General features: G+C 50.1%; 1 protein-coding gene across 1 annotated transcript; it reads left to right on the forward strand.

Annotated features, from left to right (window-relative positions):
• The first annotated feature begins 9,152 nt into the window (after window positions 1-9,152).
• On the forward strand, window positions 9,153-58,015 carry LOC144941081 (excitatory amino acid transporter 3-like). Its single transcript, XM_078867529.1, has 12 exons — window positions 9,153-9,671; window positions 17,463-17,603; window positions 25,123-25,215; window positions 26,605-26,719; window positions 29,189-29,231; window positions 30,282-30,398; window positions 33,210-33,400; window positions 35,569-35,676; window positions 36,632-36,754; window positions 42,209-42,403; window positions 43,868-44,002; window positions 45,902-58,015. The coding sequence occupies exons 1-12, from the start codon at window positions 9,593-9,595 to the stop codon at window positions 46,269-46,271; spliced, it is 1,710 nt and encodes a 569-aa protein (XP_078723655.1). The 5' UTR covers window positions 9,153-9,592; the 3' UTR covers window positions 46,272-58,015.
• Window positions 58,016-72,089: the final 14,074 nt, after the last annotated feature.

Consider the following 72,089-nt stretch of genomic DNA (forward strand, 5'->3'; position numbering starts at 1 on the left):
CCCTCCCTGTTACTTAGCGGTGCATAGTCCATATCAAATGTTCGATGAACGTACACACGCACACGGTTGTTCCAGCAACCAAGACCTTCTGGCAATGACTGTTGGCACATGATGGTGATGACCGCAATTTATCGAAATTTTCTTGCCAATCAAATTACCCCGGAATGGGCCACGTCAGGTCGTGGAAGCTGAGCAGATCTGTGCCGACACTGTGCTTGCATGCGCGGCCGCCACGCACAGCTATAGGCTGCTGACGGGCCATGTGGTGGACGGGAGAGGGCAGTGCAGGAAAAAGCCGTCGTTACTTTGTGTGCTCTCCACCTTGAAGCCGGCAACCGACCAGCATGATGGAGTATGGTCAAATAACCCCCAAGGACGATATAATGCGGGGAGGCCCTCATCTAGTAGTGGAGCGGCAAAGGCATGTACACGCAAATGCGTCGCTGCTATTGGATTTTGCGTGTCTCTCTTTCTCTCCCAGTGGTCCCGTGGACTTTTCTACGGGTCCTGCGGTTCTGCTCACCACGTTGAGAATCAACGTGCGTTCAAGAGTATTCGGCTGCTATACATTTTCGACGTGATGATAAGCCACTTTGTTGAGCTATCATTTATGGCCAGGCCGCTTCTGAAAAAAGATAGCTATTTAGCTCAGTGTGCCTTAGCTGGTAGAAAAAAAAGTAGTTTATAGTTTAGTTGATATGGGTGATGACTCAACATTGGCAACGATCTAAGTCCGTCCGGCACCGTCAATACCCCCACTACCACGATTCCGCAACTGCACACCTCTGCCTACCACCCACACACGCGGCGATCGTACAAGCGTTCGTCCTGCCTCCTGCACCTCTTTTTTTTCCACTCTCCAGACGACGTCCCCATCGGTCTCACAGCCGAAACCGCTCCGCAACCTCACCGCGTACGGTGCGAAAGAGTTTCAAGACACAAGCATACCGTCAGGCATTTGTCTAGAGCAGGGGTCGGCAACCTACGGCTCCGGAGCCGCATGCGGCTCTTTACGGGCCGCTTCTTGACGATATGTACGTATGTACAGTATACATAGATGCATTGCGGCTCTTGAAATACTGAATTTTGTACCGAATTGGAAAGAAATGGCTCTTCTTGTTATTTTGGTTGCCGACCCCTGCTCTAGAGATAGCATCTCTAGGCTATCTCACCCTCCTCAAAGTTCAGTCAGTCAACTCTATCGGACATCTCAAGCGCAAACTTCTCTTTGACGAAGGGCGCAATTGATACCCTCTGCCTCAATGAGAACTCCACTCCACTCGCTACCCCAGTGCTCCTCGCTCATTTTCAAAGGGGGATGGGGCACTTTCGACATCATCATTATGTGAGGGCCGCCACACGTTTGAAACCACTGGGGGTTTGACAGCAGCACGACGATGATGGTGGTGGGGCGGTGTTGTCACTCTTTGTGTATTGTCAGAGGGCCGCACGTCAGGGGCCGTGCTAAAGGTCACCAGGGCCGCGCTAAAGGTCACCAGGGGCCCTGCTAAAGGTCACCAGGGGCCGTGCTAAAGGTCACCAGGGGCCGTGCTAAATGTCACCAGGGCCGCACTTAAGGTCACCAGGGGCCGCGCTAAAGGTCACCAGGGGCCGCGCTAAAGGTCACCAGGGGCCTCGCAATGAGGACACCGCTATAGCCCGTCTACGAGCGTGTTCGCTACCCTGACGAGAGTCGTGCAATGATGAAATCCAAATTGTATTTTACTTTAGAATTTTGACCAGGGCCGGCTTAAGTTGGAAGGGAGCCCGTGTCTGATCTAGTATAACACGTAGGCTTTCGTGACCGATATCCAAAATACAGGGGGGGGGTTGGGTTAGATCGCGTAAATATATAAATGTGTTCTTAAATCCGCCCCCACCCGACACAGTCAATTAGTAAGGTTTGTCAATGTAAGCAGAACATTAATCCTACCCCACTTCGCTCAAGAAGGGCTCACAAGTGATGCCATGACATCTACCCCTCTATTTAAGGAACGAAACAGGAGGGTTTCACCACTCTGGCTGTCGCTTGATGAAGATAGTTGTAATTCCTGGCGAAACGTCGTACTAACATTGTAAATGTTGTGTTTTTCTCTCCAACACACCGGTGTGCTGTACTCGTAACGAATTGGCACGTTCTGTTTACATCACAAACCTTACTAATTGGCTGTGTCGGGTGGTGGCGGGCTTAATGACAGATTTATATATACGCGATCTAACCCCCCAAAAACAACCTTTATGACGGATTTGTTATAGTTTCATGGGCTCCCGGTTTGTATTCTCCATTCCTTCCCTTGACTGTTAAACCACCACCACCACCACAACCACCACCACCACCACCACAACCACCACCACCACCACCACAACCACCACTACCACCACCACCACCACAAACACCACCACAACCACCACCACCACCATAACCACCACCACAACCACCACCACCACCACCACAACCACCACCACAACCACCACCACCCATGCCCGATGATGCCAAATACACTCGTGTTCACCTTGGCTATTTCAGTTCTGTGTGTTCAATGTGATATTTGACTTTTAACGCTAAATCATGTTTAAAAAGAACAAAACCACTTTAATTTAGGCACATAACTGGGAGTAACACGCGTACCGACGCTGTGGTTTGAATGACCACATTACCCATATGGATGTACCGTAGTGCCACTGAATTGCGTGTCAAACGTTTTAAAGTCTCCTAGGTTCGAGGCCGCGGCCCCTAAAGCCCAGGCTGCATTAATCTGGCCCTGATGAGAACTCCTGTGTTTTTAGTAGTAGGTTTTTACCCTTTCAACTGGTACAAAACACTGACACCTTTATACAAGGCTTCATGTTTGCAATAACCACAACACAAGCAGTCAAAATGCAAACAAAAAGAAACAACTCTGATGATGATAATGATATGCACTGTCCTTGTTTCTTTCTGTTTGCATTTTGACTGCTTATGTTGTGGTTATTGCAAACATGATGCCTTGTATAAAGGTGTCAGTTTTTTGTACCAGTTGAAAGGGTAAAACCCTATTACTATATTTTGCCACTGGTAAAGGAGGTCTCATAGTGTAAACTCCTGTGTTTGGTTTAGTACCTTCACTCTATTAAAAAAGAAACTTTTTTGTAATTTACCAGGTAAAGCCCACTGAGCTACATCGCCGTTTTTCAGAAGCGACATTGCCAAGAATGAGAGCTCAACGAAGTGGCTTATCACGTGGGAATGGATCGCAGCCAAAGACTCTAAACGCGGTGATGTTGATTCTAAATGTGGAGGGAAACACCGGAGGACCCGGAGAAAAATCCACATGACCACGGAGAGAGAGAGAGACACGCAAACTCCACATATACAGCAGGTTTCAGGGGTTGGGATCGAACCCACAAACGCCTGCATACCAGGCGAGGGAGTTAACATCTCCCCACCGTGGTGCACAGTCGGGATATTTGTCTGTGCGTCAGATGTTTGACAGCCATGACATGCGTTGACCACTGCTGACGAAAGCATTGCTTCTAAACCGCACAAAGAACCCCTACCTTCGTACGCTTTTATATATATAGAACATTAAATCGTGACTGCGTATGCGTTTGTGGTGGGGTAGAGGAGAGGTGTTGAACTTGAAATGTGTTCGATACATGTTATAAAGCTGGTTATATTGTAGCTTGGCTTCGTATCAGTGTTATTATGGTGACATTGTTAAACGTTAATCCCAGGGTTAGTGTCTGATATAGTGTGAGGGGTCCGGTACGTTTATGAGCTTTAAAATCAATTCTAATTGTGGGCCTTAGAGGAACCACTCGCAGTCATTGTTACTCGCAAGACAAAGATCCCCTGTATAGCCTCAACAGACTGTTGGGGCAAGTGCTGTTAGCGAGTACCTATGAAGGCCGGCATGGCACACGAGGGGGTGGGTGGCCAGCACCACGCCCGACTGCCTTTGTCTCCCCAGTGACGATGTTTACACACATTTCACGGAGTACTCATTTGAGGCTGAGTCGACCTAGGGAAGGCCCAGGACCGGTTAAGATAATCGTCACCGCTGTTGTCCGTGAGAAGGAATTTGATCGCCGGGTTTGGAGCACAGTGCGCTAACCACTACACGACCACTCCCCATTATGTAATTTTGAAGACAAAGATATCCCTTATAGTCGTAATCGACTTGTGGGGCAAGTGCTGTTAGCGAGCACCTATGAAGGCCGGCACGGCACACGAGGGCGTGGGTGGCCAGCACCACGCCCGATCACCTTTGTCTCCCCAGTGGCGATGTTTACACACCGCACCAGGTACACAGTGCTCTAACGACTATACCACCACTCCCCATTATGTCACACCACGTAAACACACACGCGCGTAGTAGATAGTTCAACACATACCCTACACATTCAGTACTCCCACTAACAACACTTTAACAAAACATTCACTGCACGTTCAAACACATCGTGTCAGTACTATCTCCTAATGTTTATATATTGTATATGTCTGTTCAGAACGACACGTATTTGGGGGGGGGGGGTACAGCGGTTGACTAGGGCATGGCACCTTTAAACTCTGCCACCTGAGTTTGACTCCCAGCGAGGGTCTATCATCAGTGGAGGGTGATGTCAGGAACCGACCCCCCTCCGACTAATCACGACCAGAGTTCAGCAACCAAAATAACAAGAAGATCCTTTCTTTGACGTTCATTCGGTAAAAAAAACAACCCAATATTTCAAGAGCCGCAATGCAATGCGGTGAACACGAGACGGTGGCTCCTTAAACAATAACTGACCCGGAGCAGTCCTTGAAAGAGTGGCAGCGGCTGCCCAGCCGCGTGCTGCCGACCTCTGCTAATGCCCAGACTGAACGAACTCGCGTGCTGAAGTCTTCTCAATTAAACCCCCACAAACGATACGGCGTAGATTGACAAAGGGTTAATTTTTTTTTATAGATTTTTTTTTATTATTCTCGTTCTCGCTAATTTGCGAGTGGTAGGATTTGTTCTGGGGACAGTGTCACCTATCCTACTTTTAGAATTGATCATGCTCATTAAATAGCTGTTGAGTTTTCGTCCTAATCAGAGGGTTGACTTATCAACACGTGACTCCCATCAGGGTGACTCAAAAGTTCCGCGGAGTCCGAAGTCGGCAGAAGACTGGTTTCTGTCACGTAAATATGGAATTCCCATAACTACAGTGCTGTACCATTTCAATGTTTCTAAATGAGAATTGTTTGCTAGTTTGCGGAGGGAGTTCACTGACGAATGGCAGTAATATAAAGACACTTTCCTATGAGGGCCATGCATTTGGAATGTTTGGCCTATTCCATCAGTGATCGTTTGTCTTCATGTGGGAGGAAAGTGGTGTACCCGGAGACAATCCACCACGCATTTCAGCTTGGAACACTTAAACCTCAGCACACATAGATTAAAGAATGTGGTTACATTCCAGAATCAACTGTGCAGTATTGCCAGATCCTGACCATCCCTGACCGCACCTCCGATGAGCACGGTTGGCTATGTACCGTGCGAAATAAGTTCAACATTCATAAATACATCTCTGTTCGGCTGTACCAGGTGGGTGTTATAGGTTCAAGCCTGCAACACCTGGTATTCGCAAGCAATCTCCTATCCCAGTACTAACCAGACACGAACTTGCTGAGCTTACGAGGTCTGCCCAGATCGGGTGCATTCAGGCTGATTTGGTCATGCGTACATCTTGACTTGAGCGACAAGCCTTGGGGAGCATGTGCTGGGTTTGTGTGTGCCAATATGTGGACAGACGGGCCAGAGAGGCTCCAGGGAGTGTGACCAGGGGGCAGACCCTTCAAGGACGGCCAGGGCTTCCAAAGGGGTCTCGGCAGCCAAAGCTGTCTCTCTCAGCCCAGCAGCGAAACCCTGTAATGAGGCGGGGGACCAAGGTCAAATTGAAAGAGCCTCCCCGGCTCAAACGAGTGCTGGGGCGGTGCCCATTCGCTCTCTTAATGATCATGAGCCAGTGGTGGAAATTCCACAACGGTGCGAACTTCTTTCACGCCGTTCGTTCGTAGCCGACCGTGCAAATCGGAGGTGCGGTACAGATGGGGGGCATAGTCCACCCATAGAACAAGCACTGGTTAATGCAAGCAAAGGGGCACCCGTTGTATAGGCCCTGTGGTGTTGGTGATGTGTTGAATTGATCCTGAGCCGAAGTTTTGAACGTATGGCTTCTGATCGTGATTGCAGTGATAGTTGTCCACTTTGTCCATCCAATGCTCACTACTGGATGAACACATTCCCACGCCGTGCAGGTCATGGGAATAATTGACCATACTTCACCACGAAACGAATGATATGGTGATACAGCGTTTGTAGCTGTGCACAAGCAAACTAACAAAATAAATCACACGATCGTCAATAATACTGCCATAAAATTCTACTTTTATCGGTAATGGTCCTTATTCAAAGCACACAGAAGCCAGAGAGAGTTGATACGTTGAGGGGCGCCACGGTGGCGAGGTATAGGCTACCTCTCCAGGTATACAGGAGATCATGGTTTCGATCCAGACCCTGACGCCTGCTGTATATTTGGAGTCTGCGTATCTCTCCCCCCGTGGTTGTTTGTAAATTTTCTCAAGGTCCTACCGATTTTCCCCTCCACATTTACAATCAACATGCGTTTAGAGTATTTGGCTGCTATAAATTTCAACACGATGATAGGTAACTTTGTTGCGCGATCATTTGTGGCCAGTTCGCTTCTTAAAAATATCTACGTAGCTCAGTGAACATTACGTGGTAAAATAAATAGATACGAGATTGAGCCTGCACTTTACACCATGGGACCTGATGGAAACTACATAATAATATTAATAAAATGTTTCCCGATAAACAGTTTTGTAAAGTGGCGCATTTGAATAGTTGCCGAGTACTTGACCACGTGGGTCAGCACCGGTTGGTGAAGGTGGGAAACATAGTGGGTGGGGTAGAGTCCAGGGCAACTGACTTTGATGTCCAATGTGTAATCCCGCAGTACAATAATCGTCTACCTGTAAACTGGTTTATGTGAAAAGGAGGGCCCGTCGAGATGCATCTGGGAGTCCCTTACGGCCTTATGTATGTGTAGAGAAGTTCCCACGGACGTACTCGGAGACGGAGGTAAGTTAAGGGCTTTTGCCAGGGTTTATTAAAGCTTAACAATAATACACATGGTACACAGCTCCCAGGGGCTAGGGGTCCTACTCTGAGTCCGGGTCCCTGCCGGCTAAGTCCGGTCTCTCTCTCTCTCGTGTCGGATCGTGGATTCTGCCGACTCCACCGACCGGAGAAAGAAGCACCTCTACGGCTACCACCGGCTTCTCCCCAGACTCACTATTCGATCCCTCTCTCTACCCCTGGTTCCCTCTTCACCCTGCTTACTCTACCCGTTCCCACAGTGACCCCGCTTACGTCACGGGGTCTCCCTTAAGTACCCTAGGAGACGTGACGTCATCGCACTCAACGGCACACCTGACGTCACGTCCCCATTTTACTCCTCTACATTTGCACTGGGGCCACTCATCCAAACACTTAGCCAGGCTCAGCCCGTTGAGCTGACGGGATAGGGCACATTCCATATGATTTGGTCACGGACAAAACAAATTCCACCATCTCCCTTTAAAACCCATCCCGCTTCGAGCTACCACAACGATTTACTTGTAGTCTTTATTTTTTTAATTCTGTAAATGTGTACAGTACTCAGTGAATGAGAGCAATAATTAGCATGCCTGTGTGTTTTTTTTCCCCCTTAAAGAGTTCTTGGAAATCCCCGTGTAGGACCTTATCTCGTGTGCTCTGAAGAAGGGCCGTCGCTCGAAACGTCGCCTATTATATATTTTTCATTTTAAGGACTCGGCGTTCCTGACGAATGAGTTGAGTTATTTTTTGGTAATTGCCCTTATCTTAAGAGGTATGCGTTTTTAGTGGTTAAATATTTAACTGCCCAATCTCGTATTTTCTAAACCCATTTACCCATTTGTTTACCCAACTAAAGAGCACTTTAGTGATTCCCGGTTGGTAAACCCCGGCGACTACTGAAGTATGGCCCACGCACGGCGTAGGGAGACTTTCATCCAGCAGTGGATAGACAAAGGGGCTGTACACGAACATACATATAGACACCGAGTCGAGCACACGCATGTAAACGATAAAGGCGCAGCCCTGCAGTTTCTTGCTCACGCCAACTGCTGGCGGAAGGGCGTCAAAGGCAGTCCCGATTCCGCTTGTTAAACTTTTAGTTAATTTAGTAAATCGATTTTAAAAATGTATTTACAATGTACTTATTTTCATGCTGAGTGTCTGTCGCTGCTGCGTCCTCTCAGCCGTCCTCAGGCGAAGAACGGAGCTGTTGTGGTCGAAACGTGGTGATAATTTTATTATGTTTGATTTTTATTATTTTATTATTTCCCTTCTACGTGACTTTACCGAAAGATCCAAGAATATGAATCCCTGCCCTTCAACACTGGCCTGATGTATTAAGAGCGGTGGGAGTCGTACCCACGCTTTACCCCACCACAAAGCAACCTGCCAATCGACTGTCGTGTACAAGCCACGGCAGTACGATTGTGGCCACGCAACACAAACTATGGGCAATATCGTAAACCAATGTAGTATGCGCTCCTTTGAAGGGCGATAATTTTCATTTTATTTGACCAGGTAAGGTCAACTGAGCTACGTAGCTCTTCTTCGGAAGGGACCTGACCACAAATGACAGCTCAACGAAGTGGCTCGTCACGTGGAAATGTGTAGCAGCCAAACACTCTAAACGCGTGATGTTGATTCAAATGTGAAAGGAAAAACCGGAGGACCCGGAGAAGAAACCACGCGACCACGGGGAGAGAGAAAGAGAGAGAGACACGCAAACTCCAAATATACAGCAGCAGCAGGCGTCAGGGTCACGATCGAGCCCCACGACCTCCTGCACACCGGGCGAGGTAGTGAACATCTCGCCACGGCTGTTCCCTCCTGAACGCGGCTGCCTGGCATGACAGTGAAAATTGGAGTCGTCGCCGCTCGCCGCTGCCTGGAACGTCTTCCCCATACGAAAGGGAAGACAAGTCCAGCGGTGCCGTGACCACCAAAGGCCACCAGAGGCAGTGCGTGTAGCTTGGGACCTCTCTCCCCCCCCGCACCACCGCGCAGCATGATCAAGCGCCAGTGACGTCACCGGAGAGTGGTCGCTACTAGAGAGCCCCGTCGACTCTCTCCGGGCTGGGTTCACACAGAGCGGCGAAGACGAGACGGGAGAGATAGCCGGGGTCTGTGGAAGCAGCGGCTGCGGTGGTGGTGGTGCTGGTGGCGTTAAGATCTCTACACTACCCCCACCCCCTACTCACTCCTCTCCTGCGCCTCGCTCATCCAGCTTCCACTGCTGCGCGGATGATCTTGGCCCGTCCGTGGCGGTGGTGCTGAATTAACGAGGCACTCGTTCGGGTTGTCTCGCTTGTGAGGGCGGCAATCGACGGGCGTTGCATTGCGAGCTGTTAGGTTGGGTTTTTTTTTCTTCGGTCGGTAGACGAGAGAGCGTAGTAGCATAGCGATACCTTTAAATATCCGCGCACGCACGCCACGTGAAACATTGATTTTTTTTCTCAAAATAAACCATGGGCTCCGATAATTGCATGAAAGGCTTTTGGAAGCGCAATTGGCTTCTGTTCAGCACCGTGGCCGCCGTTGTGTTGGGTGAGTATCTCTTGCATGGACGTATTATTCTACGTTGTTTGTTTGTAATCTCATTAGATGTTGCCGCATTTCATTAAATTACCGTGTTGTTGATGTTGTTGTTGTGTGTTTTTTTAACGTACGCCTATGTGCGTGCGCTCGTGTGAAACAACGCATTTTAATGGGATCTCAAATGATCTCTGGCAACATCGCGACAGTATCAGCAGCACACTACAGGAATAATAAGCACAGTCTTTACCACTAAACCTTGTGCCACCACTAACACAACCAACAACATATGTTAACTAGCAATGCTCTCTATGACCGTACATTTGTAAACACTGCACCAATCACAACCACCACCCCAACACGAAACCTTCGCCACCACCACGAACACAGCATCACCAACCACACATCTCTTAACGAGAAATGTTTTAGCCATGCAGTTACATTGTACCAATCACAACCACCACCAAACATACAACCACCACCGCAACCACATCTCTTAACGAGAAATATTTCAGACATACAATAACATTGTACCAATTACAACCACCACCAAACCTACAACCACCACTACCACCACCACCGCAACCACATCTCTGAACGAGCAATGCTATCTATGGCCATACATATCCACTCCACCAATCACAACCACCACTAAACCTTCTTTAAAGCCACCAAATAACCCAAAACGGCCGCATCGCCACCATCAACATCTCTCTTAAAAGACGCACACAGCTTACCCGTGGCCTTGCTCTGATAAGAACGCAATTGTTCTCACTCGCAATGACACTGCGACGGCTTGGGGTTGGGAGTGAGAGTTGTTGTTCGTAAGCATGTTCGGACTGTCGCTTATCAACTTGACCGTCATTCACTGTTGCAAGCGAGTTTGCCAATGGAATTCCGTCTAATGCTGACAATTGCACGATTCGCACGCACGGCAGTGCACAGTGACACACACAAGTAGCGGAGACACACAGAACAGCTTACGCAGTGTGTACACATTGTGGTGTAGTGTGTGTGTGTTGTGGTATTGTGGGCCTTGCTAGGATACTATGGTACAGAGAGGGCTGTAGTGTGAACTGTTCTGCCGCAGTCCAGTCTGTTGTGTAGAGGCCTGTGTGTGTGTGTGTGACTGTCTGTGTGTGTGACTGTCTGTGTGTGTGTGTGACTATGTGTGTGACTGTGTGTGTGACTGTGTGTGTGTGTGACTGTGTGTGTGTGTGTGTGACTGTGTGTGTGACTATGTGTGTGTGAGACTGTGTGTGTGACTATGTGTGTGACTGTGTGTGTGACTGTGTGTGAGTGACTGTGTGTGTGACTGTGTTTGTGACTGTCTGTGTGTGACTGTGTGTGTGTGTGTGACTGTGTGTGTGTTGTGTGACAGGATGCGGTGTGCCTGTAATTGACTGTTATATTACTGCTGTGTGTGTGAGAGAGAGAGACTGTTGTGCGTGTGTCAGTGGTGTGTGTGTGATACTGCCGCGTGATGGTGATGCGTGTGTGTGTAATTACTAGCTGCTGTTGCCACTCCATGTGTGTGAGATAGTGGCACACTGTTGTGTGCATAGAATGCTGCGTGTTTGTGATAAGACTGTTTGAATGTGCGACATTGTTGTTGCCTGAGAGACTCTGTCTCTTGTATACTGCTGTGCATGTGTTTAGAATGGACTCGTGTGTGTGTGTGTATCAGTGTCTCATGCACTGCTGTCTGATACCGATGTCTGCCTGCAATAAAATGTCACGTCTGAGATTGGCTGTTGCGTGTGGTGCATAACTCCATCACACACACACACTTTCATACACATGTTACACGATGTTAATCCACTGCTGGATGAAGGCCTCCCCCACACCATCTCACGAGGGTTGTTTGAGCAGACTTCAGATTGTTCAAGGTTCGGGATGATCTAACTCGCCACCGATGTTAACCGTGCCAGGGTATCCAACTCGGATAACCCAGAGAGGGCATAACCCACGCCTCCATTCGAGACGTATTTAAGTCTATCATGCACATACCGTGTCAACCCATACGTAATCAATATAAACAATTCATAGCTGACAAGCCACACGGTTTAGCCCGTATTCTTGAACGAGGAAATTGAGTTTTCAGGTCCATACGGCGTACAGCCGTTTCAATACGAGCCGAAACAATGCGTTTATTGGTTTGTGTTTCTCCCTTGTGATGGGACTTTGTATGATGAACGTTGAGATTTATAAGGGCACGGGGTCACCAATAAGGTCTGAATTGGTCTGTAATAAGGTAGACACTGACAAGGGGTTGACAGGTATGCATGCATAGACTATATATAATGTGTTTGATGTGTACGTATGGTATTTGGGAGTTATGCGTGCATATCAATTGTAGCCTAATGTCCCATAGGGGATGATGAGAAGTAAGTATGTGTATCAATTTTCCGTGTGGTCGTGTGTTCATGTCATTTGTTCCTTATGTATGCGCGTGTATGATTTAGTGATGCAGGATGACAGCCTTGGTGAGAAATGTCAGAAAGGAACGCCTTGACTATAATCAGATTACCAAAGGCGTATTACACCAGTAACTAGCATTACCCAGCTCTTAGTGTGTTTCAAGATGAACATGCAGTGGACAAATGTAACACGAAGACTTTCGCGGTACCAATGATACGATTCAACATAGACGAGATTTTTTTGGGGGGGGTCAGATTGGGCAACTACAAGTGTGTGTCGTATACCCTCATCCACCCGACACGGCTTATTTGATAAAGTTGTCGCGTGAACAAAACGTGTCTCTACGTTGTATTGTTTCAGCACTCCACTGGTGGTGGATGGAGAGCAATTTGGGTGGTCCGGCGTTTCGCTGGTGGCTAGAAGCGGCATCGTCAGGCAATCGCCAGAGTTGTGGAAAAACTGCCAGATGATGCCCCTTTTGTTCACGGTGACGTCTTTATGAACTGGCTGTGCCGGGTGGAGGAGGATTTACGACACACCTTTTTTGTTACACGCGGCCTGACCCAAAAATCTATTTTGAATCATGTACCAGTTAAATGCACGTGTATTGTGATTACGCGCATAATACGTAATTAAATATTAATATTATTTCAAAGGTCCGTTATAATGTTGGCATGATTGCATCGGCAGCCTGGGTTGATGTCAGGGTAGCAGTAGACAAACGTCCGCGTACTGTTGTACCATAAATCAGGACACAAAAGCCTCGATGTCAACGTATCGTGCTCAACGCAATTTGTGTTGATGGTACTTTACAGAAAAATGTCGTGCAACAAAAATAAGCGATCAGATTACACAACTTTTAAAATATCAAGAGTCAATTGATGCACTAAGAAACCTTGATTACAGACGTCATTGTTATGAAACTGCTTATTTTTTAAAAAAGTAACCCCCGAAACTACTGTGTGCGAGGCTCAATAAAATTCACATGAACGTGTCTAAAGGAGCATGTGTGTTTAGAGAGTGGTGGCGCAGTAGCTGGCACACTGCGCTACTAACCCGGTGACCCGAGTTTGGTCCCGCTCACGACCAATAACAGTGAACCGGTCATGGGCCTCCCCTAGGTCGACTTAGCCTTAACTTAGTACCTGGTGCGGCATGTAAATATCGCCACTTGGGAGACAAAGGCGGTCGAGCGTGGTGTTAGCCACCCACCCGCTCGTGTGCCATGCCGGCCTTCATAGGTGCTCGCTAACAGCACTTGCCCAAACGGTCTGTCAAGGCTATATGGGGGATCTTTGTGAATGTATGTTGTGTATTACTGTGCTAGTGTTTGTGAGGGTGTGTGCTTGTGAAACTGCACCTAGCCTGGCAAATGTGCTGTTGCCGCCTCGGATGTTGCTGGTGTCCTTTTAAACCATCTCACCCCTCCCTGGACATGAGCTGTTCTCATCACCTCCATCACCGGTTTGCCATCCCTCTCCCGGTGTGTTTTCACCCTGTGGCTACTAATCCATTATCAGTCTCATCCATCTTCCGTTATCCCTTCTCGCAGCTTATTGCCCTGCCCAATCCTACGTACCGATGTCAGCTTTCTTTGCGTACGGTCGCAAATCCATGCGTTGTTCTGTCCATCAGTGCAGCATTTCTCGTTTCCCTCCATGCATCGCACCATGATTCTGTGCGGTCATTTTTTTGTTGGATTTTCTTAGTCAGGGTCCACGTTTTTCAATTCTTGTTATGGCTACGTTTCCCTTTTGGCACATTGGTAATGTTACTTTTCATGTTCAAATATTCGTGTTTTCATTTTTACCAGGTACGGCTCACTGAGCTATATCTTTTTTTTCAGAGGCGACCTGGCCACAGATGATAGCTAAACGAAGTGGCTTATCGCGTGGAAAATTGTAGCAGCCAAATACTCTAAATGCACGTCGTCCAAAAACACCCCAACCTACTCTAACGTTTTAATTAATTGATTCTGGTTCACCTTCAAGACTTCCCCTCGATATACAAAGTCTTTTGTCTTTTCCATTTGTGTCCCACCGATAATTAACAGCGACAAAGCTCAACGTCTTCATCGATAATCCTAGCTCACAATAACTGCTATTGACTAATGTGTTGAGTTGTTGTTAATTGTGCTTGTGTAACATTACCAACCCTGCAGCAGTAGCAGCATCAAAAGAAAATGTGTCTAATGAATATTTTTCAAAAAATGCATTCTGCCAACTTGTTTGAAGTGATATTTGCTTTGCTCATGTTGATCGATACTGCAATTTTGCAGCTTCCTTTGGCAAGTTCATCCTCTTTAGTTTGATTTCACTTTGGGTCGTAATGACAGTCTCATGAGAACACGTGGGATCCGTTTCAATGCTCCTCGAATTATATTTACGGCTTAATTTCTGCAATCCAATACCCCCTAAATGATTGATCGTGTTGTAGTTTTATTATTGTAGTATTATTGTATCGTATAATTATTATTGTATCATTGTAGTATTACAGTATTGTCATATTCTTATTGTAGTATTATTACAGTATTGTATTATTGTAGTATCATTATTGTAGTATTATTGTAGTATTATTATTGTAGTATTATTAAACGTGTCTACCTCAGAAACCCTCCACCGAGTCTCATAAGCCCTCTCTCAGGAAGTCCCTGCCAAGTATTCATAAGTCGGAGGCTGATGGCTTCAATCTTATAATCCCAATTGAGTAATTTTCAGGCACATTTTATGGAAAAATGTGGGCATTGCCTTGAATAACCACGGTGCGTGGGAGCCAATCTCCTTGCCTGCCTCCTCATTCACTTGGCATTTCGTTTTTTGTGTATTCTCAGTGTAGGTTCCATCCCCTGATGTGTGTTTTTTTTCTATGCTACATTTATATGAAGGCCTTGCTTTGTGAGAGCTTGGATGACAGCATCAGTTGCCACTGAATTAAATTCCCGTTGCATTAGTCTATAAAAGCAAGGCAAATTCCATTGATATTAACGTGTATTTTCTGGCATGTGATTGATAATATTATTGTGGTTAAATGGATAAAAAAAGCCTTTATCTGATTTCCTCACACGGTTGTTTGGTATCTAAACTTGCGCTGTGATCTAAATAGGTTCTGACGTGACAGGGAGACAAACATCATAATCAGAATGGAGGAATCCGATGAGCTATAAAGCTCTTTTTCATAGATGTCCAGTAGATGGAGGCAGAGTGACAGAGGGATACGAATAAAAAAAATATCGAAAAATAAAATTACTGTTTGGCTAACAAGTCAAATTCTCACATTGCCTTGATCGGTGTTCAGTCAAACACGACCGTGTACTTGGGGTAGCGCTATTAAAAATACAGGCACTTCCACTAACGTGTGATTCTCAAGCTTTTAAAGCGACTCAATTGTACAGAACATAGAATCATAAAAAAAATCGTTATATGCTAAGATTTACGTAGAACGTGAAGTGTGACTTAACGTTCTGAAACAAAAAAAAATCTAACTTGTAGGCGCTTCCGCAGATTTCTATTGGCATTGGTAGGCCAACACAGGCCTTTAATGACCCCATCTCAACAAACGGGTAATGGGTTTCCAGTGTGTTTTATAGACCGATGCATTCTATTTACTCATGCATACATAACGCCTATCACACCATGCACAAGCAACCTGCTTTACCGTGTCAATCACTCTCTATTTCCCTTACTTAACCGCCAGAGTACATTCAGATAGCATCGCCACAGCTTTATATTTCATACGCAAAGGTGAATTTACACGCAAGTCCTGAGATAAAATATCATTTTAGGCGTAAAGACAAAAAGTAATACGGTGAAAAATTGCAGGTCTCAGTTAATTTTGGAACGTGTATTTTCTCACGTAGTTATACAATGCCTGTATTTGTAAAGTAAAATAAATACAAAATTGCGATGCAGGTGATGTGGTCACAATGCTCGGCTTGTAATCAGAATGTTCATCATCACTCCTTCAGCAGGGTCAGTAAAATAGGTACCACTTTGAGCAGAGTCAGCCATGGTCATCATACACATAGACTCACCTCGGCCACAAGAATGTTGAATTTCCTGCCACTCGGTTAGCACCACCCGGGAGACATTTTGGATTTTTATTTTTAAAAACCACAAGAAGGCTAAGAATACATACTCAACATGGTGGCAACCCTGAGCTACTGGTGAAAATTCCATATTACTATGGCAAGTACCAGTGTCTCACGGGGACAGCCACCCATCGACGGCATACAAATGAGTATTTAATGCCACGCTAGAGATGGATGATGATGTCGAGTTGACCCCTCAACCACGAGTTGAATTCTTGACCTTCGGATGCATGATGGCAACTGCAGTTTAAATTTTAACAGTGGCACGGCACTTCCCGCGGGTGAGCTGCAGCCCGAGTATGATTCTAGCCCATGACTAACATCGGTGTAGAGGGATATCATGACCCAATCCTCGGCCTGCCAGTCCTAGGCCTGCACTGACCACCGCCATGCCGTGGTATGGTCAAACGGACGTCCATGGGCAACGTTGGCTTGGGGAGGTCTTTGTCCAGGAGTGTATTGACAAAGGGTTTTGAGATTATTTATTCTTTGCGCTGTTACGCAGGTGCACCCTGCGAAAGAGGCAGTGGGTTTTTTTTCATGAGTCTCACTGAGTTTATTTCATCTCCTGGTTACACTTTGGATACAAGAACAACGAATGACTGTCATGCCTCGCCAGTTGCTCTTGATACCAGCCGAACTTTCCCCAATTCGAAATTTACTCAAATGGGATTACACAGCAATCGTGGTCCCCCTACTAGCAGACCAATGCCCCAGGTCACTCCAGCTAATGAGACTCATCCTGGCCTCGTCAGTTCTCACCTGGTTCATTCATTTGACAAAGGCTCTGCAAATAATGAGTTGAATCGCTACGTTTATCATCACCTTGTTCTCAAGCCAAGGTTGCCTTCGCGCTGAAATGACCGTTGTTGCGTGCGGTTCCCGTCTCCGTGGCGGCCAGGGGAGTGGGGTCCCGGGACGGGTTCGGATATCGCCCGCCGGTCACCCCGGAATCGAACTTAGGTCACGTGATTCATTGTCCTGCGCTAAGACCGCCGCGCCGCCCTGCCACACCTCTGAAACGTTCGTCGCGCTGAATGAAACGCCGCGTTGTACGCACCGCATGCAGCCAATCGTGCTGACGGGAGATTTAACAAGCGCCGTGGCTCCCAGTGGCTTCCAAACATCGGAAGCAAGAGCGTTCCGGGAAACCGCTCAAGCGCATCCAAAAGCACGCGATGCAGTGACTGTCTTTGTTCGATAGCTTTCCAAAAGTCCGCGGTGAGGATGCCCGCAGTTTGCGTGATGGTTGATGTTCCTTGACGACACGAGGGAGGTGTTGTGCGTTGACGCAGGCATCGGCACGGGACTGCTGCTGCGGGAATTCGCCAACTTCAACAGCTTGGATATCGTGTACTTCTCTTTCCCGGGTGATGTGCTCATGCGGATGCTCAAGCTCATCATCCTGCCGCTCATCGTGTCCAGCATGATCACAGGTGCCATCAGCTGCACCGAACAGCGCAACGTCACGGTTGCTCACTTCAAATCATCCGAATAAATGCGCTGTGTGCGTGTGTGTGTGTGCACCAACACTCGTAGTTTCGTGGTAATTAATTGAAGGTGGAGGGGTAACCAGCCCCTCGCACCCGTCCAGAGCCCCCGTTTAGCCACTGTGGTGGTCACAGACGCCATGAGGGGAGAGGCCAATGAGGCATTGGCCCTCCCCCCACAGCACTGCCCACGACAGTGTTGCCCGTCCGGCACCACGAGGAGGTAGGAGGTTGTTTTTCCGGTCATCTTGGTCATCTCGGTCAGTCAACCCGTGGCACTTGGGTCTGCCCTGTGACCTGCCAGCGGGCATTCGACACTTCACGTGGCCTCAAGGTGCACTTGGCCTGGCACAAGCGTCGTGGTGACGTCACCGCCACTTAGTGGCGAATGGCGGTTGTTGTTGCACCAACTCGCACATCCCTCTTAGCCAGTGAGTTGCACTGCAGGTTGAGGGGTCTCCCCGACGCCGTGTGGTCGGGCTTGGGGTCCTGGAGGTTGTTTGGCCATACTTCACCACGCCGGTCAGTGCGTTTTTGGTGAATGCGGAGAGCGTGGATGTGGACGCGTAAAGGTACGGTATGCAGTCGTGTTTTGCAGCACTTGTCTTACTTGGTAACGTAAAAAAAGAAATACCTGGTAAAAAAATTAAACTTGACCTCTGCGACCCACGCCGTATCAGTAATAACGTAATGCACATCGGAGGTAATGGCTCCATAGATTTGCTGGGAACAAAGCATTGGGAATGTGCCCACTCTTATCAGATCCCCGAAGCTAAGCAGGGTCTTTAGAGCCTGGAATGTTCTTGGATGAGAGACCACCACCACCACGATGCACAAACAGTTGTCATAGTGTATGCTTCGTGGGGGGCAGCAGAGAGCAGTGCGGGACGCTGTTGTACTCTACTACTCCTATGCTCCTCACCATCACCAACCCCGCACTGACCAGCGCAGGGTGGGTGCCACAGTGGCGAGATGTGAACTACTTCTCCTGGTATACAGGAAGTCGTGGATTCGATCCCGACCCTGACGCCTGCATGATTGGACTTTGCATGTTCTCCCCGTGGTCGTGTGGATTTTTCTCCGGGTCCTCCGGTTTTTCCCTCCCCATTTAGGATCAACATCACGCGTTTAGAGTATTTGGCTGCTGTAAATTTTCACAGAAGCCACTTTGTTGAGCTATCATTTGTGGCCAGGTCTCTTCTGAAAAAGAGCTACGTAGCTCAGTGGGCCTTGTCTGGTTAAATTAAAATAAACTTGGCCCAGCGGTAGTGGGTTTGCCGCTTGTTGCAGATCGAGGTTCGTGGTTCGAATTCGGCAGGCCCTCCTGATTATTGCTGCAGGTTCACTGGCCGTGGACGCTAAAGATCCCGTGATGTCGTTCGAAGCGAGTCGGCCCGTTGTATTTCCGCGTCACGGTGCAAATTTGCCAAATCGGAGAACATTTCCCCCCTGCAAATGACTCAGTTGTAAATTCACGTCGCAACATTGCCCCCCCCCCCCCGGCTGCTTTGAAACTATCACAGACTATGTCTTCTTGATACTTCTTCTTATTGCGTACGTGTACATCGTACATCGTACATTCACGTTTAAGTTTGCGAGCCGTGTGATAGCCTTGCGGCACGAATGTTAAATGCGTAGAGGAGAGATATACGCGGTGCGCGCTGTTAAGTGGGTGCAACTGAGGTCAAACAGATGTGTGCGTTGTAACGTGAGGTTTGCACCGACAAACCACCAGTAATTAAGGGGAGAAGCGGGTGTAACCGAGGTCGAACAGGTGGGTACGCTGTGACCGGAGGTTGGCATCGGAGAGACGGGAGATGGGGGGTGATGGTGAGGGATTAATGGGGCAACAGGCGCCGGGCTGGCGGCAGCTTGAGGGGGAGCAGGTGAGGACTCGGAATGAGGAGGGGTATATAAGGGGAGTGTGCGAAAGCGGAGGGTGAGTTGCCCGGGAACGAAGAGTATAGACATCTCGGGCAGCGGTGCAGAATCGTTGAATTCAGAGCTGCTGTGTGCAGGATAAGTGCAGTTGCAGAATAGATGTGAGCGGGGAGAAGTCAAGTGTATGTGACCGTACAGAACGTTACAGGAGTGCCTACGACCGGCGTGAAAACAGGTGCAATAAAGTGTCAGCAGGTGACTTGTTACAACATGTCGGTGTGAGTCATTTAACAAGAGGATACAAATGTACTAAGTTATTAACTATTATGGTGAAGTATATGTCCCGCACGGTGTGGAGGAGGCCCTCATCCAGCAGTGGATTGGCACAAGGGCCGCACAGGCGCACACCTGTAGTTGATGGAATAAATGCGGCGGTTTGACACGTACAAGAACCTGAATACATAATCATCATCTCAGCGTGGGTAACAAATATTGAGCTTGAGTACAGATTTACCTCGCTTAGTGCGGTAGATGCATCCCAAAAAATAGGGGGGCGCGCAAAGCAAAATCACGTGGCGTGGACCGCGCGTCACCCAACCCACAATGCACCGCGTGAGAAATCTGCCTGCCGAGTAGCGTGCACCGTGCACAGACAATATGGTCCCGCGTCCGACCGCGTAGCCACGCACGAATGAATTCGAACCGCATGTAAGCGAATTTTGGGCAGAAATTGGTCTGCCGCCGCATATACACAAAAGAAACAGGCGTACGGCGAGAGAAACCTGTACGGCTGACACCGGGGAACATTTCTGAGCATTTCTCCAGAATCAAGAGAGGTGGACAATTTTTGTTATCCGTCTGAACTGCAGCCCTAATTGGTTGACATACTATGCCGCAGTAAAAAAGCCACTTCGTGATTATGCCATTGATTAGCCATACGTTTGAAGTCTCTAAATGGTTCTTCCAAATTCGTGAGATTGCCCAGGTACGTGAAGATTCTGGGTAATGGATTCGTGAGAACGTAAGCAGGTCTGGGAAAATAATATCCCTTTGTTAAATCTATCATAACGGTGAGACATTAACCCCATTATATTTAGAGAAGCACGGTATTTTACTATTGCATTTTTCATCGAGTAATGTATTATCTACATTTATGACGAATAATTTTTGTTCCATCGTTGAGTTTTTTCTGGTAAGTAAGAACGCTTTAGTAGTGTTTGTTGAACAGGTCTCGGTAAGGGCCCCTTACTAGAAGAAACAGCAACAATTTATTGACACGGAAACTCATGCCAAGACGTACTGCTCCCACGTCTGCAAACTGGGACTGAGGTCGAGAAGAAGATTTGTGCCATCCATACGGCGATCTTGTACTGGGCCTGTCTTGTGCAGCGCTCTGAGATCCTTGATGATGGACGCTTCGTGAATAGACTCATTAGTATTATTAACCCTAACCCGTTCATGAACCACGGTTCTATTTTCAGTGAAAATGCATTAATATTATCATTATTACCAAAATTGTCTGTAAAAAGAGCAGTTAAATAAATATTGCGTGTTTTTCTTTCTGCATTGTATTACCGAACGACTATTAATGTCGTGACAATACATTTAGTGTGATGATTTTTGCACGATCAGACATTCTGCCGATTAAATCGACAAAGTCAGCATATTGGGTGGCGCTAATTCCGGTTGTTTGCCCCCAGGACCATTTGGTGGAAATTCTCCATTCATATGGCAGGGACAAGTATATAAGTTTGATGATGTGCCCGCAACTCGGTGCTCGCTAAACGCACCACCCTGGATGCTTTACAGGATTGAAGTCACGGTTTGTGTGTTTTTTAGTGTGTGTGTGTACCATTGTCTTTGTGTGCCTGTGTCTCTGCGTGTGCCAACTGTGGCAGTTGTGCCAGTTGGCAGGGGTATGTGCTCATTGGCGCAGTTGGTAGGACAGGTGGTGCATTTGCCGTGTCATCTCGCTCAGTTAACCCATAACACCTGGGTCTCTCCCTTGAGCTGCCTAGCATCAACGAGACTTCCACATTTCACGTGGCCTCAAAGTGTCCCTAGCCTGGCACAAGCACTGTGGTGTTGGTGGTGAATGGGGATTGTTCTTTCTATGTCGGTGTCTGTCCGTGTTTACGTGTGTTTTGTGAGTGCTTGCTGACAGCGCTTGCCCCAACAGTCTGTTCAAGGCTATCTTTGGGATCTTTGTATTTGCGTAATGTCAGTATCTGTGTGTGCGTGTGGCTCTATGTACAGCATGAAGTGTGCTTTTCTTCGTGTGTGTGTGTTGTCTCTGCGTGCCTGTGTCTCTGCACATGCACATGCATGTGTGTGTGCATATTCACGGGAGCGGCAGTGCAGTGGTTAGCGCACTGTGCTACGAAGTCCCTGACCCAGGTTGTAGCCTGCTCACAGCCAACACCAATGACAAACATCTGAACCAATACTGCACCTACCTTAGGTCGACCCAGCCTTACATGAGTACCTGGTGCGGTGTGAAAATTTCAGTACTGGGGGAGAACAAACGTGGCCAGACGTGTGTGTTGGTCACCCACCCCCTCGCGCACTGTGACGGCTTTCATAGGTGCTCGCTAACAGCACTTGCCCCATCAGTCTGGTGAAGGCTATACGGGGAACCTTTGTCTTCGCGCGTGTGCATGTGCGGTGCACAAGAGTTTAACCCCAGATTCGATCAGGGCCTCAATTTCCACGTGATATACAGGCAGGGCAGGGAGTGATGGTGAGAGGTAATTGTTTGGGTGTTCGGCACAAACTGCAGGCGGTGCAATAAGTCACCGATAAGCGTCACACTCACACCCGTGCACTCACGTTCATTGCCTCGAGGGAAGTTCAAAGGTTGATCCGGAGAGAGTGATGTCATTTAAATTTTGCGTTGGGGAAATGCTTGCGCTAAATACAAGTATGTAATTTTTTTTACTTTAACTAGAATTTCCACTCGTGCAAATTAACGCTTGTTAGCGTTAATGGGAAATATAAAGGTGCAGCCCTGCAATGTCCTGCTCACGCCCCTGCTGGCAGAATGGGCCTCCACCTGGAGGCAGCTAGAGAATAGCCCCTCTGGAGGGTGTTTGGCTGGCCTACTAATCCATGCTCGCCTGACGCCTTTGAAGAGATGGAAGTACCCACAATTTACCCCACCACGCGCTTTAAACCCAACACACTGACCGAGCCCATCGCACGCTGCGGTGGCGAGATGTTAACTACCTCGCCTGGTATGCAGGAGGTCGTGGGTTCCATCCCGACTCTGACGCCTGCTGTATATTTGGAGTTTGCATGTTCTCCCCGTGGTCGCGTGGATTTTTTTTCCAGCTCCTCCGTATTTTTTTCATCCACATTTAAAAACAAGCGTTTAGGGTATTTGGTGGCTATACATTTCCACGTGATAAGGCACCTTATTGGGCTATCATTTGGGCAAAGTTGCTTCTGAAAAAGAGCTACATAGCTCAGTGGGCTTTACCTGGTAAACTAAAAATAGTTTATAGTTCAGAGTGGCGAGCCAATAAACATCGCTGGGTGGACAGAGGCAGGGTGGGGACGGGACATTGGACGTCTGTGAGAAAGAGCTTCATAGCTCATCAGATTCCTCAATTATGAATCAATATTCTGATTTAACTGGCGACCTCTTGACTGTCAGTCCAGCGTCCTAACTACTACCGCGGCATAGCAATTGGACCTTTCCAATATCCCATTAACAACAACAACGATATCATGTTTCGTAGAGAGAAACCATTGCATTTGAGCGTAATGTTTAGAATCTGGCCACTGTGGTGGTATAGGCCTCTGTCCGTACTGCGTCCTTTGAGGGCCTAGAATTCGAAACAGATGGACAACAATCTCTCCAGCAATGCAGGCAGGTGAACGAGTTTCTCCGTCTCACAGCCAAATTGTGGTTTTACATTTTTGTATTAACAATTAATTGCAGTCTTTAATCGGTCTACTGCCGGATGAAGCCCCCTCCCCATGCCCATGTCGGTCTTTAGGTCGTCGCTTGACCGTACTTCAGCACGCCGGTCAGCACTGTTGCTGCCAGGACCGGCTCAAATGCGTCACTCGCCACGTGACGTCCCTCCCCACCGTGGTTGGGAAGCAGCTTCAGCTCACCGGGTTCACAGCACGCTGCGTAAACCACTGCACCGCCCACCCTCCCTCCTTTTGAACATTAATATCGTTAAATATCCTTCTCCGTACGGCTCATGTTCGTGTCGCGCGACGACTATAATTTGACACTTCGAGTGGGTTGAGACAGATAATTGCGTCAGGAGCAGCGGAGTGCATCGCCGTCGCTGTTGTGGTGATGATGCCTCCTCCTCCCTCGTGTTTGTCAATCGAGGCGTTGAGCCGCTCTACGTTCCACGGTTCTGTTCTGGGTGGCGACCGCAGCTGTCGCACGCCGCCTGACAGTTTTTAATTTCGCGATTGCGCTTCAAGTAGCCGCAACCGCTGCTGCCATGGTGCGTGTGCGGATGCGGTGCCAGGGGTTGTGGCCCCAGAAGCTTCGCGGAGAGTCGAGCCGCGGGTCTTCCGCGTCGGGTCCCGGCGTTTTGTCTGCGACCTCTTGTGAACTCCATTCGGCCTTCCAAGCCTCGTCATCATCAGGGTTGAAGTCGCGTTGTCAAAGGTTACGCGCCCGGGTTCAAAAGGGCTTTGCGCGACTTCAAGCAGTGGTCTTCCTCGTTCCTCCGGCTGCTGATGTAGATGCAGAGCAACAACAACTACAATTTCACATTCAGGTGGTCAAGGCACATATATCCGCGTGAGCAGTAAGCGGAGTGTATCGCCGTGATGTCTCCTTCGTATTTGTGGATCGGGGCATTGCGTCGTTATATTTTTTATGGTCTGTTCTGGATGACCACATCAGGTATCCGCATCTACTGCCGTGGTTTGTTTGGATGCGGTTTAGGGTGGACAATGAGCTTCGTGGAAGATCTTCTGCATTGGGTCTTTCACACGGTGTTTGCTTCGTGAGTTCTGTTCGAGTCCAGCTCTCCAAGCTTCATCGGGGTTGAGCTTGTATTGTTGAAGGTTTAAGCGAATGGGTCCAAAAGGGATTGCGTGCCTTCAAGCGGTGGTGATTGACATCATTAAATTTCGATTTGAAGCTTTCGTGACTGCAGGGATTCATCTTCTTGGTTCTTTCGGTAAAGTCACGTGACTTTACCGAAAGAACCAAGAAGAATAACAACATTAACAATACTAAATTAATCCTTACAGACATCTTGCTTTAAGAGACGTCTGTAAGTTGCAGGTTGGGTGTCCCGTTCACCGCTAAATCTCGGAACATGCAAGCGGCTCAGCGTTTATTTCATTTAGAGAGGCGTAGCGCCATTGTTTTTAAAGACATTGTACTCACCGCAGATAACCATAGCTACACGACCACACTCTAAGATAGCTGGCGCCAAACTGTGCCACACGCCCTCCCGCATGGCATTGTGGGAGCCTCGGTACCAATAAAGTTATTTTTATTTTAGTTTTTATTCCGGTTTTTTTTGATGACGTACGTCATCGGAACGGGGAAGGGTTCATAGTAACTCTTGTGTCCTCTCTCTCCCTCTATCTGTCGCAGGATTGGCGTCTCTGGATTCCAATGTTTCAGGGAAGATTGGTGGTCTCGCGGTCGCTTACTACCTGAGCACCACCGTCCTGGCTGTCCTATTGGGTATGCAACAACAACCGCCATTCGCCACTAAGTGGCGGTGACGTCACCACGACGCTTGTGCCAGGCCATATGCACCTTGAGGCCACGTGAAGTGTATGCAGATACACACACACACAGGCATACTGATGCACACACATGCGTATAGAAATTCACACGTACGGACATACACTGATAGAAACAGAGACATACACAGGTATACTCAAATACACAGACATAGACAAAGAAACATCGTGTAGTCTTCAACAGATTGTTGGCTTGAGTGCTGTTAGCGAGCACCTATTAAGGCTGGTACGTGGCACATGTCACACAAGGAGATGGTGTGACTGCACCACGCCCGGCCGCCTTTGTCTCCCCAGTGTCTATACACAAAACAGCAGGTGCTGTTAGCAAGCACCAAGGGGGTGGGTGGCTTGCACCACGCCCAGCCACCTTTGTCTTCCCAATGGCAATCTTTAAACACCGGACCAGGTACTCATTTGAGGCTGAGTCTACCTAGGGAAGGCCCAGACAATCGTCATAGGTGTTGGCCGTGACCGGGAATTGAACTCGGGTCGCTGGGTTTGTAGCCACTCCACTCACACATGCTCGCAAAGATCCCCCAAATAGCACTACAGACTGTCGGGTTAAGTGCTGCTCACTTATGAAGGCCGACACGGCGCTCGAGGAGGTGGGGGGCGGCCAGAATCACCCCTGGCCGCCTTTGTCTCTGCGGTGCTGATACACATTGCACCGGGTACTCATTTAAGGCTGAGTCGACCTACGAGAGGCTCCCGACCAGTTCAGATGTCACCAGCTACTGATGTTAGCTGTGAGCGGAAATCGAACTCGAGATTTGCCGGGTTCCTAGCGCAGTGCACTAAGCACTGCCCCTCCACTGCGCTAGATGCAATGTTATGCATGACATAATGTGAGTCAAGTATGTGCTTTTTTCACGGGTTGGGAGGAGGGAGCGATGACTAATTTACATAAATACTGCACAATCTGTCAAGTAAATGATGGGGCAGGCTGCGTGTCTCTCACAGGGGCTATTGTTTGTCTCGGGGCATTGATCCGGCGGGTTGAGCGGTTGCACTGCGGTTAGCGCACCGCGCTATTAACCCAGCGGCCGATGACGATGCCTTCATTTGGCAGTGAATCGTGGCTGATGATGATGACGATGATTGGGATGGAGATGGAAGAAGGGCAAAGAGGTAATTTAATGTTCAACAGCGAGAGTTTATCACCATGGGGGAGCGGTGGCGCAGTGGTTATCGTACAGCGCTGTGTGTCTGCGCTGACCGATACGGCTTGGGGGGATGGTGGCGCCGGTACCGGGAGTCGCAGCGGCATCGTACCGTCCCCGGCGACGAGGTGCACCGCCCTTTTGTCTCGCGCTCGGCTGCCCGACAGGGATCGCGCTGGTGCTGCTCATCAAGCCCGGCGTGTCGCAGAGCACCGACGAGATCGACCGCACCGGCTCGACCCCCAACGCCACCACGGTGGACACCCTGCTCGACCTCGTCAGGTCGGCAAACCGAGTCGTCGTCGTCATCGTCGTCGTCATCGTTGTCGCTGATAGCGTCATACTCGGCAGCAGCATTGTTGACATCGCCATCGTCACTGTCATCATTAACACGTCTTGTGATCACCATGATGCGTTTATCATCATCGTCATCATTAATATGTCCATACATCCAAATTAACACGAGTCTGTGAACTGTAAACTATTATTGTTATTAAAGCAGACAAAAATTGTAAACGAATATTGATTATAAATATGGAGTGAAAAACCGCAGGACCTGGAGAAAAATCCACATGACCACGCACACTCCGAATAAACAACAGGCGTCAGGTCGGGATCAAACCCACGACCTCCTGTATACCAGGCAAGGTAGTTAACATCTCACCACTGCATCTAAATAGTTGTTGTTGTCATCATCTGTCCATCACCACAAAACTATCGTCACCTTCATCAGCATGACCATTATTAGCATCGTCAACATCATCACAGCTACCACCACCAGTGGGTGGTCGCTGCAGCTGCAGCATTGCTCGGCACAGCGGCAGGGTGATGCTCTTTTATCCTCATTATGCTCCACTTATCCATTCTCTTGCTCTTCTTGGTTCTTTCGGTAAAGTCACGTAGAATGGAAATAATAAAATAATAAAAATAAAACATAATAAAATAATTCTCACGACGTTTCGGCCACAACGCAAGCAGCCGTCCTCAGGTGGAGAGCAGTTCTGTCGAGTAGACAGAGTCTGAATGACACACTCCAGGCTTGGAGCGACTATTTAAGCTGGGATGCTCCCCACAGTCATTACGACCTTAAGACATTATTCATGGGAGCAGGCCGTGTTGTGTCATTTTCATCGTCCAGTTGCAACGTTTGAACAGTGCACGCACACAGCTTGTTGTCACAGGGACTGACTGTTGTGCCCCTGCTATGAGAACGTGGAATTTCCACCGTTGGCCTATGGCCACCAGCAGAGATTGGCACGACCCAATTACTTGTTTTAGCAGGGAGACCAACTTGACCTGAAGCCAATATTATAACCGCAACCACGCAATTAGAAACCCACGCCTTCCTCGCAAGAGGTGTACAGGGCTGCAGTATAATACATCGTCATTATTGGCGGATTTGGTATTAGTCAACTTCATTCTTATAGCACGAGGATATCACAAAGGAGCTATGTTTCCACATACAGGCGTAGCCTGCCAATAGGAGTGAAGGCAATATTGCGATGTGGTTTTACCCAATCTTGATTTGAAGCTTTCGTGACTGCAGGAATCCATACTCTTTGTTTCTTTCGGTAAAGTCACGTAGGTAGAAAATATATCACGACGTTTCGGGCGCAATACAAGCATCCGTCATCAGGTGGGAAAGCGATGGTCTGCTGCTGAGGCAGACTGTTTTAAAAGGTTTGAAATGGGTGTAGCTCAAGGGTCATAAAGAAGTGGCCGGGGCTAGTGATGTTAATGTGAGAAATTAGCATGTCATTATACGATAGGAGAGCGGCCTCCTCAACGAGGGCAATCCAACGGCATGAGAGTGCAATGCAAAGGACATGTGAGCATGAGAGATCCAAGAGAGAGGCATAGAGAGAGAGACACACAAAGAGTCGGAAATAACAGCTGACATAGGCAGGTAGGATGGAAACATCACAGTCAGTTAAGACTTTACCTGGTTAACAACGTCCTTCCAATGATTGCTCAGTTTGTACCCATCCTCTCGGTTGAAGTTGTTATGTATCCCAGAGAGTAATTTTCCATCTTCTTGGTTCTTTCAGTAAAGTCACGTAGAAGGGAAATAATAAAATAAGAAAAATAAAACATAATAAAATAATTCGCACGACGTTTGCAGTCACGAAAGCTTTAAATCGAAAAGTAATTTTCCACTTTTTTTTTGTTTTCGGCCAGAATTGTTTGGAGAAAAGTTAAAACCTCTACCCCGCGGAATTAATGGTCCCTAGGATTCGCGTCGCCACGGCGAGGTGGTTCACAGCGGCGGCGTCCGCGACGACGGCAGGGCGCCCATCTGGAACACCGGCCGACTGCTCATCCTCCTTTTGAATCCTCTGCTGGTTTCTTTACCCCGGTGGCGAGCGACAGGGCTTCTCTTTCGTCCACAAGTGTGTCGTCTCCGGAGACGCTGTTGCGTGAATGTTGCCCACCGCTCAGGAGCTCATTGGCGGCTCTCTTTAGTTTTTTTTCGTGACTCGCGTCGCTAATTTTTACGCCGTTTTGACGACTGGTCGTTTGCGGGGCTGTTTTGGAGGGATATTTGGGAAGCTACGCAAAAAGAAAGTTCATTCTTACGGCACCGCACAAAAAGTTTGTTCGTTTGCCAGCAATAACCAAGGGCGGACGTGAGGTTCGAACCGGGAAAGCGCGGATGCGCCACCACCCCCTCCCTCCCCACCCCCCGCCGGTGATTCTCAAATGGGTTAAATAAAGGAGGTGGAGTCGCTAAATGTCACCGTTATTTTGCAGGAATATGTTTCCAGAGAACTTGGTGCAGGCCTGCTTTCAGCAGGTAAGGCCCCTCCCGCCCCCCGCCGCCCCCCGCCGCCCCCCGCCGCCCCCCTATCATCACATCTCGCCACACGCGCGGTTGCTCGACAAGGTTTCCAGTCGTGAGAGGTCATTTGTAGGCGGTGGCAAATATTCACGCGCATTAAAGCACCTCGCCAAGTCGAAATTGTACAGGGTGGTCCAGATGTCGTGTGACCCCCATTTAATTCACCCCCAATATTTGTTTTCCTTTGCATATTAATTTCTGTTTAAATAAACCTTACATTGAAAAATATATTTTTTAATGAGGTTTTAGAGAATTAAATGGGGGTCACAAGACATCTGGACCACCATGTAACCTCTATATTATTTATGTCAACCACAGTAATACACACAGCCACAACCAGATCCACCCACCAACTTGCCTGTACACCTGTATGTATGTTGAACTTCTTTTGCGCCGTACGTAGCCAACTGTGCCAATTGGAGGGTGCAGACGACCCCTGAGCCCCATCATTACCCCCCTCTTCTTTGACATGGCCGTGGGTCGCGCGCGAGTGCGTGGACAGTGCCAGCGTGTTTAGAGATTGAAAGTTGGTCAACTCCACGCGTTCCTGCGGGGCGGAGGATGGTGGGGGGGGGGGTGTTGATCTTGGCGACCCCATCCCCATGTCACTCCAGCGGTCCACCCTCGTGTAGGACCGGGCAAGCGCGTCACCTTCATCTTGCCTGCGTGCCCTGGGGGAACGGTGGTTGCAGCGGTTAGCGCGCTGCGCTACGAACCTTGCGATCCGGGTTCGATTCCCGCTCACGGTCAACACCAGCGACGATTATCTGAATCGGTCCTGGGCCTCCCCTAGGTCGGCTCAGTCTCAAATGAGTACCTGGTGCGGTGAGTAAACATCGCCACCGGGGAGACAAAGGTGGTCGGGCGTGGTGCTGGCCACCCACCCACCCCCTCGTGTGCCGTTCCGGCCTTCACAGGTGCCGCTCGCTAACAGCACTTGCCGCAACAGTCCGTCACAGGCTGTACGAGGATCTTTGTCTCTGTCTTTGTGCCGTGGCCTTTCAGTACAGGACGCGGCGCTCGGAGATCGACCCCCAGGTCGTGATCGTCAACTCGACGGCGTCGCCCGTGACCACCACCCTCTCCATGGCGCTCTCCACGCTCGCCGAGCAACTTGGCCAGGTGGGGACCCCCCCCCCACCCACCTCTCTTCCCTCTTCCCCCACCCCTCGCGAACCGCGCACTGCAGTTCGGCGCTAATGACAATCCGGTGCCAAAGGTCACCGTCAAGGTCATTGTGTCACCGAGACCAGGTCCAGAATCAGAATATTTATACTGCAGGAGGAATCAGATGTCCAGTAGGGGCGGGTCCACGCTCGCCGCAGCTCGGCGCTAATGGCAGTCCGGTGCCAAAGGTCACGGTCAAGGTCAATGTGTCACCATGGCCAATGCCGTTGCTGACACTGCATCAGCTCCTTACTTCTACTGCGATACTGCAGCTGTTGCTACAGCTGCCCTCCAAGGTCCACTCCTACAGTCTCACCACCACCACCATCTGGCTTTAGGTCTTCCCCTGGTTACTCAGGTGGCACGCGCTTCAAGGGCTACTCTTACAGTCATCTCATCATCGCCATTCAGATGAAGGTCTTCCTCCTTCGATTGCCGAGCTAATGTGCCGCTACAACGTGTGCATGCATGTTGAACTTCTCTCGCACCGTACGTAGCCGGCCTTGCTAATCCTGCGCACGCGTACCCAGTTAGGTTGACAATCATTTTTCTAAGATCGAGTTTCCGGATTCATGGGAATTCAACAGTGGTTATCCGTACGTAGAGATTTGCGTTGAATTTTCGCGATTCGTAAATGATTAACTTTTTTATACGCTCGCCGTTTGATGAATGTATCGTGGGCATAATATCGATGTTTATCAATGAAATGGAGCGCCGCACCACGTGCCGCAGAATTTATGAAGGATGTTTAAATGATTTTTGACGAAACGCCTTATCTGCGGTGACGTGACTTGGCATCCGTTTGCGTCCACATGGCCACTGGTGAGCTCAAAATCGCTCGCCTCGCCTCGTTCGCTTTACGGCGACAAAATCAATGAGTGCGTGAATGATCTGTGTCTGATGTTTATTTTATATTATCGGAGGGTTTTTTTTCCTCTACGCGGCCCAGTGATGTGAGGAATGAGCTTATGGATTTTGACATAGCCCGGGCAGGCTGGGTGTCTCAAACGGCGGCTATTGGTTTTCTCGGACCATTGATTGAACATCTCATAGAGCCGAGGTTTAAGCCCTGGGCCCGGGTGCCTCTCTGACATAGTCAACATGATGTGTGATGATGATGATGACGATGGTGATGATGTATTGATCACCGTGATGACAATTATGACATGATGATGACATTTGTGCTCATTGATTGGTGGTGATGATGAATAATTGGATGACAGTAGTGAAGATCAATTTGAGGATATTTTATGAATCATGGGAATGGAGTTGTGGCACAGCGGCTATTACTGCACTGCACTATAAAGGCCAGCAACATGAGTTTGAATTTGGGCCACGGCCAACATCAGCAGTGAGTGATGTCTTAACCAGTCCTGGTCACATTTTAACCAACTCCCATTGCGGTCAGGCCTTCATCCAGCAGTGGATTGACAAAGGGGTTTAAATAATAATTATTACTATAAAATTTTAGGCCACTTTCATGAGTTCAATGATTCCAAATATCACAATTGCAATGGACAACTGATGTTTTTTTTTTACGTGGACAGATTGGTCCCTTCCACAGTAATGTGGAATTTCAAACCAAAATTTCTCGCGGCTGCAAATCCAGAGGAGCATCGCCCCACTGTCAATTTTGGACCCCAGATGTTTTTTTTCAAGCGTGCGTGCATTTGATCACTGTGCATGCGCTGCGTTCTATTAGCTTTGTATTTATTGTGCTCGTGGCACCATGTTGATGCAACGACCTCGCCATTCGGAGTCTGACCGTGTAACACGCTTGTTTATGGATTGTTTTGTGCAGGGCTTTTTTGTGTGCTGTACCCAGCTGTCCACGGTGTAAACCAGGTCTCCCTCATCGACAAATGGCCATTGAATGCCCAACGGATTTTATCCGTGCCACGATAAAACCTCATAACAATCAGGCGAGAAGGAGCAGCCGTCAGCGTCTGACTTACCGCAATGGCCGTAGAAGGCGTAATAGAGAGTTAACTGGGGAGTGGGGTCACGTGCCAGTGAAATGTGCATGTCCTGTTAGCGAGTAGCACCCATGAAGGCCGGCACAGCACACGGGGCGGTGGGTGTTCAGCACCACGCCCGGCCGCCTTTGTCTCACCAGTGGCGATGTTTACACACCGCACAAGCCACTCATTTGAGGCAGAGTCGACCTAGGGGAGGCCCAGCACCGGTTCAGCTAATTTATAAACCGACGGCGGCCTTCCTACACCCGCCACCCCCGTTCGGCGTACATGAACCAAAAAATAATAGCATCGCCTAAATGTATGCGTGTTGTGTTTTATACCATGCGTGGATTGGCTCTATCTGGGTCATCCTGCCCCCTTCCCCGACACCGCCCCACCCCCCTCCATTAACCCAGATAATCGAGAAATGACTGTACAAGTCTTTAGGTCGCTACGTAAGTCTGTGGGTCGATGTAAGCCGGCCGAGTGGTGTTTGAACCTCGCCTGAACACGCCTTTAGTCTCGCTTTTAATTCTCTCAGTCGGCGGCTATATGTCTTGCTCTTTCCTCCACCTGGCCAACGATCTACTAATTCATTTATTTTGTGGTGGACAGCGCGTTGAGTACCATTGCAACAACAACAATGATCTGACTTCCATCTACCCGCCCCCCACCACCACCACCACACATGACCTGGACATCTGTCCAAACAAAACAAAATAGCTTCATAGCTCATCGGATTTCTCCAGGATAAATAAAGATTCTCATTTTGATCGGCTCGTCTCCCTGCCCCCCACGCCTCGCTCAGAATCTGACGGTGGTCAAGGAGTACCGTCTGAATGGCGAATATTCCTCGGGCATCAACGTGCTGGGCCTCATCGTGTTCTGCGTGGCGTTCGGCTCCGTGATTCGCCGCATGGGCCCCAGCGGGGAGATCCTGGCCGCCTTCTTCGACGCGCTCAATGAAGCGACGATGCGAATCGTCGCCATCATCATGTGGTGAGCGCACACAGCGGGCGAGCGGGCGCATTGGTGAATGGGTGAGTGGGTGGGCAGGTTGGTGGATGGATGAGTGGGCGGGCACATTGGTGGATGGGTGAGTGGGTGGGCAGGTTGGTGGATGGGTGAGTGGGTGGGCAGGTTGGTGGATGGGTGAGTGGGTGGGCAGGTTGGTGGGTGGGTGAGTGGGTGGGCGCATTGGTGGATGGGTGAATGGGCGGGCGCATTGGTGGATGGGTGCGTGGGTGGGCAGGTTGGTGGGTGGGTGAGTGGGTGGGCAGGTTGGTGGATGGGTGAGTGGGTGGGCAGGTTGGTGGATGGGTGAGTGGGTGGGCAGGTTGGTGGGTGGGTGAGTGGGTGGGCAGGTTGGTGGGTGGATGAGTGGGTGGGAAGGTTGGTGGAGGGGTGAGTGGGTGGGCAGGTTGGTGGATGGGTGAGTGGGTGGGCAAGTTGGTGGGTGGGTGAATGGGTGGGCAGGTTGTTGGGTGGGTGAGTGGATGGGCATGTTGGTGGGTGGGTGAGTGGGTGGGCAGGTTGGTGGATGGGTGGGTGAGTGGGTGGGCAGGTTGGTTGGTGGGTGAGTGGGTGGGCAGGTTGGTGGGTGAGTGGGTGGGCAGGTTGGTGGGTGGGTGAGTGAGTGGGTGGGCAGATTGGTGGGTGGGTGGGTGAGTGGGTGGGCAGGTTGGTGGGTGGGTGAGTGTGTGGGAAGGTTGGTGGGTGGGTGGGTGGGCAGGTTGGTGGATGGGTGAGTGGGTGGGCAGGTTGGTGGTGGGGTGAGTGGGTGGGCAGGTTGGTGGGTGGGTTGGGACCGAGCGAGTGGCGGGATGGGCGGGTTTGTGGGCGGGTGGATTGGTGAGCGAGCGGATATGCAAAGGGTGGCATGCGTCCTCATTACAGGTGGACATTACATTGAAACGATGATGAATATGTAAGAGGAAAGTTTCAATTCTAACAGTCCACTGACAGATACCAGTCTCCTCTAAATATAATCACTATTAACCCACACAGAATTTTATATTCACCCAAGAGGGATGATGGGCCGAGGTTATCTCTATCCGGCATTTGAACCTGTGACCTATCGAGCTATGTGGTCACCGCGTTGTCCGCACATATTAAAGCGATCGCACGTTTTGACGTTTTTGTCCGGTTCGTGGGCATAAAGTCATTCACCCGATCACTCCCTCCCCTTCCACCCCCACCCCATCCCCTCCACCTGGTGGTTTATCAACATCAAAAAGTCAGAGTGCCGTCCTGCTTAGATGGCTCATTGCCCTGAGCCAGTGGCGGAAATTCCACATTCCTATGGTGGGGGATGAGTGCGTCTGTAGGATAACCGCTGTCTTTTGTCTTGCCCATAAAGTGGTGTCCATTTTATGCACGCGTGAGCGTCAACATGGATTTCAATTGAATCGTTAATTTAATTTTCACTTGCCTGCTGCCTTCACTGTATTTATGTTCCTATGCTCAGGTACATGCCAATCTCAATTTCCTTGGAGACGATCGTCACGATCCGTCTCATATGTTCCGCCAGGCTCATTCTGTCCCGTTGGTCTTATTCCATCGTGTCCGTTCACGACACGCCCGGCGTTTCCAGCGTCAAACCATGCAGGGCAGATGCGCACATACGGGCAACCTCCGTTCAAATTCCTAACGCATCCCAACGCACGTTTGCACGCTCTCGCTCCCCGTGGTCACGTGGATCTTTCTCCGGGTTCTCCGCTTTTTTCCCTCCACATTTAGAATCAACGTCATGTGTTGAGAGTATTTGCCTGTTTTAAATTTCCACACGATAAGCCACGTCGTTGAGCTATCGTTTGTGGCCAGGTCACTTCTGAAAAAGAGCTGCTTAGCTTAGTGGGTCTTACCTCGTTAAATAAAACAAATATTGTTCAGTTTGAGTAATAGTAGCTAGTAATAAACATATTTCTGGCTGTTATTTCTAGTTTAAGAAAATGTGGCTTATTTAAGCCTTCGATAGGGAGCTGCCATGTCGAAATAAAGAGATACGTAGCGACCCACATCTCCTCAAGTTCCTGAAGCATACTGCCACACTCATGGAACCTGCCCCACACACACAGATTTGATTTGACGCGTCACGACCGTAATCGCGCTCATTAATCGAATCATTCCCACGTGTGCCTCTCGCGTTGATTGGCTGTGCTGCTCAGGTACATGCCCATCGGGATCTTCTTCCTGGTTGCCGGAAAAATTATGGAAGTGGACGACTGGGAAATCTTCCGGAAGCTTGGCCTCTACATGGCGACGGTGCTGTCCGGGTACGATACAAGAAAGGCCCCGAGTTCGATCCCTGGTCGTGATGTGTGTGCGCGTGCGTTTATGTGTGGTGCTGGCTACCCACCTCCTCGTGTGCCGTGCCGGCCTTCATAGGTGCTAGCTGGCAACACTTGACCCAACAGTCTGTTAAGGCTATATGGGGAATCTTTGTCTTTAGTTTGTTGTGGGTGGGAGAACAGTAGTGTAGCGGTTAACACGCAGATGCGAACCCGGCGACCCGAGTTCAATTCTCGCTCAAGGCCAACAAATATCTGAACTGATCCTTGGCCTCCCCTAGGTCGACTCATCCTCAAATGAGTACCTGGTATGGTGTGTAAACATCGCCACTAGGGAGACAAAGGCAGCCAGGCATGGTTCTGGCCACCCACCCCCTTCGTGTACTGTGCCGGCCTTCATAGGTGCTCGCTAACAGCACTTGACCCAAAAGTCTGTTAGGGCTGTATGGGCGATCTTTGTCCATTGTAGGAATGGAGTGGTAGTGCCAAGGATAATGTCTTGCGCTATGAACCTGGCGATCTGAATTCGATTCCCGTTCAAGGCCAACACCATCAACGACTATCTGAACCAATCCTGGACATCCCCGATTTCATGCACATCCGTGTCTGTTTGTGTGCCCGCACGCAGTGGGGGGCGGAAGTGTAGTGGTTAGCGCGCTGCTCTACAAACCCTGTGACCAGCGTTCGATTCCCGCTCGAAGCCAATATTGGTGGCGACTATCTCAGCAGGTCGTGGGCCTCTCTTAGGTCGACTCAACCTTAAATAAACACCTTGTTGTGGTGTGTACAAATCACCGCTGGAAAGACAAGAGTCGCCGGGTGCGGTATTGGCCACCCACCCCATCGTGCACCGTTCTGGCCTTGATGTACGTCCGTTAAAAGCACTTTCCCCAACCGTCTATTGCGGCTATTTGGGGGATCTTTGTCTTTGTGCGCGCAGCCTGGCGATTCACAGCCTCGTCGTTCTGCCTCTCATCTATTTCATCGTCGTCCGCCGCAACCCGTTCTCCTACATCGCCGGGCTGACGCACGCCATCACCACCGCGCTCATGATCTCCTCCAGGTGAGGTACACCCTCAGCAACGATCGGCGCGGGACATTGGGGCGGCCCGGTACGGGAATCCGGTGCGAGATCAGTTCACTGGGGTACCCATCTGGGAAGTAGCTGTGGAAGAATATGAGGTGGGACGGCATCAGGATATTGCCCACGACGATGATATAAATTAAGAGAATGAATGGACTGAGAGTTGTGACTACAATTGTTGTGGTAGATTACTTGGGCCACACGGTGGCGAGATGTCACTTACCTCGCCTGGTATACAGGAAGTCGTGGTTTCGATCGCGACCCTGAAGCCTCTCTGGGTCCTCCGGTTTTCCCCCTCCACATTTAGACTCAATATGCATTTAGAGTATTTGGCTGCTATACATTTCCATGTGATAAGCCGCTTCGTTGAGCTATCATTTGTGGCCAGGTCGCTTCTGAAAAAAATATATCTAACTCAGTGGGCCTTACCTGGCAAAATAAAAATAGTTTAGTTTTAAAAATGGTGGCCATCTCGACATCCTCCCTCCCGAAGGCAGGAAGGAAACCCCGATCAGCCACAACCAGCGTGATGAGGCCGATGATGCCGATGACATCGCAAAGTCCTGCCCATCACTTCCCATCCTAAGGCAAACGTGGGGTAGAGAGGGGATACTTTTTTTTATTTTTGCGTCACCCGATCAGTCGAGTAATCCAGCCGCTCAAGAATGGTGTAACTGATTACTTAGATCATTACGTATTCCAGCTCTACGTCAGGAACGGGAGGTTGAGATGGGTGGGTAGGGCAGAGGAGTCTGCAGAACAATCCAGAAAAGTAAACAGGATGTGGATTGATCACACAGAGGTGGACGCTTGATGAAGGATGTTCTGGAAGGACGGATGTTGGGAAAGAGGAGGAGATATACAAACTCTGCTTGATGGCGTGGAGTGGGGCAGGTGGAGGAGTGAAATATCAAAGCAAGATCCGGAGGAATCTTTGAGACAAACAAACATCTGTATTTAGGCAGAGGAGCTAAAGAGAGAGGGTGACTACATTGTCGCATCCATTAATATTGGCCGGGAAGAGCCGAATGAGACAGGACATCTCATTAAAAGATGTCTAACCTTAAATCACAGGGTCAGGGCCGCTCAAATTTTATCTAGCTTTAAAATATATATTTTTTTACCAAGGCGTTGGCTAAACGTATGATATATTTCCGCTCTTCTTTTAACATTTTCTATTCAGCGTTATCTGAATAAGCTTACTATATTTCTTCCCCGGGGTGTGATCATTTGCCGTGTCAGCACGTGAAGAATTAAATGAAACTGTGGCCACTCGCTTGAATCCGCACTATATTCACGTATTATGGTTATTTATGTGGGCGGCTGTTGAAATGCAGACGAGAGCGAGAGAGAAAGAGAGCGAGAGAGGGCGAGAGAGAGAGGGCGAGAGGGCGAGAGAGAGAGAGAGCCAGCAAAAGGGGAAAGAGTGTTGGGAGAAGGTGAGAGAGGGGAGAGACGGCGAGAGGATGAGCGAGAGAGACGGAGATTATTTTTAACGCAGCTGTTTAAGGGTACTTGTCGCTAAGCTTGGTAAATATCAAATTGTAAATGTTGTGGGTTTACTCTCCAACACACCAGTGTGCTGAAGCAGTAACTAATTGGCACGTTTAGTTTACTGACAAACATTACTAATTGGCTGCGTCGAGCGGTGGCGGGTTTAAGGACGCATTTATATTTGCACGATGTAACCCAAAAAAAACTCTTTATTATGAATAAATATCAATGTTCGCGTTTCTGTCTGTTACAAGAGCTCGTCCCAGCCTAGTCACCAATGACTGCACACACTAAACACGTTGATGTAAATGTAGCTTTTTTTTTGTATCGTTTGGAATATTTATTGCCTGTGAAATATAAACTTTCATGTCTCGTCATTGCGACCAACATCTCTGTCGCGAATTTAGGATCGAATGTGCCACGAAGAAGGGCCATTGCCCGAAACGTCGCCTATGAGATGCGATTTTTTGTTTATTTTAAGGTAGCACTCTGCGTTATGGACACACGCGTTAGGGAGTGCGACTAATAAGAGGCGACTGATTGGGAGCAATTTGGGCAAGTGGATCTGCGATATTGGCCCCACGCACCCCACCCGCAGAGTATCGACATCATCTCGCGCCGCCACTCACCAACAGCCACGTGCGGGGAGGAGCGGTGAGAGCGGCAGGGCACGAGCCAACGGTGTGACCCCTGAGCGTGTTAACGGGGGCCGCTGTTTGTTCGCCCCGCAGACTAACCCGTCCCTCGTGTTCGTCGCGGCACGACGCGGAATGTACACGTCGTGTTTTTTCCTTTGCCCCTCTTTTAAGGCGTACGCGCCGCTGTCGAAGCAAACGTGTGTTGAGCTCTTTGTTCGTGTCTTCCGTCAGCTGTGCTCATGCACTGCTGCCGGCGAAGCAGGCAGCGACGGCATCGTCACCAGATGGTCCGCACCGTGATCGATCCTTTACATTGGAAAATGGTTAAATTTTGACATCCTTTTAGTGAATGGAGAAGTTAGAGATGAGCAACTTTGCTCGGTCTTGGGATAATGACTCAGATCTTGTTTTATTTGAGACCAAGATCATAGTGGTATAGGCATTCTGATTAGATAGTCTACCGAGGCACAGATAAATAACATACAAAGATCCCCCGTATGGCCTTAACAGACTGTTGGGGCAAGTGCTGTTCGCGAGCACCTATGAAGGCCGGAATGGTATACAAGGGAGTGGGTGGCCAGCGCCACGCCCGGCCGCCTTTGTCTCCCCAGTGTTTACACATCGCCACTAGGGAGGATGTGTACACATCGCACTCGGTTCTCATTTAACGCTGAGTCGACCCAGGTAAGGTGCATGACCGGTTCAGATAATCGTCACTGGTGTTGGCCGTGAGTGAGAATCGAACACGGGACCCCGAGTTCGTAACGCAGCATAGCGCTGACCGCTGCATTGTCGCTCCCCACTACGCACGCGTGCACAAACACCTCTGACCAAATCCAGGAGCGTCTTCTTCCAGGATAAATGACAAAAATAGGAGATGGGAGGGAGCCTGAGCCAGAGCGGCGTGGAGAGCGGGGACATGGAACGTGCGAGAAAGCGAATGAGCAGACGAGAGTAGGAAGAGATCGCTACCCTTGACTTAAGTGACCTCGAAACACGCGGCTGTGCTCACGCACGCACGTGCGCACAGCCGCGTGTTTTATGCGGGCGTCGCGCAGATTTAGATTTATTTTATCATTGCTTTCGCTGGGCTCAGCGTTAGCGCGCCCCCCGAGATGATGCCTTGCCGGGATACTCGGCCACAGGCGAAAGGGGGCGGTGGTTGGTGGTGGCGGCGGCGGTGGTGGTGGCGGCGGCAACGAGGGGATGGGAAGGCAGCGGAGCGAGTGTGTTGAGAAGGCGGGGGGGAGGGAAGCTCAGCGCACCACGGCCGTGCACCCCCGCCATAAGTAACGTCTCGATTAATACGCTCTCGTCCGCGACCCTTTCATCTCTCGAGTTCTTCTCGTCGCAAGATGATAACGGGGCGGCGTGGCTACGCGTTTTTTGTTATTTTGGCGATAACGTTTGCTGATGGTAATAACGCTCGCGGGCGGATGGGTGTTTTTTTAGTTTTAAATTTGCGTGCGCGTAAATAAATCACCGCGATTATTGTGGTAAGGGTGATGTAACCTCGTTAAGTGAACAAATGGGCGATAGTAAAAATAACGCTTCATTTCATTACCGAGTAATTAATAGCGCAGTAGAGAAATGTACGATAAAAAAAATATTTACGAAGTCATTTATTTGAAAATACCTTACCGGTAATGATAACATTTGAAAACGATTTAATTCGGCTGGAAAATTACGTGAATATTAATCAATATTTTTTAGTTTCTTGTTCGCGACTTTGTTATAAAAATGTCGACGAAACATTCTCATATCAGGGGTAAAACTGTAAATAAACTGACACGCTAAAGTAATTAGTTGTTAAATCAATTTCAATTAAATACAAGCATATAGTCAAATTCATCGTGTCTCCGTGAGCAACGATTCAGTTTTGGTTATAATAACTCAATACGTGTGCGTGCGTGTGTACTTGAGTTCGATTCCCGCTTACTGCCAACATCCGTGACGATTATTTGAACCGGTCCTGGGCCTCCCCTAGGTCGACTCAGCCTCAAATGAGTACTTGGTGCAGTGCGTAAAAAACATCGCCGCTGGGGAGACAAAGGCGGCCGAGCGTGGTGCTGGCCACCCACCCCCTCGTGTGCCGTGCCGGCCTTCATCGGTGCTGCTCACTAACAGCACTTGCCCCTACAGTCTCTTAAGGCTACACGGGGGGATCTTCGTCTTCGTCTTTGCAGTGTGTGTACACATGTCTGTATATGCATGTACGTGTGTATGTGAAATCATACATGTGCATATGTATATATACTTGCTTATATTTGATTGCATATACTGCATGATATAGAGGGGAACGGTAGTGTAGTGTGTTTAGCGCACTGCGTCACAAACCCGGCGACACCGAGTTCGATTCCCGCTCACGGCCACACGCCTACACGTGTTAAACTAACACCAGTGATGATTGTCTGGACCGGTCCTGGGCCTCCCCTCGGTCGTCTCAGCCTTGAATGAGTGTGTAGTAATTATCAGCACTGGGGAGACAAAGGCGCCCGGGCATGGTGATGGTCATCCACCCCCTCGTGTGCTGTGCCGCCCTTAATAGGTGCTCGCTAACAGCACTTGCCCCAACAGTCTGTTACAGGCTCTACGGGGAAATATATACGATTGCATATATAAATTTGCTGTTGCTTTATCATGTGTGTTGATGTATGTGCGTGCATGCGTTCGTGTATATGCAAGTGCGTTACTCATTTTCTCATATCTGGTTATGTTTTATTATTGTGTAAATTTTTAATGCGCGAACATATTTGGCATCGTACATTATTTGTTCACGCCCCAAGTCTTGTTTCTTTAGCAAAAGAGACTGTTGTTTCTTTGTGCGTGTGTGATCCTTACAAGGTCCCCCGTATAGCCTAAAACGCAGAACGCCCCCCCCCCGCCACTATAATGCAAAACAACCCCCCCCCTGTTATAACGCAGAACGCGCTGCTCGTTATAACGCGGAACGTGTCCCGTTATAACACATAACGCGCCCCCCGTTATAACGCGGTTTCTGAGCGGCCGATGACGAACTACTTTCTTGAGCTGCGTGGCTGTGCGGTGCAGCGATATGGTAACGTGGAATGATGCAGTGACGCGGCGGTGTACCCTCAATCATTCCTCCGGCCATCTCATTGCGCGGTGTGCATAGTAGTAAGTACATCCGATCTCGCCAAACGTTATCGTTATTACACTGTCACTGGGGGAAATCGTTTTCGCTCGACGCGTTCTTCGCTTCTTCGTTCGCCGAACTGACGGCCCCCGCGCGGAAAACCCGGCCGGCTCTCCTCCCCCTCCCCCGCACCGACCCTCACAGCTCGGCGACTCTGCCCGTCACCTTCAAGTGCCTGGAGGAGAACAACGGGGTGGACAAGAGGGTGACTCGCTTCGTGCTGCCCGTCGGGGCCACCATCAACATGGACGGCACGGCGCTGTACGAGGCCGTGGCGGCCATCTTCATCGCGCAGCTGAATGACATGGAGCTCAACTTCGGGCAGATCGTCACCATCAGGCACGGCCCTCGCACGGCAACAACAACAACAACGACAACAACAACGACAACAACAACTACAGCGACATTAACGACGACGACAACCGCCGTTCGCCGCTATTAGAATCCGAATATTTATACTGGAGGAAATCCGATGAGCTATGAGGGTCTGTTTTCACAGGATGGGTCAGAAAGTTAGAACAACAATACAAAAACAAAATAGGAGTGCAAAGTATAGGAAAGTTAGAACAACAATACAAAAACAAAATAGGAGTGCAAAGTATAGGAAAGTTAGGCAAATCACTTGAAAAAATACTATTTTATTAAACCAGGAAAACCCCACTGAGCTATTAGCGTCTTTTCCAGAAGGGACCTGGCTACAAATGATAACGGCACTTGTTGTCAGGCCAGGTGCACTCTTGAGGCCACGTGAAGTGTCTCGCTGGCAGGTCATGGGACAGCCCCAGGTGCCATGGGGTTCACTGAGTGAGAGGACCACGTGTACTCCCTGCTGCGCCAGCTTGCGATCTTATTAGCGGCTCTCACATACACACACACACAAAGACAAAGATCCCCCGTATATAGCCTGCACAGACTGTTGGGGCAAGTGCTGTTCGCGATCACCTATAAAGGCCGGCACGGCACGCGAGGGGGTGGGTGGCCAGCACCATGCCCGGCCACATTTGTCTCTCTTAATGGCGATGTTTACACACTGCACCGGGTACTCATTTGAGGCTGAGTCAACCTAGGGGAGGCCCAGGACCGGTTCAGATAATCGTCACTGGTGTTGGCCGTGAGCGGGAATCGAACTCGGGCTGCCGGGTTCGTAGCGCAGCGTAGCGCTAACCACTACACTGCCGCTTCCCACACAGGCACACAGACACATGCAGACACACACAGACACACACACACACAGACACACACAGACACACACGCATGCCGTTAGTGGCCCTTTATATCATGATGATACGGCGGGAGCGAGCACGTTACACGAGAAGGGAGGGTTGACAGGAGCTCTAGAGATCAAAAGCAGGGAGACTACATAATCATCACTAATACATAATAATGATTGTGCAATCATAAGCACGCAGAAATGTGTGAATGGACATGTAGTGAGACATCCACAATAACGTTTTGCATGATACACGTGAGAGGAACTCACTTTTGGCATTTTAAATAGGAATGTGACGTTGGTGATGTCATTGATGCCGGTGATGTCGGTGATATTGGTGATGTTGGTGATATCAGAGTGATGTCGGTGATGTTCATAATATCAGTGATATCAGAGTGATGACAGTGATGTTCATAATATCAGTGATATCAGAGTGATGTCAGTGATATCAGAGTGATGACAGTGATATCAGAGGGATGTTGATGATGTTGGTGATATCAGAGTGATGTCGGTGATGATGTCGGTGATGATGTCGGTGATGTCGTCGGTGATGTCGGTGATGATGACGATGTTGTCGTCGGCGTGCCCCTTAGCGTGACGGCCACCGCTGCGAGTATCGGTGCGGCCGGAGTGCCCCAGGCCGGCCTCGTCACCATGGTGATGGTGCTCACGGCCGTGGGGCTCCCTTCTGAGGACGTGACCCTCATCATCGCCGTCGACTGGCTCCTGTGAGTGCCGCCCCCCCACCAACCCACCCCACTGCCGTTATCTCTCCTCGTGGTCCGCTCGCTCTCTCGCTCCATGTGTGCGTGCGTCGGCCGTGTGTTGATTTACTGACCCCCACCTCGCCCACCCCCCCCATCTCACACCTCGACAATTCACATTCAGATGTCACGTACCAATTGTGTTTGTAGCATCAGTTTCGTCCTGTCGCGGTGGCGAGATGTTAACTGTCTCGCCTGGAATGCAGGAGGTCGTGGGTTTGATTCCAACCCTGACGCCTGCTGCTGTATATTTGGAGTTTGCGTGTCTCTCTCCCCGTAGTCGCGTGGATTTTTCTCTGGGTCCTCCGATTTTCCCTCCACATTTAAAATCTGCATGCGTTTAGAATATTTGGCTGTTACAAATTTCCACGCGATAAGCCGCTTTGTTGAGCTATCAATTGTGGCCAAGTCTCTTCTGAAATAGAGCGATATAGCTCAATGGGCCTTACCTGGTAAAATAACAAAAAATTGGTTAGTTTCTCTGTTTAGTTTGGATCATCTGTCCGGTTTGTACTGCCCGTCAAGTTTTCTACCAGCTGACTCGTTTGTCCTGTCTTTCTTTGCGTTATCAGTCTCAACGTTTACCATCTCGTTTGGATTATCCGTCCCGTTTGTTCCACACCGTTTGATTCAGGTTGTTTGTCCCGGCTCATTTCTTCCAATCGCCACATGGTTACATCACCAGTTTTTATGCTCGCGATGTAATGCAAGCATTGCGAGCGTAGGAATTGGTTTAAGTGGATGAATCAGTTATTCATCACATGCCTCCTATATGTATCTACATGTATGGCTCTCTCATTAATCCAATGTGAGATAACCCGTGCAGGTCACGGGGTTATTCGACCACAGTTCACAACCGAGTCGTGCCGACACCAACGCGGCACATGAGGTGGCGTCTGGTTTTAACTTAATACCGATGCAAGCTCGATCCAAGTGATTAACCCCCGCTCCTAACCCTGCGTGGCCCAATGAGTCAGATGCCCTGTAAGGCGCCACGGTGGCGAGATGCTAACTGCCTCGTCTGGTATGCTGGAGGTCAAACGTCTGATCCCGACTCTGATGCCTGCTGTATATTTGGAGTTTGCGTGCGTGGAATTTTTCTCCAGAACCTCCGGTTTTTCCCTCCACATTTAGAAACAATGCATTTCGAGTATTTGGCTGCTAGAAATTTCCACGTGGTAAGCCACTTCGTTGCGCCATCATCTGTGATCGCCAAGTCTCTTCTGAAAAAGAGCTACATAGCTCAGTGGGCCAAAATAAAAAAATAGTTTCATGTTTTGGTTTTGGCTTGGCTCGGGAAATAGCCAGTGGAAAGCATTTTTTTTTACTTTAACCGCACCTCCAATTAGCACGATTGGCTATGTATGGTACGGAAAAGTTCAACACAGATACATACGTAACCCTCCACGTCATGGTCAAATACGCCGATTGATTTAGCTTATCGGCAAAACCAGAGAAGGAAAAATGTTGAAAAGCAAGTAACATCTTTGAGATTACACCCTGCATGACCAAGACTGAGGATTACAGATAATATAATCATTGATATCATACCTTCACAATTTAAACCAAAGTAAACCAGTTATGAATCATAACATTGGTAGTCAAAGCCTAGGTGTAAAACTAGACGGTGGAAAATCATCTGTATCAGAAGAGCCCCACGCTGGCTTGGCTCGATTGTGCCAGTGGAAAATCGGAGTGCGTGTTCAGTCGTTGAAATTCGTGTCGCAACTATTGCTGGTGACAATCGCCAGTCAGTCACGGCCTTAAGTTTGTCCTCTCCCATCCCTCCCATCCCTCCCATCCCTACCCTCCCGCACGTGCCCTCCTATCCCTACCCTCCCATCCACCTGTCCGCGCGTGCAGCGACCGTTTCCGCACGGCGGTGAACGTGCTGGGCGACGCGATCGGTGCGGGCGTGGTGGCGCACGCGGCGCGGCGCGAGCTCAGCGTGCTCGACCCGCCCTCGCCCTCCGTCTTCCCGCCGCCGTCGCCGCTCTCGCCCGGCGGCAGCAACAGCAACAACAACAGCAACGACGAGGACGGCGGTGGTGGCGGCGGCGGCGGCGGTGGCGGTGGCGGCACTGCCGCCGCTCTGCTGCTCAAGCAGGCGGGTGGAGGTCCGGTTGCCGTGAGCGGCCAGAACTTCACCAACATGCGCGAGTACAGCAACGGGGGCTTCGTGAGCGACCCGCACGACCGGGCCACGCTGCCCGAGCAGATGTCGCGCTTGTAGCGGACGGCGCCCCCTGACCCTTCGTTCTGAGATTTTCAAACCCACGAGTCAAGAGTTTCGGAAATGCTCGTTCGGAGCGCCTGCGCGCGCACGCACGCGCGCACGCACGCGCGTCTCCCTGCCCGGGCGAGCGTTGGGGCGGCTGTCTTTGGCCGTCTCTTTGTCGGCTGCCCCAAGTCGCGACTGGCAGGGAGAATTAAAACAAAGCCGACAGCAGCCGCAGCAAACAACAACAATAACAACAATCCGGAAGGCCTTGTGTCAAGTCAACAGTTCCGAGGGGGTGTCCCCCTCTTCAAACCCCGGTGTTGGGCGTGCCTGAGCCAACAGTGGGAATTCCACATTCCCCACGACAGGGATCGATCTCTCTTGATAGCATGACTGCTGTTGACTTGCCACAAAGTGTTTTTCTCAACTCTGTGACCCTGGAGAAATGATAGGATGAGTTGAATTCTCACAATCAAAATTTGGTGATAGCAATACAAATTTAAATTAAATAATAAACCTTTTGTTTCAGGTTTTTTTGCCAATTCCCAAAAATGGGCCTTTGTTTGGCTAGTGGGAGGAAGCCAGAGGACCCCGTTGTAATGAAGGGGGGGAGGGGGGAAACACTGAAAACTCCTTACAGCTGGATTAAATAATCCATCACTGTGCTCGCATCTCCTGGCCAACGCACGGCCCAAGCCCGTAACACCTGCTGTTCCCAAGCAGCCTCCTGTGCAGCACTAACCCAGGTCTGACGAGATCCATACCGCGGGAGTGCACAGTGAACGGAAAGCCTCCGATTGTCAGTCAAAAACGCCCGTCACTGCATTACTACCTGCATATTTTTAACGAAAAAATAATCAAAACGTGACTTGAAATGCAAAAGGGAAGTTGCATCCTCCCCTTGTTGCAAGACCACTTGGTAGTGGTCGTGCGTATTGCTCAAATACAGTGTGTCATCAGTGCCAAAATCAGTGCCAAAATGAAACTTTTTTTATTCCTTCAATTCGTATAATAATAAGATACGGCCATTTGTCAATTCAACTGCTGGATAAAAAAAATATATTCTTGTGGTGGGGGGGGGGTGGCGGCTTATTTTGATCATACTTCACCACGCCGGCCAGTGCAGGTTGGTGAAGGGGGCGGAGTGGGATCCCCAGGGGCAGTTCGGACCTCGCTGTACCGCCGCTGTTCGCCGCGGTCACCAATGGGAACGCGAGTCACTGGCTTCGGAGCTCAGCTACCATCAGCTCGGCAAACCGCTTCGCCACCCGCCCCGCCACCCCTTCCTCCCCACCCTCAAATCAACCTTCTCTCAATCCGCTGCTGGATGACGGCCCTCGCCACGCCTGTGCGGGTCATAGGGGTTGTTTGACCATACTTCCCCACGCTGGTCAGTGGGGGTTGGGCAAAGCAACGGACGCCTGTTGGCCGGCAGAGGCTGACTGGCTCATGACAACTCGAGGTTCACCGTGGGTTGTTTCCTAACGACTCCTTTCCCCCGCTCGGGATGTTTCGCTCCATTGCTACTTGAGTTGTCTTTGTGTTTAGCCTCCGTTCTTCGCGGCCGGAAACAAAAACAAAAATGCGCACGGGAGATGAGATGAAGCCCGATGCGCAAGGCAGCGTGTCGTGAACCGTGCGATGCCCTTGGCGGCGGTCTTGTGCTACTGGCGCATGTGCGATCGCGTCTCCCATCCTCGCGCGATCCACCAACCCCGCTGGGGTTAGCGATGCTCTCGTTAATCGGAGCCCCGACGCCAGCGCCGCTGACGTCCCGATGCTCCCTTGCTTAAAATAAAAGTAAAAAAAAGTTATCAGTGGACCCGGGTTGCTGGAGCCCAGCCCACATTACCAATGACAACGTGAAAAATATATACATAATTACTGTAAAGTGTTGTTTTTGTACGTAGCGTATGTTAGTCGGGCTTTGTTCGTGGCTACGCGCATAGTGCGTGGTACAATGGCTCATTTGCATGTCTATAGAAACTAAAACCTATTTTTATTTTACCAGGTAAGGCCCACTGAGCTATACGGCTCATTTTTTTTTGAAGAAATCTGGCCACAAATGATAGCTAAACGAAGTGGCTTATCATGTGGAAATATATAGCAAGCAGTCAAAATACTCGTTAAACGCATGTTGACTCTAAATGCGGAGGGAAAAACCGGAGGACCCGGAGAAAAATCCACGGGGGAATCGAAAAATCCACGGGGGAATCGAAAAATCCACGGGGGAATCGAAACCCGCAACCTCCTGTATACCAGGCGAGGCAGTTAACATCTCGCCACCGTGGCACCCCAGAGTGGGAGCGTATAGAAGGTGGACCAAGGATACCGGGGGCGAAAGTTTTGTGATATTTCCCAAGGGCCCATTGCCCGTTTGGGACGTGGAGTTTACTTTCTTTGCAGGGGGGGTGGGATCAGGAACGTTTTCTTTCCCTATGCAATCGTCGGGGAGAACAGCGAGCTGTGTCGTCGCAGCGAGCGCCGGTGTCAACAGTCTAGAGCAGGGATGGGGAACATCCGGCCCGCGGGCCGTATAAGACCCGCGAAATAAGTTGGTGTGGCCCTGCCAAGGCAACCGCAGGCGGGACTCGAAATTCAATAAATCTCGGAGCAAACCTGGAAAAGCAGTTGCGAGTAGCAGCAACATCATCAATACCAGCTAACATCACACGCCTCGCCAAAGAGAAGCAGTTCCAGCCATCGCATTAGGGGCGAGTTAATGAAATGTTTGACCAAATATAACGGGCTAATTTTCAAGTTGATAATTTTGTATGGCCCGCGAATGATGTTATAAATATCCCAATGACCCTTGGCAGAAAATAGGCTCCCCACCCCTGGTCTATAGGGCCCCGCTGCCCAAACCAAGCGTGGGGCGGCGCGTGGGGCGGCGCGCGAACATCCGGTCGTGGCCCCGAGCCGGCGTTGGAAATTCCATATTCCCATGGCGGGGCCAGTTTTCGGTCGGACGACCACCGTAGATTTGAAAAAGCGGTTGCCCATTGTTCATCGACGTTGGACGGGCGGTGATTGGCCGAGACGCCATCCGCACCCCGAGCAAGGGATGTGAAACTTGCAACTTTTTCCGACGGCGAGCGTGGCGCTCGGACAATGGCGCAGCCCAACTGGCGAGGTCCCGAGTATTCTTGCTTCGCTGCCCGGAGTAAGCTGACAGCTGTGCATGTGCGGTGTAGGAGGCTTCTGATGTACGTTCGATGTGAAAGATTCACTATGAGTGTAATTAAATCGGTTTCACTGAAAACTAAAAAAAACAAGCAAGCCTTGGGCTGTTTTGCGTGCATGTTAACGATGGTATCCGATTGGAACAAAAAAAAACAACGGTGAACGATTTGGCTTAGGGGCCGGAAGCCGTTTGGAGTTTATAACGGGCATGCGACAATCCATCGATCGGCATCGACGGTCGCGTGTGCGAGACGCTCGTCGAATCGTGCACGGACGAATCGATTAGTTTCGATTTGTATTTTTTAAAAAGGTAAAGGCGCAGCCTTGCAACTGCTCGCTCGCATGACTGCTGGCGGAAGGGCCCAAGGAAGGACCCTGCAGGGCGGTGGTTCCCCCACCTGTGGGCTGCAAGGCCCATGGAATAGTGGTCTGTGGAACCGGTGCAGAGAAGATTTCTTTTTCACAAAGCACCGTTTATTTTACTGCAGGTCGGTCCGGGATTCGTTGTTGTTTTTTGTTGTTGTTCGTTTGAGGGTCGACAGAGATGCACGGGTGCAGAGAGGTTGGGAACCACTCCGGTGCACGCTCCTAGAGCCTATGCTGTCCTGCTCTTCCACGACGATCGGATGTGTCTCGGAAGGGGCGGTCGAAACCCACACTTTACGCCCCCCCCCGCCCCAGCACGCGTCCTTGCCGATGGGCTCGCTGCCGTTCAACCTGACGACACCGCTGGGTGGACAGAGCCGGTGGGGGAGGGGGATTTAAACAACTCCCCCCCCCCCCCCCCGTTGTCGTAACTTCCGTGCCGGGGAGATGATGGGATCGAACCGGCGACCCCTCCATTTGCAAGTCCGGTCGCGCGGCTCACCGGTAAAGCCCTCTCCCCAAATCCGACGAGTGTTTTGTACGTGGAATTGTTTGCGGAAACGCGAAAGCCACTAAGGGGGGGAGGGGGGGGGTGGCCGGGTTTCGTACGTACCACGGTCGTTCAAACTACGATCACCCCCCCGCCCCAAACCGATATCGATGTGGAGGATCGTTGGAGGGGGAGTTGATCGTTGCGTGTGCCGAGCTCGCGGCGCCGTTCGGCTCGTCGCGCCCCCTTGACGTGAACTGGGGCGCGCTGACACCCCCCGCTGACCTCCCCCCTGACCCCCCCCTGACCTCCCCCTGACCTCCCCGCTGACCCCCCCCTGACCTCCCCCTGACCTCCCCGCTGACCTCTCCGCTGACCTCCCCCGTGTGCACGCGTTGCGATCCCACCACGGCCCGCCAGCCATTCCCGCGACGAATCAACACGAATGCTCGTTGTTTCTTCTTCTTATTCGATGGAGCGGACATCAGAGGCCACGCGCGCCCCACGTGATCGTCCGTCGGAATGGAACATTGTGCGCCCGTGGCTTGAACATCGTGACCCACGCCCCAAGTTGTGCCGCAAATTGGCCGCAGGTGATTATTTAGAGTGAATAATTAGAAACCACGGCCCTTGTGTAACCGTCAGTACCCAGGTGGTCAATGCCTTGTTTTCAGAACTTTATTATGACCGTCGTTGATAATCTTATTCAGGGCGTGATAAGAAATCCCTTGGCCTGAGACGGAGAGCATTGAGCGGCCCTGATGAGTTCCGTGTTACTTCTCCACATGGCCGCCTTGACGTGCGATGCAAATGGACCATCGTCATCGTAATCATCATCAACAACAGTATCATCATCGTTATCATCATCGATGCCTGTAAGGCTCTTTGTCCCCAATTAGAAGAACGCTGTCTCACTCACTCCTCAAGACCGCTCTCTCAGCTCACGCCGCTCCACTGACACTCGAAAATCACCGAGTAATTTTATTTTTGTTGGGCTGTGGAACCATGGGAGAACCGGGGTGTCAAACACACGGACCGTGGGCCGGACCCGGCCACGTGTTTTTATTTTTTTCGACTTTTAAAATAAAATGTATGTATTCACTGCTTCTACAGAAATGCGACCTGAATTTAAACCGGACGTTGAAACGGGGCGATGGGGGAATTTGGCACGACCTGCCGCAAAAAAAATAAAATTGGAAATTGAATCGGTCAATGAATACCATATCATTATGCTTTTCGTTTTCATAGGCCCAACTGTGTGACCCGCGGGAGGTGCAATTCCGGCCCCGCTGTCCGATTGAGTTTGACCCCCCGATATAGAAGGGGCACTGGGAGCCAGATGACGTTTTCTCAAATTCACTTCATATCTTAACGAACGAGCAAAGATGATTTCCAACACGCGTCTGTAAGAGATAACGTACTGGACAAATGAACTATTGTAGGAGTGCTGATTTAATTTGCGGTGTATTTGTGGGCCCTTAACGCACGCGCAAAAACGTTTGTATTTCATTTTCAAGGCTGGTTCTTTAACAAGCAAGTAGTACGGTTATTTTTTTTATTATCGTGATATGAATCGCCCTGTTAATATAACTGTATAGAAAATAGTATTAAGGGTCTGAATTCGAAGTGTCATATCTGAAAGAAAAAAAACATAGTGCCAATGTTTATACTATATATATGAAAGAAAAAAACAATTGCAATGATACGCTTCGATGAGCCTTATAGACTGTAAAGGCAATTGTTGTTAGCGAGCACCTATAAAAGGCTGGCTCAGCGCATATGTGATAGGGTGAGGTTTGGCCATCGCACACAACACACCTGTCGGCCTTTGTCTTCCCGGTGGTCAGCTGATGCCACCGCTGTAGCATGCGCTCGTCTTAGGCCCGGGTCGACCTAGTTGAGAGGCCTAGCCAGGGTCAGCTGTAAAACAACAACAACAACAGTAACAACAACAACAGCAACAACAAAACGGTCGTCTCTGGCCAATGTGTTTGTTGAATGAAACAGTACCTCCAGTGTAGCCCTACGTAGACTATAGGGGAAAGTGCTGTTAGGGAGCACCTATTTGGTAAGGCCGGATGGCACGTGGGACAATGTCGTGGGTCCGGAATCATAGCCAGTCGCCTTTGTAAACATACGAGACTAGGACCCTCCCCCCGTATAGGCCTTTGAGAACACGTGCGTGGCAAGCGCTGTTAGCGAGCACCTATGAAGGCCGGCACGGCAGGGGTGGATGGCCAGCACACACAACACACGCGCGCGCACGACCGTATTATATATGTAGATATAAAAAAAGCTAAATAATATAATCTCATATAATGACTTGTTTATAGATAAGTACAGTAAATTGCTATGTCTGATACGGTATGTGAGTAACTCATTATGAAGTATGCTATTACGTAAACTGTATTGAAAAGAGGGACATTTAAATAAACAAATACAATTGCCGATAACACGCGTTATGTATTCCGATGCAGCTTTTCACATTTCCAACGAACTCACGCAGTATGCGAACGTCTCACCTTGTTGCGTAGCGTTGATCAGAATTGCGGGTTCTCGCAAATTCCACCCCCCGTCGGCGGCTATCACCGCGATTCACGGTTCGGTCGACGTCGCGCTGAGCACGACAACGAGCGGAGTAGTTGACGGGGAGAGGGGGAGAGAAACTGCGCTCGTCGGAGGATCGATTTGAACGGCACCGGTAACGGGGCAGCTGCGATCAAAGCTGCCCCTTTGTCGCGCTGCGTAAAGTTTTGGTGAGCTCCGTCGCGTTCCACTTCGCTCCCTCGCAGGTCAACGTTGACCCGACCCGCCACCGGTGTCTTTCTCGTGGCGACCTTTCGTTCTGGCTCCATTGTGACGTGGAGACGTTCTGTCAAAGTTCGCTTCCTTCGCGTATTAGCAGCGGTAGGAGGAGGAGGAGGATCGGTTGAAGCTCCTGCACGCAAACGCACGCGGGCACGTATCGACGGACGTTGTCATATACGATGATGAGTAGGTACAGCCGTGTGTGTCGCTGTAATGCAGGTGGGCAGGCTATCGTATAAGGTGCTCCAGATGTCTTGTGACCCCCGTTTAATGATCTAAAAACTTCATATATATTTTAAGTAAGGTTTATCTGAAACAGAAATGAATGTGAAAAGGAGGGACAAATATTTAAGGTCAATTAATTGGGGTGGGCGGGGGGGGTCACGTGACATCTGGACCACGAGGCAGCTTGTGTTGCGCTGCTCTGCGTCTCGTCATACTCGTGGTAGCGTTTCGGCGCGGTGCTTATCTGCGTGTCATGCTGGTCCAGAGGCGAGCGGAAATTCCACATTCCTATGACGGGCTCCGTCGCGGCACTGATTGTGCCACCCCACGAGTCAGCTGCTGACGTCACCGCACTGCGTGGAGGAGCCTGACGCAGGTGGTGGCTATTTTACTGGGCCCGGATTGGATGACGGTCACCATGGTGATGACGGTCATGATAGTAGTGATGGTCACTATGGTGATGACGATCATGATGGTGGTGATGGTCACTATGGTGATGATCACGATTGTGATGATGATCACGATGGTGATGATGATCACGATGGTGATGATGGTCACGATGGTGATGACGATCATGATGGTGGTGATGGTCACTATGGTGATGATCACGATTGTGATGATGATCACGATGGTGATGATGATCACGATGGTGATGATGGTCACGATGGTGATGACGATCATGATGGTGGTGATGTTCATGATGGTGATGTTCACGATGGTGATGATGGTCACGATGGTGATGATGGTCACCATGGTGATGATGGTCACGATGGTGATGATGGTCACCATGGTGATGATGGTCACGATGGTGATGATGATCACGATAGTCGTAAAGATCACGATGGTGATGATGATGATGATCACGATGGCGGCGGTGATGATGATGGTGCAGGGACACTAGAATTGAACTCGTACTCTTGCCGATCACGAGCCAGCTATTTAACAAAATTCACGAGCAACACACGTGGCGTGTGTGGCGTGCTCAAAGTAAACAAATAAAGCACAGCATCTCCCTCCTCACAATACCAATGGGGCCACGTTCATCTCCGTTGAAGCCTTGAGCCAGTAGTGGAAATTCCACATTTCCATGGCGGAGACCAGTCCGTGCCACTGTACACCCGTCGTAGACTTCCATGAGTGATCCACAATTTTATCACCCCGCAGAGGGATGATGAGCCTGCGCCGAGTCGCAAACCTTCGGATTGTGAAGCAATCACACTCCGGCGTTGAAGTGACTGTAACTGACTTCAAAATGTACGTAAGTGTGCTGTTAGTTTAAAACGTAGGGCATCACATTCATGCCACTTATTTCGGACCCAAGCAGGAGGATTTCTCCACAACTCTGGCTGACCGCCTGACGATGCCGGTTGTAATTGCTGGCGAAACGTCGTACTCGAATTGTAAATGTCGTGGGTTTTACTCTCCAACACACCGGTGTGCTGAACTAGTAACGAATTGCCATGCTTTGTTAACGTGACAAACCTTACTAATTGGCTGTGTCGGGTGGTGGCGGGTTTAACGATGCATTTATATTTACGCGATGTAACCCCAAAAAAAAACTCTTATGGAAGTGTACTGTTATTTGCGTATTACATGCGGCTAATGTTTATATGGGTCTTGTTAGTCCGTTGACGTGCCTGTTGTAGTCGTAACGATCACAGCAATAATCGAAGCTTACGTACGATGGTTGATTTAAAGCTCTTTTTTTCTCGACGTAGAGATCACCGGGTGGCCCTGACGAATTTAAGTAATTTCGCTCTGCGGTCCCTTTGTAATGTCGTGCGCACTTGGTCAATCAGCATCATCATGATCATCATCTCATTGTCATCAGCATCATCGTCATCATCATCTCATTGTCATCAGCAGCATCGCCATCAGTGTTCCCCAAGGCTTTGAATTCTGCCCGGAAAGAACTCACCGTCTCGTTTCTCAAACCACCCCACTCACAAGCGTCCTCTTCATTACAAGCCACAGTGGTGCGACTCAGCCATGCGACCCAAACTGTGGAATGTTCAGTAAACCCACTGTAGTTTGCGTTCTTTCAACGGAGGAGGAAGAATAGCAAAACTACACAAACTCTCTCTCTCTCTCTCCTGAAGCCCTCTCGTCGTGACCAGCATCAGACCTCGGACATTGGCACCTAGCTTCTGAACCACAGTGCTGCTGCTGTCATCATCGCGCACGAAAATAGAATGTCTTCATTGTTACAGCAACGTTGCTTTGTCCGCAAGCGTTTTGTTGTTTGAGCTGTGGAGATGCGTGGAAGGCGCTGGGAGCCACATCTGGGCAAGTGTGTGGCTTTTCTCCAGATTTTTGTGGCAAAAACATTTCAGGACGCCTGGTGTGTAAAAATAAAACGAATTGGGTAATCCTTTATTTTGGCGTGAACAAAAAAGTGTCACGCACTCTCAAACGAACAAATCACCAGCTGTAGCAGCACCGCTCCTGCCGTCTCAGTCCACGTGCTTTTCGATCGCTCCCCTCCCTCCCCAGCACCACTTAGCAGTGTACACGGGAGATACGATTGATACTACATAGATGATGTACGTGTGTCTGTTGAACTTCGTTCGCACCGTACGTAGCCAACCGTGCTCGTCGGAGGTGCGTGGGAAGGACAACAAACTAAACACAAAGAGCAGTTTGAAAGAAATTTGTTTTCAATCGAGATGATTTAAAAGTGCATAGCTACAATGACTTCCTGATATCGAAAGGAAGAATGTTCCAGACAGCCGAAGAAGCGCATCTGAAAGCGCCGCGCGATGGCCAGCCAAAAGCCGCTGCTGCTGGGAGGATGACCAGAGTTTGCGGTCATTTCACGTTTCCTGTGGCATACTGGTGTCGGCTCAAATCACATCATCTGAAAAAGAATACCCAAACCTATACACTACATTTGTAAATATGAACAATGCAGCGAGTCTCATTGTTGAACTGTGGTTCCCAGGTCGCCAATGCAATAGAGATCATAGGGTGTCAGCTGGGTTAAGGACATGCGATTTATTCGGTATATATAGATTTAAAAAAACATTAGCAACAGACATTAAATGAGATAGTGTATTTAGTGCTGATTATGATGAATATAATATTGCGTGTTATAAACTGCTTGAAAGTGTCGTTTGTAATTATGCTGCATTATGTGTTATGTTACCCATTTCTGTGCATAATTTCAAATGTCCCCCCCCCCTCCTTTGAGGTCTAACAAACGTAATGTGAAACACTGAACGTGGCTGCAGCGTGCTGGGTTATAACCGAGTGATGTCCATTCGCATTTATAGAGGTCTATTGGAATGTCACATACACGTTATTCACTTTGATAGAGATCTATTAGCGATGGTCACAGATATGTGTCTATCACTATCACGAATATTTATTTCCTGAAAGTGACTGGCGGTCTTTGTGATATCGATTACCATGAGTGGCAATCACTTTCATGGATATGTCTTAGCTGTCATGGAGATTTATATAAAGCCACTCACTTTCAGAAGAGATATATTGAAGTTGATGTCACTCATTTTCACACAGGTCTATGAAGTAGACTAAATAAGCAGACGTGCATTTCTCAAAATAAAAAAAATGTTTATCTTTTTTTTTACACACATACCATCGGCCACATGGCCTTCTGGGAGTTATTTTTTGTTGGCGGTAACATTGCTTTAAAAGAAGCAATCTCTGGCGGCTGTTACAACACTCGGTGTGTCATCAGCTGTCAGTTTTGCTGAACTCAGTGCTGCTGGTGAACTGCCTGATGTTCATAACCCAACGAGCCTCTCCGATATGGGACGCTCGGAGTTCAATGCAAAAATAATTTGGGATTTTTAAAATTATACTTCCACGGCAATCTATTGAAATTACTTTTTCACGTTCAGAGAGATCTGTTAAATAGAGTGACTGACCATTCATGTTTAAAGAGCGACTGCTATTCACTTCCACAGTGCTTTTCTTGGGCTGGCCATTGAGTTCCACAGAGGTCTATTAAACTGGCTGCTGTCATTCACATTCAGATCGTCGCCATGAAGTTAAACGGCCAATTCACTGTCACAGAGCTCTATGACATAGAGTGGCCATCACTCGCTTACAAAAGAGATCTGTTCAAGTGATGGTTATTTCCATTCACGGATGCCTATTAAATACACAAATAAAACTGTCTCCCAATAGGCTTGGCCCAGATTATGAATAAAGGAAGTTGATCTAATCGAGCGATGTCAGTGTGGGTTACGTGGTATCCCGGTCAACTCGGGACGTTGTCCCAAGGTTGCACGTTCAAAGGCATGGTCTGGTTAACGACGAGTGAATCAAGCGTCGATGTGACACCAGGGTTAAGTCAATTAAGAGAGTTGGGTATCGGAACGACGGGAATGCTCGAAGTTGTAACGAATGCATTATAGTGCCCCTGGGCTCTAAGCGCGCACGTCACTGCTGGCGGCCATTTTAAAATTCTCGCACCTGCCACGGAGTCGGCTTTGGGCAAGAACGGGGAAGTGGCAAAAGGTTTCATAATTTCCAATCGGCAGCTTTTGCTTGGACACTTTTTCGCGGATGACTCTAAAACGAAGCTACTCTATGTGTCCTGAAGCCAAGGGAAGAAATTGTGTTTTGTTTACATGACAAACCTTACTAGTTGGCTGTGTTGGGTGGTGGCGGGTTTAACGACACATTATTTACATTCACGCGATCAAACCTCCCCCCCCCCCAAAAAAACCTTTATTATGGATAACATTAGTCGCGAAAGCCTACGTGTTAAACCGCACACGGAGTGGGAGTTGTCCCAAAGGTGCCATATCGGGTCATACAGGTCCCTCCAGCTTGTGTAGCTCAAGTCTTGCGCCTCGTTGATGTGTTTTTTTTCACAACGCTTCAAGTTGATTTTATTGAACCAAGTAAGACGCTCAAGAGACCACGATGAGCCTCCAATTGCAAAGAGTGCCCTGCGGTGATTTACTCTGCCAGGAATACCCAGCAGACGTGGTACGTTGGGCCCAATGGCTCCAACCACATTCCAACGTAGGCCCAAACATTGCGTGCTTATTGGGCGCTATTTACACTCCCAATCGAGTTATTTGCTGTTGCAATTTGCCAAACGCTGGACCATGACGGCAGCAACACGATGGCCAACTGCTCTTGGAAGGAGAATGACGTCGGGCGATCCGTAACGGCTGCTGTGAAGCAGACGGTGCGCAGTGGTCGGAGTGTTGTTTATTGCACCCGCAGAGTTTATTTTACCAGGTAAGCCCCACTGAGCTGTGTAGCACTTTATTAGAAGCGAACTGGCTATCACAAATGATAGCTCAGCGAAGTGGCTCCGTGTCACGGAGAAATGTCTCACCGGGTCCTCTGGAAAATACCAGAGGACCTGGGGAGAAAAATCCATGTGATCACGGGGAGAGAGAACACGCAAACTCCAAATATACAACAGGCGTCGGGGTGGGGATTGAACCCACGACCTCCTGTATACCAGGCGAGATAGTTACCATCTCGCCACCACGGCACCCGAATTAATCAGGGCGGCCGCTGGATTCGAACCGCAAACCTCTACAATAACGGACGGCTGCGGCGACGTTTGCCGCCAGGCCACATCGCCACCGCAGTGCAGCAGTGGACGAGGTCTCTAAATCAGGATCCTTGCGGCTGAGCGTTAACATGCTCTGGCACTTTTGAATCCAGATCGATAACGAATTTCTTTAGAACTGCCTTTTTATGTTTTCCTTCAACGGTGCGAAATAAAGTTCAACACACGTACGTACGCACTGGCTTGCCATTGCTGTAGAGAGTAGGAGAGGAAACGCAGCTTGTGCATGTACAGACATCCCTGTTTGTCAATCCGATGTCGGATGATGGCTTCACCACAACATCGCGCGACATGACCATACGTCACCGTTACTTTCAATGCAGGTTGGCGGAGGCGGGGAGCATACACGTATAATTAATATCACGGTACAATGTCGAGTTTCTGCTTTACTCCTGTCGGCTGGCAACGTAGCCCCCGTGGCAACCTGTAACACCTGTGATGCATGGTGGTCACCGATTGAAGCATTATCCAGGCTCACCCCCCTACTTAGATTTCGAGATTTGACGAGCCTGGGCACGTTCAAAGTAACAGGGCCGTTGGCATTAATCTCGGCCAATTCAATTTCAAATGAATGTGCCCGAGTTGAACTTAGCCATTGCTGAATAACAAAGTCAATTGTTTGCATCTTTCATCCTCGACCAGTGGTGTGCGGTGTGGTGAATGCGTTTTCACAGCAGCGTCCTAATTATAACTGCACGGCGATTGGATGCGATCCGTCACAAATGTAGTTTTATTTATCCTTAAATTCCATCTCTAAATGCTATTCTACGGAGTATAAAGGGCCTATGTTTGTTTTAACCCCCTGGGGGTGCGAGATGCCCTTTCTGGGGGTGCGAAACATGGCCAGATTTATACTAGAAGGTAAATAATCGAAATACAAATTAGGCGACGGCACGTAAGTACAACTATTTTGTTTCATCAAACGTATATATTTAATAACATAAAACATTTTTTACGATTGGGAACCAATGTGGTGCAAGGCTGCCGTAAACGTGAAGAACCACTGCATGAGAGTGAGATTCGCCCTTTGAGGGTTACGTTTTTGGAAATCGTGTACAATGTGTCTCACTCGTCCCATCGACTCTCCAAACAGTTGTATTTATTGAATGACATACATTTTTTTAATGGCATTTTGTATTGAATGGCATTAATTTGAACAACCTTTAAAATTTCAAGACAAGGTCCATCCGTTTCAACACATCTGGACCAGGTCCCCATCTCAGTCAGTGGCCCTGAGCCAGTGGTGGAAATTCCACATTCCTATGGCAGGTACCATGAGTCTCTCTCTAGGACCAGCACTGCTTGCTGGCTTACCTCTCAACCTTTTGACCATGAATCCAGTGTGCTAGCCGCAGTGGATTCGTTTTCTCCGGGCCGTGATGTCATCCATCGTAATGACACTGGAGGGGAGCGTGTGTGGTGGTGGTGGTGGTGGTGGAGGAATGAAATTAGGTGTGAGCTGTGTTGTGCAGGGCGCGGCTGTGCGAGTGTGAAGGTTACGCCTTCGAGCTAACGGCGCAAAGGGTCGTATATCACTGATTTATGGGCCCCCTTCGTGGATGTCTACGGTGACCTATCCCGTATAGAAAATTGGTAAAGACGTGTCCTAGTGCACGCAGTGCTGACCACACTGTTACCGGGCCCTGCCGTAGTCTTCTGTGCTGACCGCGCAGATTGCAGACGGGTGATGGACATGCCCAGACTACCACCGATAAGCGTGGGGCTTTTACCCTACTTCCTCCAAACTCCACGGCAATTCGGTTAATTGTAATGGCCCAGATTTCGTTAGTCCAGTGGGGTTCGGCTCCATTAGACCATATATGTATGTGTACGTTGAACTTCTTTCGCACCATACGCAGCCAACCTGCTAATCGGAGCTTAATTTCTCCAATTGTGGAACAGTCGCTTCTCACTTTCACGATGCGGTGATGGTGACAACCGACTTTAATGAGCTGTGTTGGCCAGCCGTAGCGTCTTGTACAGAGTGGTGTTCTTCATTGCGAGGCCCGTGGGCCACTGTCATCCCCTGGTGGCCTTTAGCGCGGCCCCTGACGTGCAGCCCCTGACAATACACAAGGAGTGACAACACCGCCCCACCATCATCATCATCGTGCTGCTGTCAAGCCCCCAGTGTTTCCACATGTGTGGCGGCCCTCACACACTGATGCCCTTTAGGCGAAAGTGGCCCCCCCTCTTAACATTAGTGAAGAACACTGATATAGATGGACCATTCACAATTGGAACATCACCCTGATCACGTCCTACAGGCTCAAGACCTTGATTCTACTGCCGTATATGCGTGCCTCTCCTATGTGACCACATTAACCAGGTGTCCCGACCGAGTTCTCACTTGGTAAAAAAAACATAAACATCCGCAATGCAAGTCCCGCTATGGAAATAATGCTGCTCGTCGCTTTTAATGCGCGATTTGTAGAGCGTCCCGAGATGACTCCAAATTAATTGCCGTGTGTGTACAAAATTAGTTCTGCTAAATTTAGCGCCTTTCGCTTTTTTGGAAACGTCCTACGGTTTTTATGGTAGGGGCGGCAGAGTGCAGTTTCTCAGCCGAATATTTTCCTGGATCGCTGGTAGACATGTGACCTGTGGAAAGCGGTCTCACGGCGCCAGGTACATACTGGATGCGGTGTGCCGGGTGGCGATGCGTCGTGCGGGTCTTTTTGCCGCCGCGGGCAGGCTCGGCATGACATTAAGCCCTGGGTAAGAGACAAAAAGCGTGGCCTCTAAAACGCACTGCAACGCCCTTGGTGGGTATGTTGATGAATGCTGTGCGGGTGACAGCGGCGAGTCGGTTCAGTAATTGCGAAATGCTAGATAACGACATTGCTTTAGAGGAAGCAGATACAGTAATTGCGATCGAATTCCTTCCAGCTCAAAGATGTAATGACGTAAAAATGTAACGACCAATTCACGTGTTTTTTTTTACTTTGATCAAGGACGGAATTGGAAGAAAAATAAGAGCAAAACACCAGTTGTTAAGATGTTCAAACACCAAATAGATACCCCTTTGCAAGGAATCAAATACTGCATTAACCACACATTCTCACACCCCAAGAGGATAACTACATTAACGTAACACTGGTTAACTAGACCACAGCGGGTCAGTCAGTAACATTCTGACTGACCCACGATGCCGAGCGGAGACCGAAGACCGGAGAGGCGTAGCACCGAGGGTTGATTCCAGAGAACAGCTGCGATCGGTGCTCAGGACTCGGCCTTTATCGGCCGCGGAGTGGCCGGGCAGCCCGGCAAGGTGCCACCTCTGCCGGCTGGGTAATCTAGGCGAGGCCGCGGGCTCTGCACGGGACTAGGCCTTTATCGGCCGCGGCGTGACCGGGCTCCGCCCTTAGACACGCCCCCTTCGCGATCCTTCCCGAAGACTCCAGCCCCGACATCACGTGTCCCTCTCTCCCCATTTTGGGCCCCCCTTGCCACCTCGTCCGGTCACGTGGCCTCTCGGGGTCACCCAAACCGTCATGTCCTCACTCGACCTCTCTCTCACTGTCACCAGGACTAAGTCCTCTAAGGCCCGCTTGCATGGCATACCCACTCTGGTGCCCGAGAGAGGCCCATGACACACAGCTCTACTCTTGTGACGGTCGCTGGCGCTAACCGCCATAGTGACCCCATTTAAACTCTTTGGTTCTTTGTGTAAAGTCACGTAGTTAGAAATAAAATAAAATTAAACAAATCACGACGTTTCGACCGCTTGTGTTGCGATCGAAACGTCGTGATTTGTTTTTTTTGTTCTTCTTTTCCGCTGACTCCCCTGCAGTCTTTGCGGACCACAGGTTATGAAGCGCTGCTCTAGAAGACATGCCAAGGTACCCGCACGATCTACGGGTGGAAGTTGTAACGTTTTTAATGTTTGAATCCTTAGTCGGGAGATTGTTTTGCTTGCCATCAGCCGCAACAAGAATTGCTGTCTGCTTATGCCCGGGGTTGTGTTCTGGTTTGTCCTGACATCTACAATGATTAATCGCACCTCCGATTAGCACGGTTGGCTGCGTACGGTGCGAAAAAAGTTCAAGGTCACATACATCGCCGCCCACGTATTGACCACCGCTAGCCGATTTGCATTTTTTTTCCGAATTAAGCAAATATTGCGGGGACGTCATGGAATTATTCAACAGTCAGAATAGACCACAGCGCGTTTGACAGGACAATAACAGACAGTTTTGGGATAACCTTGCATGTGCTTTCACGTATTCATTTATAACACGGTTCAATACATGTGTCAATAAACACTGCGGCCTTAGCAGGGGAAATAAATGTCTGTAATGACGTTGTCTGTGCGACGTTTCGGGCAATGCCCCTTCTTCAGAGCACTTCCATTCCGTCAGAGAGACAGAGAGACAGAGAGTGGATGACAATTTCCTACCGCTAGATTCCACTGCTGTTGCGATATGGGACCACGACTCAGCTGCCACGCCTCGCCGCTCTCATCGCGTAGCAGGTGACACGTCGGGAGTTTCTCGTTCCTCGTCGCAGCAGTCGTGCAGCGTTGTTTTGCCGCGTCGATAATTCGAATGTGCAAGCTGCTTAACCTCCCCTCCCTCGCCCTATCCTCCGCCGTGACGTGCTGAGCGTCCGCTGTATGAACTTGCATTGAAAGTCCAGAAGGTGATCGGTTGCTTTGGACCGTGGTCAGAGCCCCGAGCTTAAAAGACTTTGCTGGTCTATTTCGTGACAGTGGTAAAAGTTCGTTTCGTGAAACGTTATCCTCTGAAATACCTTTATAAAAAAAAAACGATTTAAAGACTATCTCGCAATGTGTACTTGTGTGTATGTGTGTGTTATTTACCCGGCTCGAGATGGATTATAACGATACAGTAGTTAAATTATGTGTAAGATATGCAGTTGCTCCCAAAATGCTTCATTATAGTGTTTGCTTATTAAGTTATTTGTTCCAATTGATTCATGTTATGATGATTGTTACTTTTATTTGAGATTACAGGTATGTTGCAGCGTATCTCAACGAATGTATACAGTTATGAAATAAAATGATTATGGTTTACCTAAAATTACGGGTTTTTTTCCTGTTGTCTTGTTAAGGCTGCTTGTGCTATTGGAATATTGTCAGTCGAAGACCCAATTTGGATATCGCGCAGAAATTCACAACCCTTCGTGCTAAGAGACTGGACCGTGGAGGAGGATATCACATACAGTAACTACTTCTTATATTCCTTCAATTGACCTCTGGTCTACACAGCACAGAAGCAATACTTCCCCACTTACCCTGCCATAGGGAGGTGTATTTGTAATATGAAAACCAACATATATTTAATTCTCATAGCTGGCATTTAGTGAATAAACAAATGTAAACGTGACACATCTTTTTACTGTTTGGCCGTGTCGGGTGATGGAGGGTTACGACACATTTATAAATAACGCGATCTAACCCCAAAAAAACCTTTATTATGAATAATATTGGTCGTGAAAGCCTACGTGTTAAACTTGCTTGTTTTTGTTTGTGTACAGTCATTGGTGGCCAGATGAAGACGATCAACTCACTGACCTTGAGAACCCAGTCTAATCGCAGGCAGCTGCCTGGATTCTCATGCTAAACATTGGCAGTGGCAGCTCAGCGATCGTACGCCTGTACGTGTTTATCAATTAATCGATTTGCGAGCGCTGTGATGTTTCACACGTGAGAACTTTGGACCACGACGCCGGCAGGTGGTCGCCTAGCCTTCTTTAAAATGACGTCAGAGGGGTTCTTTTAACGTCCGCTATGAAGCGGGCTGTTTATTTTACGGTTAATATCCCCGCAGTATTAACCAGGGCTGCCAGCCGGATCGAACCGCGAACCTCTGCAACATCGACCGGTGAACGCTCTACCGCCGGTTTAACACGTAGGCTTTCGCGACCAATATTATCCATAATAAAGGTTTGGGGTTTGGTCGTGTGAATATAAATTTGTCGTTAAACCCGCCACCAACCGACACAGTGAATTAGTAAGGTTTGTGTGTGGGTTGCAGAGGAAACCCACAACATTTACAACTGTGGGTTTACTCTCCAACGCATCGATGTGCTGTACTCGTAATGAATTGGCAATTTTTGTTTACGACGCTCAGGGGTGGGAAACTTTTTTCTCCCAAGGGCCATTTGGATATTTATAATATCATTCGCGGGCCATACAAAATTATCAACTTAAAAGTTTGCCTGTTATATTTGCTCAAACATTTCATTAACTCGCCCCTAATGTGATGGCTGGAACTGCTTCTCTTTGGTGAGGCGTGTGATGTTCGCTGGTATTGATGATGTTGCTGCTACTCGCAACTGCTTTTCCAGGTTTGCTCCTAGATTTATTGAATTTCGAGTCCCGCCTGCGGATGCCTTGGCAGGGCCACACCAAATGATTTCGCGGGCCTTATACGGCCCGCGGGCCGGACGTTCCCCACCTCTGGTTTAGGTGGTGGAGGGGTTAACGACACATTTATATTTACGCGATCTCGCCCAAGAACCTCGATGACATCTCTACCGCTGAGCCGCGCCACTGCCACAGTTTGATCCCAGTGCTTGGTCAGGAGTCAGAATCTTTATTTAGACTGGAGGAGGAAGCTCTTTTGCACAGATATCCAGCAGTAACACGGGGTAAGTGTAGTGGTGGTATTGACGTGCGCCGACTGTGACAGTGATGGATCACGGGGCGGCGCGGGGTGCGGGGTTGGGCACGCGTTGTGGGCGTGGTGTGGACGCGCGCGCCGGGAGTGACAGATGACGAGGCGGCGCGGAGTGAGTGGTGAGGCACGATGAGATGTGGGAAAAGAGGATCGTAGCCAGCACCCGGCGATTGGTCGAATAAGTGGGTGCTCGCAGCGACGTCCGCAGGTGGGGTATAAAGGGGGACGCGCGAGAGCACTCGGGGAGAGTTACCCAGTTGAAGACCCGAAGACGGAGCTGAAGACCTAGTGAAGCCGAGTAGCTCAGTGGCGTTAGTCGCCGAGTAGCTAAGTGGATGTTGGTCATCCGAGTAGCTCAGTGGCGTTAGTCGCCGAGTAGCTAAGTGGATGTTGGTCATCCGAGTAGCTAAGTGGGCGTTAGTCGCCAAGTAGCTAAGTGGGTGGTTGTCACCCAAGTACTAAGTGGATGTTGGTCATCCGAGTAGCTCAGTGGCGTTAGTCGCCAAGTAGCTAAGAGGATGTTGGTCATCCGAGTAGCTCAGTGGGCGTTAGTCGCCAAGTAGCTAAGTGGGTGTTTGTCACCCGAGTACTAAGTGGATGTTGGTCATCCGAGTAACTCAGTGGGCGTTAGTCGCCAAGTAGCTAAGTGGGTGTTTGTCACCCGAGTACTAAGTGGATGTTGGTCATCCGAGTAACTCAGTGGGCGTTAGTCGCCAAGTAGCTAAGTGGGTGTTTGTCACCCGAGATACAAAGTAGGTGTTAGTCACCTGTAACCAAGTTTGATAAAATAAAGAGTGTGTTACCCGTGAAGTCGTCTCCCGTGGAGTTACTACATTACAACTGGCGTCAGAAGTAAACCTGTCTTCAAGAAGTATGGACACAAGGAAGACTACCCGTACCCACGAGCGAGGTCGGGATGACGACTGCGTACCGGGGACACCGACCTCGGGAGTAGAGGACGAGGAGTTGCCGCCGATGCAGCACTTCGCGGTGATGGCCGACGCTCCGCTTGCCTCCGACACCGGCCTCCAGGACGCGCACGCCCGCTTGGCGGAGTTGCTACTCGCCGCCGCCGCTGTCTTGGCCGACATCTCCGTTCCGGCGAGCGGAAAAACGGCTGCGGGGGTCGTGGAGGAAGCGACGGTGGAGGATTCCCGCCAAAGGGCGCTTCGCGCCAAAAGCCTGGAAGTTGCCGCCGTTTTTGGGGGGCCGCCACCGATTGGCGGGAAAGACGGACGCCACGTGGCCGGACACCTCCGCGCAGCGCAGCCCACGTCATCGGCGCGCGCCGGAGCCCTCCATTTTGCGCCTGACAACCGAGCCGACATTTTACACAACTCCAGCGGAGCGCGGGAAAATCTCTCCGACGTCGACGACGATCGGGTCCTCCAGCAAAGATTGCCCGCGCTGTCGGCGTTCAAGGCGGATGGGGGCGACTGGGGAGCCTTCCAACGAAGGTTCCTCGCTCATCAGGAGATGTCGGGGTGGTCCGACACCACTGCCCTGCGTGCGTTGCCAGCGATGCTTGACGACGACGCGCTTGCAGCCTTCACATCTGCTGCAAGGTCGTCCCGCTCTACGCTCCAGGCCGCACTACACCTGATGGCGAAGGTGTTCGGGCCGCCCTCCACGTGCCGCCACCAGTTCTACGATCGGCGGAAGGTGGCTGGGGAAACGACGCTAGCCTACCGCACGGCACTGCTCGCCTTGGCGGACGCGGCTTTTCCCCGCATGGATAAGGAGGGGAAGGACGCCATGGTGACGGAGCAGCTGCTGGTGTTGGCCCACGAGTTGGGGGTCCCCATCAACGTGGCAGACGAGATGGAGATCTGCTCCCTGGCGATCGCCACGAGCATTCACGCGTACGAGGTCCTCAAACGCAAGCCGGGGGTCGTCTGCAAATGGCCGGGGAATGCGGCACTGGCCGCCACGATCGCCGAACCTCAGCCAGCTGCGGTGCAGGAGCGGGCCTTCGCTGCACCGTGTCCGGGGGAGTGGAGAACGGGAGGTCGTTCGCCCACACGTTCGCCCCGCAAGCTGGAGCAACCGAAACCTACGACGTCCGTCGTCTGCTACAACTGCGGCCTTCGGGGTCACGTCGCAGCCGGGTGCCGGGCCCCGTGTCCGCGCACCGCAGGACCACGTCGGGACGACGACCAGGGCCACAAGTCATCCCAACAAAACCCGGCAAGTCGCGGCACCTCACACGTTCGGTCCACAAACACGGCACATTCGGGTCGCCGCTTCGCGGTGGGGGGTTCGCGGCTGGGTGCCGGGGGTTCAATTCGGCGGGGGGGGTCCGTACGCGGCCCGCAAGCAGTCGAGTGGTCCGAATTGGCCCACAGGATCGTGGCTGCGTCAGCCGGGTCGTCCGTGGTAACGGGGTTCATTGACGGGGTTGAGGTCCGGGTGCTTGTTGACACGGGTGCGTCGGCCACCATCATCTCGGACCTTATTTATAACATCCTTCCCGTCCAAAGTAGACCCCTTCTGCCGGTAGACGTGCCATTTTATGCGGCGAATGGGGGATCCCTGGGGATCATCGGCCAGATTCGGGCGACTATTTGCATTGGGGACATTAAATTAGCGGGCCCTATTTTTGTATCATCATCGCTGGCCGTTCCCTGTTTGCTAGGTACGGACTTTTTGTCAAAAATGCCCATCAAAATTCTTATTGATCAGGCCTGCATAGAGCTTCCGTCAGGTCGGCGGGTTGCCTTCTTGTCGAGCCCTATCAAAGTGCGCACGGTTTGTGCGACGGTGCAGGCGCTGGCGACTCACACTGTACGGGTACCCCCGGGATCGCAAATGTTAGTACCCCTTCGGTTCAGGAAGCCACTCGAGGTGGGTGCGGAGGCACAGGGGGTGCTGTTGGGGCCGTCAAACAGAGCCAGTAAGGGCCTCGACTTAGCGGTTGCTCAAACCATGGTGAGAGGGGACAGTGAGCCGTTCGTAATGGTCCTGAATACGGGGTCGCGGCCGGCCGTAATTGCGCAGGGAACGGTGCTGGCTCACGCCGCGCCGCTGCCCGTTGAGGAACGGCTCGTGGCTCAAGCAGATTTTACTGTCGAGTCGCATCCTCAAAGTGATGGGGGGACTGAGTGGTTGGACTCGCTGTGTGCGGGTTCTGCTAACTTGTCCGGGGTGCAATTGGGAGCATTGAGGGGTTTGCTCATCGAGTTTGCTGACGTGTTCAGCAAACATAAGTACGATATCGGCTGCACTGACCTGTTGCGCCACCACATAGCTACAGGGGACGCGGCCCCTATTCGTCAGAATCCTTTCCGGCTCAGCCCGGCCGAGAAGGAACATGTGCAATCGGCAGTTAATGATATGTTGGCGGCCGATATCATTTCGCCCTCTTCTAGTCCGTGGGGTGCTCCTATTGTCCTAGTAAAGAAACAGGACGGGTCCTTGCGGTTTTGTGTCGATTTCCGCCGCTTAAACAAAATCTCGATGGCGGATGCGTATCCGCTCCCCAGGATGGATGAGTCGCTGGATGCCTTGGCGGGAGCGCAGTTTTTTTCCACACTCGATCTGCTTTCTGGATTTTGGCAATTGCCACTCGATAACGAGTCTAAACCTAAAACTGCTTTCCGCACACCTGGGGGCCTTTTTGAATTCAACCGTTTGCCCATGGGCTTACATTCCGCCCCCGCCACGTTCCAGAGACTCATGGAATTGGTTTTGTCAGGCCTCCAATGGGATACCTGTTTGATTTATCTTGACGATATTATCGTCTTTAGTCGGACTTTCGAGGAGCACCTCCAGCGACTGAGAGCGGTGTTCCTCAGGATGCGTTCCGCTAAGCTAAAATTTAAACCGGCTAAATGTTTTCTGCTTCGGGAATCTGTCAGGTATTTGGGCCATATCGTGAGTCGTTCAGGGATCTCGACGGACCCTGCTAAGACGCATTGCGTCAGCTCATGGCCAACGCCAACCTCGGTCACGGAGGTTCGTAGTTTCATTGGTTTTGCCTCCTATTACCGTCGTTTTGTCAAGCAATTTGCCACCATAGCCAAGCCCCTGCACGCTTTGACGGCTAAGGGTGTGAGGTTTCACTGGGGGGCAGAGGAGGAGGATGCGTTCTGCTCCCTCCGTGACGCTTTGGTGCAGGCTCCCCCCTTGTGTTACCCCGATTTCACACAACCGTTTTTGCTTGACACGGACGCCAGCAATACGGGTATCGGGGGGGTGCTCTCACAGTTGGTCGGGGGGGTTGAACGGGTGGTCGCCTACGGTAGTAGGGTTCTTTCCCCCGCAGAACAACGCTATTGCGTAACTCGTCGTGAATTGTTAGCCATTGTGTTTTTTACACAGCAATTCAGGCCGTATCTTTACGGCCGTCATTTTACGGTCCGGACGGACCATGCGGCTCTACAATACGCTATGCGCGTGGCGCAGCCATCGGGCCAATTGTCCCGATGGTTGGAGGTCCTTCAAGACTACCAATTCACGACGATTTACCGAAAAGGGTTGCGGCACTCAAACGCGGACGCCTTGTCGCGGTTGCCGCCGTGCACGGACTGCACATGTTTGTTGGGATCAGCGCGGTGCAAACCCCCGGTCGCCGGCGCCCCGGGAGTTGCGCTCGCCGCCACTGACACCCCGGGAGAGGACGCCCCCACGGGGAGGGATTCGCTGTTGTCGTTGCCCCTCATTGAGTGGGGCCGCCTCCAGATGTCCGACAGCTCCCTACTTACGCTGCGTCGGAAAGTTGGCGCTCCCGAACAAGGGGAGGCGCGGGTCGGTTCCTGGGTGTGCAGACAGGGCCTGTTGATGAGGTGGGACAACATGTCCCGGCGTCACGTGCTCGTGGTGCCTGTTGCTATGCGGGGTAGGATTGTTCTGGCAGCTCATGAACGGCTCATGCATCTGGGTTTTCACAAAACGCTCGCCCTAATCCAGCGAGACTATTATTGGCCGGGGATGGGTAACGACGTGGCGAATATTCTTAAGGGATGCGTAGAGTGCGCCAAAAGGAAACCGCCACCATTGGCGGCTAATCCACCGCTGCAATCCATTCAGGTTTCGCGTATAAACGAATTGGTAGCGTTGGACATCTTGGGGCCCTTTCCGGTTACACCAAGGGGAAATAGGTTCCTGCTGGTTGGCGTGGAATACTTCACCCGATGGCCTATGGCATGGCCGCTCGCCAACCAGTCGGCTGCGGCGGTGGCGGACGCCTTTGTCCAGGGTTATGTGTTGGACAAGGGCGCCCCCGAACGCTTGCTGACGGATCAAGGGAAGAATTTTTCGAGTGTTTTGTTGCGCGAGGTGTGCGACCTGTTGGGTACAAAGAAAGTGCGTACTTCCCCCTACCACCCGCAGACTGACGGGATGGTTGAGCGTCTGAACAGAACGATTACGTCTATGTTGTGCCAACAGGTCTGCGACGATCAGGTTGATTGGGACTTACAGGTGCCGGGGGTACTCGCGGCCTATCGAATGGCCCCTCATGCGGCGACAGGGTTTTCCCCATTTTTTCTTATGTATGGGCGGGAGGCCGATCCGGCCATGGACGTCCAACTGGGGATTTCCCAGCCACGTGCAAAATCTAAATTGGCAGACCACATCAAATTTAATATCGCCAAATTGACTGAAGCGCGGGAGGGGGCAAGGTTGAATTCGCGGTCACGGCAAATTGCAAACGAGAAATTGCGTGCGCGGAGGGTGCATACGCATGATTGGAAACCAGGCGATAAGGCCTGGCTGCATTGTCCACATGCACCGTTGGCTACGTCCCCCAAGTTGTTGAGACCTTGGAGGGGACCGGTGGAAATTGTGCGGGTTGCACGGCCCCAGAGTATACAGATTAAATGGGGGAAACGCCGTTGGTATGTGCACCCCTCCCGACTGAAGCCCTATGCGGCACCGTGTGACCCCGTTCTGTGCCGTGACGACCGGGCGTGTGATGTGACCGTCGACTCGGGGAGGGAGGTGTCGCAGGCTGATCCTCACGTGTCTCCACCTGACCCACCCCCAGGTGCCTCGGGCTTGACGGCTGCTGACCATCGAGAGCCTGAACCCCGGGGCACGCACGAGTCCTCGATGCCTGGCCGATGTCTTCCTGAACCGCCGGCACCACCGGACGTTCAACCGCGTCTGGTGCCGTACGACGGACCGGCAAGGCGGACTCGGGCTAGGTCTCAACAATTTTCATGAGGACGGGTTTTTTTTTGTGCTCTACACCGAGCTCGCCCGGTGTTCCCCTCTGCCGGGATAATGTCCCGTTGTAGGGACGCTCGGAAGAAAAGGGGACACTGCACGAGTCGAAAAAAAAAAAAATTTCCATTTATTTTTTTTGTATACACATTGCTATTGTCACTCGCCGGTTTGTATATATTGTTCTGTTGTCGCGGTGGCATTGGTTGAGGGTTGCGGATGGTGGTGTTCGCGTCGTGTTGTGTTGTTAGCTTAGTTGTTGTTCTTGTTGTTGTGTTGTGTTACGGGGCACACAGGGAGGGTTTGTAATTTTTGTAGCAGCCGGGGCGGCTGCGAGCTATGTGGTAGGGGGTGATGTAGTGGTGGTATTGACGTGCGCCGACTGT

The sequence above is a fragment of the Lampetra fluviatilis genome, chromosome 24 (assembly GCF_964198595.1).
Source record: "Lampetra fluviatilis chromosome 24, kcLamFluv1.1, whole genome shotgun sequence".
Lineage (NCBI taxonomy): Eukaryota > Metazoa > Chordata > Hyperoartia > Petromyzontiformes > Petromyzontidae > Lampetra > Lampetra fluviatilis.

Bases quoted from the DNA above. Each gene is read 5' to 3' on its own strand.
- LOC144941081 (XM_078867529.1), top strand. From the start codon at position 9,593: ATGGGCTCCGATAATTGCATGAAAGGCTTTTGGAAGCGCAATTGGCTT. The intron at 26,720-29,188 runs GTCGGCAAACCG...GTTATTTTGCAG, and splicing joins ACCCTGCTCGACCTCGTCAG to GAATATGTTTCCAGAGAACT. The intron at 33,401-35,568 runs GTGAGCGCACAC...TGTGCTGCTCAG, and splicing joins ATCGTCGCCATCATCATGTG to GTACATGCCCATCGGGATCT.